Source organism: Lolium perenne, chromosome 3 (genome assembly GCF_019359855.2).
Source record: "Lolium perenne isolate Kyuss_39 chromosome 3, Kyuss_2.0, whole genome shotgun sequence".
Classification (NCBI taxonomy): domain Eukaryota; kingdom Viridiplantae; phylum Streptophyta; class Magnoliopsida; order Poales; family Poaceae; genus Lolium; species Lolium perenne.
Genome location: NC_067246.2, coordinates 186,831,122 through 186,902,963, shown reverse-complemented (window position 1 = coordinate 186,902,963; position 71,842 = coordinate 186,831,122). Strand labels below are relative to the sequence as shown.

The 71,842-nt window shown below is 44.2% G+C and overlaps 4 protein-coding genes across 4 annotated transcripts; 2 read left to right on the top strand and 2 right to left on the bottom strand.

The window, feature by feature from the left end:
* The first annotated feature begins 44,301 nt into the window (after positions 1–44,301).
* On the top strand, positions 44,302–48,576 carry LOC127342858 (uncharacterized). The gene is made up of 2 exons (XM_051368877.2): positions 44,302–44,525; positions 47,639–48,576. Exons 1-2 carry the CDS (start codon positions 44,408–44,410, stop codon positions 48,385–48,387), a joined length of 867 nt encoding a protein of 288 aa, XP_051224837.1. The 5' UTR covers positions 44,302–44,407; the 3' UTR covers positions 48,388–48,576.
* A 1,350-nt stretch (positions 48,577–49,926) lies between these two features.
* LOC127342855 (uncharacterized) lies at positions 49,927–53,479 on the bottom strand. The gene is made up of 7 exons (XM_051368874.2): positions 53,306–53,479; positions 52,314–52,479; positions 52,155–52,224; positions 51,967–52,072; positions 51,776–51,874; positions 51,538–51,660; positions 49,927–51,464 (listed from the first exon to the last, which is right to left on the bottom strand). Exons 2-7 carry the CDS (start codon positions 52,447–52,449, stop codon positions 50,202–50,204), a joined length of 1,797 nt encoding a protein of 598 aa, XP_051224834.1. The 5' UTR covers positions 52,450–52,479; positions 53,306–53,479; the 3' UTR covers positions 49,927–50,201.
* Positions 53,480–53,554: 75 nt separating this feature from the next.
* LOC127342857 (uncharacterized) lies at positions 53,555–57,685 on the top strand. The gene is made up of 4 exons (XM_051368876.2): positions 53,555–53,754; positions 53,839–53,926; positions 57,113–57,241; positions 57,426–57,685. The coding sequence occupies exons 1-4, from the start codon at positions 53,612–53,614 to the stop codon at positions 57,528–57,530; spliced, it is 465 nt and encodes a 154-aa protein (XP_051224836.1). The 5' UTR covers positions 53,555–53,611; the 3' UTR covers positions 57,531–57,685.
* Positions 57,686–57,733: 48 nt separating this feature from the next.
* LOC127342856 (AAA-ATPase At3g50940) lies at positions 57,734–59,532 on the bottom strand. Its single transcript, XM_051368875.2, has 2 exons — positions 58,397–59,532; positions 57,734–58,303 (listed from the first exon to the last, which is right to left on the bottom strand). Exons 1-2 carry the CDS (start codon positions 59,384–59,386, stop codon positions 57,830–57,832), a joined length of 1,464 nt encoding a protein of 487 aa, XP_051224835.1. The 5' UTR covers positions 59,387–59,532; the 3' UTR covers positions 57,734–57,829.
* Between the last annotated feature and the right edge of the window lie 12,310 nt (positions 59,533–71,842).

The following is a 71,842-nucleotide window of genomic DNA, read 5'->3' as shown; positions in this document are numbered from 1 at the left end:
CGCCCCCCTGGCCGCCCCGCCATGTGGGGGTGGGGCCCCCTTGGCTCCCCTCTGGTCCCTCTTCGGTGCTCTGGAAGCTTCCGTGGAAAATAGGACCCTGGGCGTTGATTTCGTCCAATTCCGAGAATATTTCCTCTGTAGGATTTCTGAAACCAAAAGCAGCAGAAAATAGGAACTGGCACTTCGGCATCTCGTCAATAGGTTAGTTCCGGAAAACGCATAAAATCATCATAAAGTGTGAGCAAAACATGTAGGTATTGTCATAAAACAAGCATGGAACATCAGAAATTATAGATACGTTGGAGACGTATCATAGGCGTGTACGTTCCGGCCAATCTGGTCCTTCAAGCACCGCTGCATCGTACGTTGGTAAGTGGCACCTACATTTTTAAACCAAAAGGCATGGTGACATAGCAGTAAGTGCCAAACAGAGTGTGATGATACCCGGAAGATGCGTCAAGAAAACACAGAAATTCCGCCCCTGCCGTCGAATCAATGACTTGGTCAATGCGCGGCAAAGGGAACGGATCTGCGGACAATGCTTATTCAAGCCGGAGTAAACGATGCACATTCTTAGTATTTCAGAATTCTTTTTGGGTACAAGGACGGGGTTTGCGACCCATTCAGTATGGATAACTTCTACTACAAAACCTGCCTCTAGTAACTTTGCTAGTTCCATCCCTCTGGCGCGGCGCTTCTTATCTCCAAAGCATCGCATAGCTTGCTTCACCGGTTTAGCCCCCGGGTTGATGTTGAGGTAGTGCTCGACGAGTTCCCTTGGTACTCTAGACATGTCAGAAGGTTGCCATGCGAAGATGTCCATGTTAGCGCGGAGGAACTCGACGAGCGTGTCTTCCTATTTGGGGTCCATGATGGCTCTGACCGACACCTGCTTGGAGCTGTCGCCTACTTTCAGGTCGGTCTTCTTGGTGTCTATCGCGGCCTTGAACGAGGTTTTCTGTTCGGAAATCTGCTTCTTGGTGGTATGCATCTCTTTTGGATCCACCGCGGCTCTGTAGCCTTGCAGCCCCGCTCCAGATATCACAGATTCTGCGAAGGCGGCTTCGCCTAACTCGCACTCGTGAGCTTTCTTGTAGTCTCCGGATATGGTAATCATACCATTGGGACCCGAAATCTTGAGCTTGTTGTAGATGTAGCACGCTCTTGCGTGAAACTTGTGGTAGGTGGGCCTGCCGAAGATGACGTGGTAGGAGCTCTTGAAGGGCACAACCTCAAACGTGATCATCTCTTCATGGAAATTATTTACATCGCCGAAGGCCATGGGAAGTCTGATGCTGCCAAGGGAGTTCGACTTTTTACCCGGAACCACTCCATGAAATTCAGTGGTGATGTGTTTGAGTTGTTCCTTGGTAAGATTCATCCTCTCCAGAGTCTCTAGGTACATGATGTTCAAGCTGGCCCCACCATCCATAAGGCACTTGGAGAAATCATACCCGTCGATGCGGGGACTTACAACCAAGGCATAGCACTCCTTCAGAATGATGGTAGGGTGATCCTACCTATCAAATGTACACGGAGTTTGCGACCACCTGAAATACTGCGGCACAGCCGGAACTATGGCGTTCAGGATCCAGAGAGCTGATTTGCTGGCGCGGACTGTTGGGGTTCCGAGGAAGGTGTGATATGCACCCGCACTCTTTTTGACGAAGGGGTTGGACTTGTTAGCTACAGAACTTTCCTTGGGATCCGACGAAGCGTCGTCCTCGTCCATTGCCTCAGAACTGTCTTCCTCCTTGTCCTTGTTTTTGCCCTTGCCTCCTTTGCTGCGTGAGCGGTGCTTGCGGGCTCACTTGTATCCTGCTTCCGGGTCAGTTTTGAGATCATTGACCCACTTGCAGTTGCAATTGGTGTGAGAGGACTTGCCGGTAGCCGGGTCTATATGGGCTAAGCAAGGCATGTCTCTGTATTCTTCAAAAGTTTGGGGAGTGCGGGTTCTGGCAACGGTGATCTCGTCCCCACGTTGCTGGCCCCTGCCGGCTCCGCCGCCGCGGCCTCTTCCGCCTCCTTGACCTCCGCGTTGGAAAGCCATGGCGATTAGGTCGGATCCGCCGCTTCTTTGGTCATCAGGGGGATTTTTCCGCTTGTTACCGCTGCTGCTGCCGTTATCACGATTCTTCTTTTGCTGATGCAAGGGTATGGCTGTGGCTGCGAGATCTCCGCCTGCGTCGTCATCGGCGGCAGTGTGGTTGCTGGCGATGTTGATCATGTCATCCAACGTCAGCTTGTTCTCATTGACCAAGCAAGTAAGCTTGTGCCGCAACAAGCCTCCCCTCTGCAATCCACCTATGAAGGCGTGCATAGATGTGTTGTTATCAACGTTCTCGCACTTGTTCCTGGTTTGCAACCATCGGGTGAGGAAGCTCCTTGATGTTTCACCCTTCTTCTGGATACATGCTTGTAGGTCGCTTGTCATTGCAGGCCTTTTGTAGGTGCCCCTGAAGTGCTTCTCGAAAGCGTTCTTCAGGTCGAACCAGCAAAAGATGGAGTTTTCCTTGAGGTTGCTGAGCTAGATCCGGGCTGGACCCACAAGGTACAGCTGGAGCATGCGGCAGGCTATGTTAGGGGTTCCACCGGCGAAGGTTACTACATTGTAGTAATCCTCGATCCAGGTATCCGGCCATTCGCTGCCATCATAATGCTTCAGGTTTCCGGGTAGCTTGAGGTTCATCCTTGGCTTTGGTTCCTCTCGGATCATCCTGCCGAAGCACTTTGGGCATATGTAGTCAGATCTCTATTCTTTGAGACATTCCCGCGCGTCACACGAGCCATTACGAGGGGATTTTGTTCGTGAGCGAGATCTCTGGCCTCCGCCTCCGCCTCCGCTGCCAGCACTAGGTGGTGGGGAAGGAGATCTGCGAGGGGGCCGATGCGATCTCTTGCTCCCGCCTTCAGATTCTCCTCGTCCTTCGCGCTGCTGACTCCGGCTTCGATGGCTGCCTTCACCATGGTGACGGTCGCCTTCGTCATTCCGGCTTCTGCGAGGCTCCGGCTCGCGCCCCTCGTTCCGACTCCGATGAGGTTCCGGCGTGCGCTCCGTGTTCCTATTCCTCTGAGGGACTACGTTGTCGCGGATGTTGATTCCACCAGGCCCATGGGGCCTAGTGTTTCCGACTGGACTACGGCGGCTGACGTGGGCATTACCCTTCGGGTAACCGACATTGCCCTATCCTGTACAACCTAACTGGAGGCCCATGAAGGTACTCGATGGCAAGACGGGCCACTTGGATGGCGCAGCAGAAGATTCCTTGGTGGTCAAGACAAGGAAGGAGTCGAACAAGGAAAGTTTAGAGCTAGGACTACTGTAAACCTAGTCGTACTCGGTTAGACCTCTTGAGACCTGGCCTCCTATATAAAGGCCAGGAGAGGGGCTGCCGAGGGACACGATCAATCATAGCAATCTTAGCCACCAAAAGTCTAGAGCTAGGTCGCCGCAGCACTTAGCCTCTCGACGAGATCTCAGCCGAACCCTTCGGCACCCCATTGTAACCCAATATTCTCATAATCAAGATCAGACAGGCAGGACGTAAGGGTTTTGCCTCATCGAGGGCCCCAAACCTGGGTAAATCGCTCTCCCCGCTTGTCTGTGAACCGATATCTCGTGTCAGCCTACAGGATTCCATCAACCCTAAGCCCCAATCGGAGGGCATTGCCGAGGAGTACCCTCGACAATTGGCGCCGTCTGTGGGAACCCTGTCGGCACAAGATCGGTCATCGGCAGATCCAGTCATGTCATCGGCAGCTTCATCGACACCGTCATCGCCAAGCCTGGGAAGCCCGATTCGCTTCGGCTCCTATGAATTCACCCCGCACAGCGACTCGTCTCGCTCGACCTTTTCTGATCTACAAGGAAACATGGAGATGACCTTCGGCAGCGTCCACTACAACGTCAACTCGGAAGGGGTCCTTCGACAGCTGGAACCACTCCCCTCCAGATCGTCAGGTCCAAGCACGTCGTCATCAGTCGACCTTTCGGCTGGTCTGACAGGCTCAACGAACTCGCCCGCGTCATCGACTCCTCGTCCAACGTCTTCCATGTCGGTTGGATCCGACAATCCTGCCTCTTCGGAGATGACCTCATACTACTGCTTAAACTGCGATACTAGGCACGGGCTAGGATCAAGCGACACACCGTTCATCTGCAATGCCCAGTACTCATCGGGAGAGGACAGTGTCGACAACATCGTCCAAGGTGCCACCCGGAGAGCGGCACACCACCAAGTTTATGTTGCCAATAACACGGGAAACACAAGGAACAGTGGGACGGAGATCACACCCCCCGCTCCAGCAGACGAGCAAGTTTTGGGAACAGCACCAGTAATAACAACAGCGATTACACCATCGCAGAGGAGGAGTGGGCAGCAGCCAAGGCAGCCGTGCTTAACAACACACCGCTCCCTGCAGGAACCTCGGTTGGAACCCTCAACGCTTATCGCTCCATATTGGAGAAAAACCGGGAGCGACTATCGAAAGAACAAGCCACCCTCGAGAGACGCCTATCCGCGGCAGACCAATCTAGTGAACGACGGAGAGGCTCGCGAGGAAGCGCCTCTCGAAGCACTCAAGGGGCAGGCAAGCACCGATCAAGATTATCCAGGCTCCTGGAAGATGACGCCAGAGAAATAACGTCGAATCTGACCAAGTCCTTTATGACCATGGACACCGCGGGCATGCCACGGCCAAAAACCGTCGCGGGAGCGACTGCCAAGCTCGCAGCATATCTCAATCAGCGCCCTGAAGGTTCTATGTCCCAAGCCCATCGAGGTGCCCTAGAAAGTCTCGCAATATTGGGAGACAATCTGGTCCCGTGGAAGGAAAAGACCACGTTGCAGGCCAGCGGCTCAAAGCATCACGCGAGAGATGCTCGAGATGAAATCACCCAGAGCAGAATCGACAAAGCAAGGCGACGACGCGCAGCTAGGGAGGAATATGACAGTGATTCTTCGGACGAGAGCCAGGAGAACGACGGCGAGCTAAGGGGGGCGATTGTTTAAGCTACAATACGATGGTCAGCAGGAGCCGAGGTCCTGGATAGACGACTACTTGCAGACTGTGATTCTGCACAAAGGAAACTAGATAGCAGCAATGCAATGCTTGCAGCTTTACCTGAAGGATTCAGCACGAGCTTGGTTAAGAGGCCTGCCGAAGGGTTCCATCAAATCATGGGATGACCTAGTAGACGCTTTCGTTGCCAATTTCCAAGCAACATACAAGAGGCCCGTCGGGATTGAGGAGTTACGACATTGCCAGCAAAAGCAGAAGGAATCGATGCGCGCATACATCGGGAGATTCACCAAGCTCCTAAACGCTGCCGAAGATGTTTCTGTCGACAGAGCAATCGATGCCTTCAGCGATGGCATCCGACGTGAAAGCTACATAGAGGAACTCAGATGCAAAAAGCCAAAAACCATAACCAAGTTAATGGAAATTGCCAACAGTTGGGCTGATGGTGAGGACAACGTACGAAAGCCGCGACAGCGCAGTGATGACGAAGACGACGACCAGCCGAAGCATGACTCGGGTGGACGAAGGGATCGCCACAAGAAAAGGAAAAAACCGCAGTTACGACGATAGTAACCTGGTAGCTGCAGGATACTCTGATCGGCAGGACGATCGGTATGACGACAGATGAGACGATCGGCAGGATGGCAATCGGAACAACTCTGGAAACCGTAGAAACTATAAACCACCACCACAAAGGACTCCCGAGCTACCCTTCACCGAGCAGATCAACGCTCCCTGCTACTTGCACTCGTACGTTGATTCTAAAGACAACAAAACGAAGTCAAGCCACCTGCTCAGAGATTGTAGGCAGTTCATTGACATGCAGAAACTCATCCAGCAGCAGCAACAGCCACCACTGCCACCACCACCACCTCCACCGCAGCATCAGGTCCAGCAGGCTCAACCTCACCAACCCAACGAGGCGTTTCCACCACCACGTGGGCAGATGAGCATGATCAATAGGACAGGTGTTTCAAGAAGAGAAATGAAGAAGCTCACCCGAGAAATCAATCTGGCAGAAAGTATCATGGCGAACATCCCAGAGTATGTCGAGTGGTCGTCTCAGAACATTACGTTCAGCCGAGCAGATCACCCAATAACCATACCAAAACTAGGTCACGCTGCTTTAGTAGTCGAGGCACAGATCGGGGGGTTCAAGATGAGCAAAGTCTTCATGGATGGTGGAAGCGGACTAAACCTGATATTCGTCGACACAATCAAGAGTATGGGGATCACCATGAGAATGCTAGAAGAAACAGACACCTGTTTTCATGGGATTCTCCCCAATTCACCGGCGTACTCTCTTGGTAAAGTTTACCTGAACGTCGTCTTTGGCAAACCCGACAACTTCAGGAAGGAAAAGATCGAGTTCGAAGTCGTGAACTGGGAATCGCAGTATCACGCTATACTCGGAAGACCAGCTTATGCCAAGTTCATGGTTGTACCGCACAACGCATACCTCAAGCTGAAAATGCCTGGGAGCAACGGGACAAACATCACAGTCTATGGAAGTTTCTCACGCTCGGACAATTGTGATCGCGACTTTCAGAGGATTGCTGCAAAGTTTGGGCTGAAACAGGAAATTACCGATCTCCCTTCCAAGTCATCGTCACGCGATAATAAGGAAGAATAACACGTCAGGGGAACGAAGAAGAAGCCAGCCGACCTCGCTCCAGAAGCTTCGGCAGCAAAAACTTCGGCAGTTGATGGCACAACAGTCATAGGAGACAGCAAGACACTAGCAATCGCTGTCGAGACCCCTGGTGAAATCAACGACGCTTCGATAACCGCTAACGCGGTGGACAAGCCGGAAGATAAGAAGAACACTTTCCTTGCTTAAGTGGTTCCATAGTGTTTAATTTTCCTTTTCTTTTCAACAGGGCCCTCCTTTTTTCGCCCCTTAGTCTCGTGTTTCTTTTATTAATAAGAACTTAAGTTTTGATTCCTTGAAAAGCATTGCAGTAATTCGGAGCACTCAAACCGCATCATCGTAAACCTTGATTACGCCCCTTGGCGAACGACGGTGCAACGTAGTACGCGGCAAAAGATCGTGCTCTGAAAAAGCCTCTACGAGTGCTAAAGGATGCAAAATAAACAAGGGCGCTAACCTTTCCCTCCGCTATAGATGCCTCTACGAGCGCCGTAAATAGCGAGAGTTTGGAAATACATATAACACAACCCACGTTCGATATTTCACTTATGGAAATATCATAGAACAACGGGCTCATCGGCAGAGTTAATACTCCCGATATATTCGGGAGCTGCTCTCCGAACTTACATCGGTTGAAAGCAAAGTTGCACATACAATGGGTTTAGCAAGACCTGCAACACGAGCTGATTACTCAAACAATTTGCTGACCAACGAATACACATACGTTTAAACGGGCAATTAAGATTTTCTCCTTCAAAATTTGCGAACGGATTGACACGGTAAAAGTACATATACATGTATCTACCGAACAAAAAGTTTCAACTACGCAATCCAAACGCCTGGATGAAGTAGCAAAATTACCTATTTACAGTAAGAACTTAACCCTGAATTACTCTTGCGGAGTTTCTCTTTCTTCAGGTACATTCGAATCCTTCTCAAGCTTGTCGACAATTATATTGGCGGGCAACAATACCTTCGGGTACAACGTCTCCAAATCACCAACCGCGTTGGCGATAGGTGATACGCGTACAGCACGCGACCGTTGGGAACCCCAAGAGGAAGGTGTGATGCGTACAGCGGCAAGTTTTCCCTCAGTACGAAACCAAGGTTTATCGAAGCAGTAGGAGCCAAGAAGCACGTTGAAGGTTGATGGCGACGAAGTGTAGTGCGGCGCAACACCAGGGATTCCAGCGCCAACGTGGAACCTGCACAACACAACCAAAGTACTTTGCCCCAACGTAACAGTGAGGTTGTCAATCTCACCGGCTTGCTGTAACAAAGGATTAGATGTATAGTGTGGATGATGATTGTTTGCAGAAAACAGTAGAACAAGTATTGCGATGATTGTATTCGATTAAAAGAATGGACCGGGGTCCACAGTTCACTAGAGGCGTCTCTCCCATAAGAATAAGCATGTTGGGTGAACAAATTACAGTTGGGCAATTGACAAATAAAGAGGGCATGACCATGCACATACATGTTATGATGAGTATAGTGAGATTTAATTGGGCATTACGACAAAGTACATAGACCGCTATCCAGCATGCATCTATGCCTAAAAAGTCCACCTTCAGGTTATCATCCGAACCCCTTCCGGTATTAAGTTGTAAACAACAGACAATTGCATTAAGTATGGTGCGTAATGCCTACATCCTTAGACATAACATCGATGTTTTATCCCTAGTGGCAACAGCACATCCACAACCTTAGAACTTTCTGTCACTGTCCCAGATTGAATGGAGGCATGAACCCACTATCGAGCATAAATACACCCTCTTGGAGTTACTAGCAAAATCTTGGCCAGAGCCTCTACTAATAACGGAGAGCATGCAAGATCATAAACAACACATAGATAATAGATTGATAATCAACATAACATAGCATTCTCTATCCATCGATCCCAACAAACACAACATGTAGCATTACAGATAGATGATCTTGATCATGTTAGGCAGCTCACAAGACCCGACAATGAAGCACAATTAGGAGAAGATGACCATCTAGCTACTGCTATGGACCCATAGTCCAGGGGTGAACTACTCACTCATCACTCCGGAGGCGACCATGGCGGTGAAGAGTCCTCCGGGAGATGATTCCCCTCTCCGGTAGGGTGCCGGAGGTGATCTCCTGAATTCCCCGAGATGGGATTGGCGGTGGCGGCGTCTCTGGAAGGTTTTCCGTATCGTGGCTCTCGGTACTGGGGGTTTCGCGACGAAGACCTTAAGTACGCGGAAGGGCGGAGTCGGAGGGCTGACGGGGGCCCCACACGCTAGGGCCGCGCGGGCCCCCCTGGGCCGCGCCGCCCTAGTGTGGCGGCGCCCCGTGGCCCCACTTCGTCTCTCCCTCGGACTTCTGGAAGCTTCGTGTGAAAATAGGCCCCTGGGCGTTGATTTCGTCCAATTCCGAGAATATTTCCTTACTAGGATTTCTGAAACCAAAAACAATGAGAAACAGCAACTGGCTCTTCGGCATCTCGTTAATAGGTTAGTGCCGGAAAATGCATAAATATGACATAAAGTATGCATAAAACATGTAGGTATCATCAATAAAGTGGCATGGAACATAAGAAATTATCGATACGTCGGAGACGTATCAGCATCCCCAAGCTTAGTTCCTGCTCGTCCCGAGTAGGTAAACGATAACAAAGATAATTTCTGGAGTGACATGCCATCATAATCTTGATCAATACTATTGTAAGCACATGTAATGAATGCAACAATCAAAGCAATGGTAATGACATGAGTAAACAAATGAATCATATAGCAAAGACTTTTCATGAATAGTACTTTCAAGACAAGCATCAATAAGTCTTGCATAAGAGTTAACTCATAAAGCAATAAATTCAAAGTAAAGGCATTGAAGCAACACAAAGGAAGATTAAGTTTCAGCGGTTGCTTTCAACTTGTAACATGTATATCTCATGGATAGTTGTCAATGTAAAGTAATATAACAAGTGCAATATGCAAGTATGTAGGAATCAATGCACAGTTCACACAAGTGTTTGCTTCTTGAGATGGAGAGAAATAGGTGAACTGACTCAACATAAAAGTAAAAGAAAGGCCCTTCGCAGAGGGAAGCATTGATTGCTATATTTGTGCTAGAGCTTTGGTTTTGAAAACAAGAAACAATTTTGTCAACGGTAGTAATAAAGCATATGTATCATGTAAATTATATCCTACAAGTTGCAAGCCTCATGCATAGTATACTAATAGTGCCCGCACCTTGTCCTAGTTAGCTCGGATTACCTAGATTATCATCGCAATACATATGTTTTAACCAAGTGTCACAAAGGGGTACCTCTATGCCGCCTGTACAAAGGTCTAAGGAGAAAGCTCGCATTGGATTTCTCGCTTTTGATTATTCTCAACTTAGACATCCATACCGGGACAACATAGACAACAGATAATGGACTCCTCTTTAATGCATAAGCATTTAGCAACAATTAATTTTCTCATATGAGATCGAGGATATTTGCCCAAAACTGAAACTTCCACCATGAATCATGGCTTTAGTTAGCGGCCCAATGTTCTTCTCTAACAGTATGCATGCTCTAACCATTCAACTAGTGGTAAATCGCCCTTACTTCAGACAAGACGGACATGCATAGCAACTCACATGATATTCAACAAAGAGTAGTTGATGGCGTCCCCAGGAACATGGTTATCGCACAACAAGCAACTTAATAAGAGATAAAGTGCATAAGTACATATTCAATACCACAATAGTTTTTAGGCTATTTGTCCCATGAGCTATATATTGCAAAGTTAGAGGATAGAACTTTTAAAGGTAGCACTCAAGCAATTTACTTTGGAATGGCGGAGAAATACCATGTAGTAGGTAGGTATGGTGGACACAAATGACATAGTGGTTGGCTCAAGGAATTTGGATGCATGAGAAGTATTCCCTCTCGATACAAGGTTTAGGCTAGCAAGGTTATTTGAAACAAAGACAAGTATGAAGCGGTACAGCAAAACTCACATAAAAGACATATTGTAAACATTATAAGACTCTACACCGTCTTCCTTGTTGTTCGACCCTTACTAGAAATTATCTAGACCTTAGAGAGACCAATTATGCAAACCAAATTTTAGCAAGCTCTATGTATTTATTCATTAATAGGTGCAAAGTATATGATGCAAGAGCTTAAACATGAGCACAAAAATTGCCAAGTATCAAATTATCCAAGACATTCTACCAATTACTACATGTAGCATTTCCCGTTTCCAACCATATAATAATTTAACGAAGAAGATTCAACCTTCGCCATGAACATTATGAGTAAAGCCTAAGGACATATTTGTCCATATGCAACAGCGGAGCGTGTCTCTCTCCCACACAATGAATGCTAGGATCCATTTTATTCAAACAAAACAAAAACAAAAACAAACCGACGCTCCAAGCAAAGTACATAAGATGTGATGGAATAAAAATATAGTTTCACTAGAGGAACCTGATAATGTTGTCGATGAAGAAGGGGATGCCTTGGGCATCCCCAAGCTTGGACGCTTGAGCCTTCTTGAAATATGCAGGGGTGAACCACCGGGGCATCCCCAAGCTTAGAGCTTTCACTCTCCTTGATCATATTGTATCATCCTCCTCTCTTGATCCTTGAAAACTTCCTCCACACCAAACTTAAAACAACTCATTAGAGGGTTAGTGCATAATCAAAATTCACATGTTCAGAAGTGACTTAATCATTCTTAACACTTCTGGACATTGCACAAAGCTACTGAAAGTTAATGGAATCGAAAAATCCATCAAGCATAGCAAAACAGGAAATGCGAAATAAAAGGCAGAATCTGTCAAAACAGAACAGTTCGTAAAGATGAATTTCTAAGAGGCACCAGACTTGCTCAAATGAAAATGCTCAAATTGAATGAAAGTTGCGTACATATCTGAGAATCACTCACGTAAATTGGCATAATTTTCTGAGTTACCTACAGAGAATTAGGCCTAGATTCGTGACAGCAAAGAAATCTGTTTCTGCGTAGTAATCCAAATCTAGTATGAACCTTACTATCAACGACTTTACTTGGCACAACAATTCAAAAAAATAAGATAAGGAGATGTTTCTACAGTAGTAACAACTTCCAAGACTCAAATATAAAATAAAGGTGCAGTAGTAAAATCATGGGTTGTCTCCCATAAGCGCTTTTCTTTAACGCCTTTCAGCTCGGCGCAGAAAGTGTGTATCAAGTATTATCAAGAGACGAAGCATCAACATCATAATTTGTTCTAATGATAGAATCAAAAGGTAACTTCATTCTCTTTCTAGGGAAGTGTTCTATACCTTTCTTGAGAGGAAATTGATATTTAATATTACCTTCCTTCATATCAATGATAGCACCAACAGTTCGAAGAAAAGGTCTTCCCAATATAATGGGACAAGATGCATTGTATTCAATATCCAACACAACAAAATCAACGGGGACAAGGTTATTGTTAACGGTAATGCAAAAATTATCAACTCTCCCCAAAGGTTTCTTTGTAGAATTATCAGCAAGATTAACATCCAAATAACAATTTTTCAATGGTGGCAAGTCAAGCATATTATAGATTTTCTTAGGCATAACGGAAATACTTGCACCAAGATCACATAAAGCATTACAATCAAATTCATTGACCTTAATCTTATAATGGGCTCCCAACCATCCTCTAGCTTCCTAGTAATAGAAGCTTCGCGTTCTAGTTTCTCTTCTCTAGCTTTTATGAGAGCATTTGTAATATGTTTCGTGAAAGCCAAATTTATAGCACTAGCATTAGGACTCTTAGCAAGTTTTTGTAAGAACTTTATAACTTCAGAGATGTGGCAATCATCAAAATCTAAACCATTATGATCTAAAGCAATGGGATCATTATCCCCAATGTTGGAAAAAAATTCAGCAGTTTTATCACAGGTAGTTTCAGCAGTTTTAGCAGTTTCAGGCAGTTTTTCACGCTTTGCATTAGAAGTGGAAACATTGCCAACACCAATTCTTTTACCATTAATAGTAGGAGGTGCAGCAACATGTCAAGCATTAGCATTACTAGTGGTGGTAATAGTCCAAACTTTAGCTATATTATCTTCTTTAGTATTTTCTTCTCTTTCCCACCTAGCACGCAATTCGGCCATCAATCTTATATTCTCATTAATTCTAACTTGGATGGCATTTGCTGTAGTAACAATTTTATTATTATGATTTTCATTAGGCATAACTTTCGATTTCAAAAGATCAACATCAGCAGCAAGACTATCGACTTTAGAAGCAAGTATATCAATTTTTCCAAGCTTTTCTTCAACAGATTTGTTAAAAGCAGTTTGTGTACTAATACATTCTTTAAGCATAGCTTCAAGTCCAGGGGTGTGTTCCTATTATTGTTGTAAGAATTCCCATAAGAATTACCATAACTGTTACCATTATTATAAGGATATGGCCTATAGTTGTTACTAGAATTATTCCGATAAGCATTGTTGTTGAAATTATTATTTTTAATGAAGTTTACATCAACATGTTCTTCTTGAGCAACCAATGAAGCTAACGGAACATTATTAGGATCAACATTAGTCCTACCATTCACAAGCATAGACATAATAGCATCAATCTTATCACTCAAGGAAGAGGTTTCTTCGACAAAATTTACCTTCTTACCTTGTGGAGCTCTTTCCGTGTAACATTCAGAGTAATTAATCATCATATTATCAAGAAGCTTTGTTGCGTCGCCTAGAGTGATGGACATAAAGGTACCTCCAGCAGCTGGATCCAATAGGTTCCGCGAAGAAAAATTCAGTCCTGCATAAAAGGTTTGGATGATCATCCAAGTAGTCAGTCCATGGGTTGGGCAATTTTTAACCAAAGATTTCATTCTTTCCCAAGCTTGTGCAACATGCTCATTATCCAATTGTTTAAAATTCATTATGCTACTTCTCAAAGATATAATTTTAGCAGGAGGATAATATCTACCAATAAAAGCATCCTTGCATTTAGTCCATGAATCAATACTATTCTTAGGCAGAGATAGCAACCAATCTTTAGCTCTTCCTCTTAATGAGAAAGGAAACAATTTTAATTTTATAATGTCACCATCTACATCCTTATACTTTTGCATTTCACATAGTTCAACAAAATTATTGAGATGGGCAGCAGCATCATCAGAACTAACACAAGAAATTTGCTCTCTCATAACAAGATTCAGTAAAGCAGGTTTAATTTCAAAGAATTCTGATGTAGTAGCAGGTGGAGCAATAGGTGTGCATAAGATATCATTATTATTTGTGGTTGTGAAGTCACACAACTTAGTATTTTCAGGAGTACCCATTTTAGCAATAGTAAATAAAGCAAACTAGATAGAGTAAATGCAAGTAACTAATTTTTTTGTGTTTTTGATATAGCAAACAAGATAGCAAATAAAGTAAAACTAGCAACTAATTTTTTTGTGTTTTGTTTTAGTGCAGCAAACAAAGTAGTAAACAAAGTAAGACAAAAACAAAGTAAAGAGATTGGATGTGGAGACTCCCCTTGCAGCGTGTCTTGATCTCCCCGGCAACGGCGCCAGAAAATAGTCTTGATACGCGTACAGCACGCGACCGTTGGGAATCCCAAGAGGAAGGTGTGATGCGTACAGCGGCAATTTTTCCCTCAGTAAGAAACCAAGGTTTATCGAACCAGTAGGAGCCAAGAAGCACGTTGAAGGTTGATGGCGGCGAAGTGTAGTGCGGCGCAACACCAGGGATTCTGGCGCCAATGTGGAACCTGCACAACACAACCAAAGTACTTTGCCCCAACGTAACAGTGAGGTTGTCAATCTCACCGGCTTGTTGTAACAAAGGATTAGATGTATAGTGTGGATGATGATTGTTTGCAGAAAACAGTAGAACAAGTATTGCAGTTGATTGTATTCGATTAAAAGAATGGACCGGGGTCCACAGTTCACTAGAGGCGTCTCTCCCATAAGAATAAGCATGTTGGGTGAACAAATTACAGTTGGGCAATTGACAAATAAAGAGGGCATGACCATGCACATACATGTTATGATGAGTATAGTGAGATTTAATTGGGCATTACGACAAAGTACATAGACCGCTATCCAGCATGCATCTATGCCTAAAAAGTCCACCTTCAGGTTATCATCCGAACCCCTTCCAGTATTAAGTTGCAAACAACAGACAATTGCATTAAGTATGGTGCGTATTGTAATCAACAACTACATCCTTAGACATAGCATCGATGTTTTATCCCTAGTGGCAACAGCACATCCACAACCTTAGAACTTTCTGTCACTGTCCCAGATTTAATGGAGGCATGAAACCACTATCGAGCATAAATACTCCCTCTTGGAGTTACTAGCAAAAACTTGGCCAGAGCCTCTACTAATAACGGAGAGCATGCAAGATCATAAACAACACATAGATAATAGATTGATAATCAACATAACATAGCATTCTCTATCCATCGGATCCCAACAAACACAACATGTAGCATTACAGATAGATGATCTTGATCATGTTAGGCAGCTCATAAGACCCGACAATGAAGCACAATTAGGAGAAGACGACCATCTAGCTACTGCTATGGACCCATAGTCCAGGGGTGAACTACTCACTCATCACTCCGGAGGCGACCATGGCAGTGAAGAGTCCTCCGGAAGATGATTCCCCTCTCCGGCAGGGTGCCGGAGGCGATCTCCTTAATCCCCCGAGATGGGATTGGCGGCGGCGGCGTCTCTGGAAGGTTTTCCGTATCGTGGCTCTCGGTACTGGGGGTTTCGCGACGAAGACCTTAAGTAGGCGAAAGGGCGGAGTCGGAGGGCTGACGGGGGCCCCACACGCTAGGGCCACGCGGGCCCCCCTGGGCCGCGCCGCCCTAGTGTGGCGGCGCCCCATGGCCCCACTTCGTCTCTCCCTCGGACTTCTGGAAGCTTCGTGTGAAAATAGGCCCCTGGGCGTTGATTTCGTCCAATTCCGAGAATATTTCCTTACTAGGATTTTTGAAACCAAAAACAGCAGAAAACAACAACTGGCTCTTCGGCATCTTGTTAATAGGTTAGTGCCAGAAAATGCATAAATATGACATAAAGTATGCATAAAACATGTAGGTATCATCAATAAAGTGGCATGGAACATAAGAAATTATCGATACGTCGGAGACGTGTCAATAGCCAGCAGATTTGCAGAAGGATAACGTGCAAGGACGAGAGCAAGTGTAAATCTGCCCCCTGCAAAAACCTGAGCTCGCACCAAGTCTCGAATTTTCTTGGTATTCCCAAATTCAGACATCAGAGTCAACGACCGCATTCAAAGGGAACATCGTCCTCCAAATTACCCTTAGAGCTTTGTAGCACTTGTCGAAAAAATGGTGGACCTGCTGGACCCGATCCTGGAATTGTGCGACAGCCGAAGCTTTCGAGTGCTCCCTCCAGAAAATCTCCTCGGCTGATGACAGCTAGGTCAATGCATTCACGCGCTCGTGAATCCGCTTGTTCTCTTCAGCACGGTTGATACGTCTCCGACGTATCGATAATTTCTCATGTTCCATGCCACTTTATTGATGATACCTACATGTTTTATGCATACTTTATGTCATATTTATGCGTTTTCCGGAACTAACCTATTGACGAGATGCCGAAGGGCCGATTCTTGTTTCTGCTGTTTTTGGTTTCAGAAATCCTAGTAAGGAAATATTCTCGGAATTGGACGAAATCAACGCCCAGCATCTTAGAATCCCCGGAAGCATCCAGAACACCCGAGAGCCGCCAAAGGGGGGCCACAGGGGCCCCAGATGATAGGCCGGCGCGGCCCAGGCCCTGGTCGCGCCGCCTTATGGTGTCGTCGCCTCGTTGACCTTCTGACGCCGCCTCTTCGCCTATTTAAGCCCCCTCGACCTAAAACCTCGGGACGGAAAAGCCACGGTACGAGAAACCTTCCAGAGCCGCCGCCATCGCGAAGCCAAGATCTGGGGGACAGGAGTCTCTGTTCTGGCACGCCGCCGGGACGGGGAAGTGCCCCCGGAAGGCTTCTCCATCGACACCACCGCCATCTTCATTAACGCTGATGTCTCCCATGAGGAGGGAGTAGTTCTCCATCGAGGCTAAGGGCTGTACCGGTAGCTATGTGGTTCATCTCTCTCCCTATGTACTTCAATACAATAATCTCATGAGCTGCCTTACATGATTGAGATTCATATGATGATGCTTGTAATCTAGATGTCATTATGCTAGTCAAGTGGATTTTACTTATGTGATCTCCGGAGACTCCTTGTCCCACGTGTGTAAAGGTGACAGTGTGTGCACCGTGTGGGTCTCTTAGGCTATATTTCACAGAATACTTATTCACTGTTATGAATGGCATAGTGAAGTGCTTATTTATATCTCTTTATGATTGCAATGTGTTTTGTATCACAATATATCTGTGTGCTACTCTAGTGATGTTATTAAAGTAGTTTATTCCTCCTGCACGGTGTAATGGTGACAGTGTGTGCATCGTGTAGTACTTGGCGTAGGCTATGATTGTGATCTCTTGTAGATTATGAAGTTAACTATTGCTATGATGGTATTGATGTGATCTATGCCTCCTTTCGTAGCGTGAAGGTGACAGTGTGCATGCTATGTTAGTACTTGGTTTGGTTATGTTGATCTGTCGTGCACTCTAAGGTTATTTAAATATGAACATCGAATATTGTGGAGCTTGTTAACTCCGGCATTGAGGGTTCGTGTAATCCTACACAGTTAGTGGTGTTCATCATCCAACAAGAGAGTGTAGAGTCTAGCATTTATTTATTTATTCTGTTATGTGATCAAAGTTGAGAGTGTCCACTAGTGAAAGTATGATCCCTAGGCCTTGTTCCTAAATACTGCTATCATTTGCTTGTTTCTTGTTTCTTGCGTTTCTACTTCCTGCAATATTACCACCATCAACTACATGCCAGCAAGCACTTTTCTGGTGCCGTTACTACTGCTCATATACATTCATACCACCTGTATTTCACTATCTCTTCGCCGAACTAGTGCACCTATTAGGTGTGTTGGGGACACAAGAGACTTTTTGCTTTGTGGTTGCAGGGTTGCATGAGAGGGATATCTTTGACCTCTTCCTCCCTGAGTTCGATAAACCTTGGGTGTTCCACTTAAGGGAAACTTGCTGCTGTTCTACAAACCTCTGCTCTTGGAGGCCCAACACTGTCTACAAGAATAGAAGCACCCGTAGACATCAAGCAATTTTCTGGCGCCGTTGCCGGGGAGGAAAGGTAAAAGGTACTCACACTCCGGATCTCGGCTACTAAGCTATTTTCGCCGTTGTAAGTACTCGAAGCTATTTCCTTTAGATCCTGCAATTGCATCTTTTTGTTTCTTGTTTACACTAGTAAGGCATAATGGAAAACAACAAAAATATGAGAGATCTTTATGAACTTTATCTTGAATTAGGACATGATGTGTTTGAAGAGAGAATTAAAAAACCCATGGAACTTTATATGCATGCTAATGGGAATGTTATTAATATGAATGCTTTGAACACTATTGTTGCTAATGCTATGGAAAATTCTAAGCTTGGGGAGGTCGGTTTTGATGAAAATGATCTCTTTAGCCCTCCGGGTATTGAGGAGAAAGTTTATGTTGATTATGATATGCCTCCTATTTATGATGATTATAATGATAGTAGTCTTTTGGTACCGTCTATTATGGAGGATAAATTTGATTATGATTACAATATGCCTCCTATATTTGATGATGAGAATAATAATGATAGCTACTTTGTTGAATTCGCTCCCGCTATTTCAAATAAAATTGATTATGCTTATGTGGAGAGTAATAATTTTATGCATGAGACTCATGATAAGAATGCTTTATGTGATAGTTATATTGTTGAGTTTGTTCATGTTGCTACTGAAAGTTATTATGAGAGAGGAAAATATGGTTGTAAAAAATTTCATGTTACTGAAACACCTCTCTATGTGCTGAAATTTTTGAAGCTACACTTGTTTTATCTTCCTATGCTTGTTACTTTGCTCTTCATGAACTTGTTTATTTACAAGATTCCTTTTCATAGGAAGCTGATGTCTACGCCCCCTCCTTTTCCTGTAGACAGTGTTGGGCCTCCAAGAGCAGAGGTTTGTAGAACAGCAGCAAGTTTTCCCTTAAGTGGATCACCCAAGGTTTATCGAACTCAGGGAGGAAGAGGTCAAAGATATCCCTCTCATGCAAACCTGCAACCACAAAGCAAGAAGTCTCTTGTGTCCCCAACACACCTAATAGGTGCACTAGTTCGGCGAAGAGATAGTGAAATACAGGTGGTATGAATAAGTATGAGCAGTAGCAACGGCACCAGAAAAGTGCTTTGCCCAGGACAGCAAACAAGCAGTAGTAACGCAGCAGTAGTAACGCAGTAAAACAGTAAACAAGCAGCGATAGCAGTATTTAGGAACAAGGCCTAGGGATCATACTTTCACTAGTGGACACTCTCAACATTGATCACATAACAGAATAGATAAATGCATACTCTACACTCTTTTGTTGGATGATGAACACCACTAATTGCGTAGGATTACACGAACCCTCAATGCCGGAGTTAACAAGCTCCACAATATTCGATGTTCATATTTAAATAACCTTAGAGTGCATGGCAGATCAACACAACTAAACCAAGTACTAACATAGCATGCACACTGTCACCTTCACGCTACGAAAGGAGGCATAGATCACATCAATACCATCATAGCAATAGTTAACTTCATAATCTACAAGAGATCACAATCATAGCCTACGCCAAGTACTAACACGGATGCACACACTGTCACCATTACACCGTGCAGGAGGAATAAACTACTTTAATAACATCACTAGAGTAGCACATAGATGAATTGTGATACAAAACACATTGCAATCATAAAGAGATATAAATAAGCACTTCACTATGCCATTCATAACAGTGAATAAGTATTCTGTGAAATATAGCCTAAGAGACCCACACGGTGCACACACTGTCACCTTTACACACGTGGGACAAGGAGTCTCCGGAGATCACATAAGTAAAATTCACTTGACTAGCATAACGACATCTAGATTACAAGCATCATCATATGAATCTCAATCATGTAAGGCAGCTCATGAGATTATTGTATTGAAGTACATAGGAGAGAGATGAACCACATAGCTACCGGTACAGCCCCGAGCCTCGATGGAGAACTACTCCCTCCTCATGGGAGACAGCAGCGGTGATGAAGATGGCGGTGGTGTCGATGGAGGAGCCTTCCGGGGGCACTTCCCCGTCCCGGCGGCGTGCCGGAACAGAGACTCCTGTCCCCCAGATCTTGGCTTCGCGATGGCGGCGGCTCTGGAAGGTTTCTCGTACCGTGCTTTTTTCGTATCGAGGTTTTAGGTCCAGGGGCTTTATATAGGTGAAGAGGCGGCGTCAGGAGGTCAACAGGGCGACGACACTATAGGGGGGCGTGGGCCCCCCCTTGGCCGCGCCGGCCTAGGGTTTGGTGGGCCTGTGCCCCCTCTCTGGCGGTTCTCGTGTGTTCTGGATGTTTCCGGGCAAAATAGGAACCTGGGCGTTGATTTCGTCCAATTCCGAGAATATTTCGTTACTAGGATTTCTGAAACCAAAAACAGCAGAAAACGAGCGGCACTTCGGCATCTTGTTAATAGGTTAGTTCCAGAAAATGCACGAATATGACATAAAGTGTGCATAAAACATGTAGATATCATCAATAATGTGGCATGGAACATAAGAAATTATCGATACGTCGGAGACATATCAGAAGCATGTTAGGCTTAAAGTTGTTTTGAATTTGCCTCTTGATGCTCTCTTTTGCTTCAAATACTATTTCTTGCGAGTGCATCATTAAAACTGCTGAGCCCATCTTAATGGCTATAAAGAAAGAACTTCTTGGGAGATAACCCATGTGTTTATTTTACTACAGTTTTTTGTTTTATATTTGTGTCTTGGAAGTTGTTACTACTGTAGCAACCTCTCCTTATTTTTATTTTATTGCATTGTTGTGCCAAGTAAAGTCTTTGATAGTAAGGTTCATACTAGATTTGGATTGCTGCGCAGAAACAGATTTCTTGCTGTCACGAATTTGGGCAGAATTCTCTGTAGGTAACTCAGAAAAATCTGCCAATTTTTGTGAGTGATCCTCAGATATGTACGCAACTTTCATTCAATTTGAGCATTTTCATTTGAGCAAGTCTGGTGCCTCTTTAAAATTTGTCTTTACGGACTGTTCTGTTTTGACAGATTCTGCCTTTTATTTTGCATTGCCTCTTTTGCTGTGTTGGATGGATTTCTTTGTTCCATTACCTTCCAGTAGCTTTGGGCAATGTCCAGAAGTGTTAAGAATGATTGTGTCACCTCTGAACATGTGAATTTTTGATTATGCACTAACCCTCTAATGAGTTTGTTTCGAGTTTGGTGTGGAGGAAGTTTTCAAGGGTTAAGAGAGGAGGATGATACAATATGATCAAGAAGAGTGAAAGCTCTAAGCTTGGGGATGCCCCGGTGGTTCATCCCTGCATATTTCAAGAAGACTCAAGCATCTAAGCTTGGGGATGCCCAAGGCATCCCCTTCTTCATCGACAAATTATCAGGTTCCTTCTCTTGAAACTATATTTTTATTCGGTCACATCTTATGTACTTTACTTGGAGCGTCTGTTTGTTTTTGTTTTTGTTATTGTTTTTGTTTGAATAAATGCTTGTGTGGGAGAGAGACACGCTCCGCTGGTTCATATGAACACATGTGTTCTTAGATTTTAATGTTCATGGCGAAGGTTGAAACTGCTTCGTTAATTGTTATATGGTTGGAAACGGGAAACGCTACATGTAGTAATTGGTATGATGTCTTGAATAATGTGATACTTGGCAATTGTTGTGCTCATGTTTAAGCTCTTGCATCATATACTTTGCACCTATTAGTGAAGAATACATAGAGCTTGCTAAAATTTGGTTTGCATGATTGGTCTCTCTAGAGTCTAGATATTTTCTGGTAAGGTGTTTGAACAACAAGGAAGACAATGTATAGTCTTATAATGCTTGCAATATGTTCTTATGTAAGTTTTGCTGTACTAGTTCATACTTGTGTTTGCTTTAAACAACCTTGCTAGCCTAAGCCTTGTATTGAGAGGGATTACTTCTCATGCATCCAAAATCCTTGAGCCAAAAACTATGCCATTTGTGTCCACCATACCTACCCACTACATGGTATTTCTCCGCCATTCCAAAGTAAATTGCTTGAGTGCTACCTTTAAAATTTCTATTCTTCATCTCTACAATATATAGCTCATGGGACAAATAGCCTAAAAACTATTGTGGTATTGAATATGTACTTATGCACTTTATCTCTTATTAAGTTGCTTGTTGTGCGATAACCATGTTCCTGGGGACGCCATCAACTACACTTTGTTGAATATCATGTGAGTTGCTATGCATGTTCGTCTTGTCTGAAGTAAGGGCGATTTACCACTCATTTAATGGTTAGAGCATGCATATTGTTAGAGAAGAACATTGGGCCGCTAACTAAAGCCATGAATCATGGTGGAAGTTTCAGTTTTGGACATATATCCTCAATCTCATATGAGAACATTAATTGTTGCTACATGCTTATGCATTAAAGAGGAGTCCATTATCTGTTGTCTATGTTGTCCCGGTATGGATGTCTAAGTTTAGAATAATCAAAAGCGAGAAATCCAATGCGAACTTTCTCCTTAGACCTTTGTACAGGCAGCATAGAGGTACCCCTTTGTGACACTTGGTTAAAACATGTGCATTGCGATGATAATCCCGGTAATCCAAGCTAATTAGGACAAGGTGCGGGCACTATTAGTATACTATGCATGAGGCTTGCAACTTGTAAGATATAATTTACATAACACATATGCTTTATTACTACCGTTGACAAAATTGTTTCTTCTTTTCAAAATCAAAGCTCTAGCACAAATATAGCAATCAATGCTTCCCTCTGCGAAGGGCCTTTCTTTTACTTTTATGTTGAGTCAGTTCACCTATCTCTCTCCACCTCAAGAAGCAAACACTTGTGTGAACTGTGCATTGATTCCTACATACTTGCATATTGCACTTGTTATATTACTTTGCATTGACAACTATCCATGAGATATACATGTTTCAAGTTGAAAGCAACCGCTGAAACTTAATCTTCCATTGTGTTGCTTCAATGCATTTACTATGAATTTATTGCTTTATGAGTTAACTCTTATGCAAGACGTATTGATGCTTGTCTTGAAAGTACTATTCATGAAAAGTCTTTGCTATATGATTCATTTGTTTACTCATGTCATTACCATTGTTTTGATCGCTACATTCATTACATATGCTTACAATAGTATGATCAAGGTTACGATGGCATGTCACTCCAGAAATTATCTTTGTTATCGTTTACCTGCTCGGGACGAGCAGAAACTAAGCTTGGGGATGCTGATACGTCTCCGACGTATCGATAATTTCTTATGTTCCATGCCACTTTATTGATGATACCTACATGTTTTATGCATACTTTATGTCATATTTATGCGTTTTCCGGAACTAACCTATTGACGAGATGCCGAAGGGCCAGTTGCTGTTTTCTGATGTTTTTGGTTTCAGAAATCCTAGTAAGGAAATATTCTTAGAATCGGACGAAATCAACGCCCAGCATCTTAGAATCACATGAAGCTTCCAGAACACCCGAGAGAGGCCAGAGGGGGGCCACTGGGCCACCAGACGCCAGGGTGGCGCGGCCCAGGCCTTGGCCGCGCCCCCCTATTGTGTCGCCGCCTCGTCGACCCTCCGACTCCGCCTCTTCGCCTATTTAATGGTCCCTGACCTAAATCTTCGATACGAAAAAGCCACGATACGAGAAACCTTCCAGAGCCGCCGCCATCGCGAAGCCAAGATCTGGGGGACAGGAGTCTCTGTTCCGGCACGCCGCCGGGACGGGGAAGTGCCCCGGAAGGCTTCTCCATCGACACCACCGCCATCTTCATCAACGCTGCTGTCTCCCATGGAGAGGGAGTAGTTCTCCATCGAGGCTAAGGGCTGTACCGGTAGCTATGTGGTTCATCTCTCTCCCTATGTACTTCAATACAATAATCTCATGAGCTGCCTTACATGATTGAGATTCATATGATGATGCTTGTAATCTAGATGTCATTATGCTAGTCAAGTGGATTTTACTTATGTGATCTCTGGAGACTCCTTGTCCCACGTGTGTAAAGGTGACAGTGTGTGCACCGTGTGGGTCTCTTAGGCTATATTTCACAGAATACTTATTCACTGTTATGAATGGCATAGTGAAGTGCTTATTTATATCTCTTTATGATTGCAATGTGTTTTGTATCACAATATATCTGTGTGCTACTCTAGTGATGTTATTAAAGTAGTTTATTCCTCCTGCACGGTGTAATGGTGACAGTGTGTGCATCGTGTAGTACTTGGCGTAGGCTATGATTGTGATCTCTTGTAGATTATGAAGTTAACTATTGCTATGATGGTATTGATGTGATCTATGCCTCCTTTCGTAGCGTGAAGGTGACAGTGTGCATGCTATGTTAGTACTTGGTTTGGTTATGTTGATCTGTCGTGCACTCTAAGGTTATTTAAATATGAACATCGAATATTGTGGAGCTTGTTAACTCCGGTATTGAGGGTTCGTGTAATCCTACACAGTTAGTGGTGTTCATCATCCAACAAGAGAGTGTAGAGTCTAGCATTTATTTATTTATTCTGTTATGTGATCAAAGTTGAGAGTGTCCACTAGTGAAAGTATGATCCCTAGGCCTTGTTCCTAAATACTGCTATCGCTGCTTGTTTACTATTTTACTGCGTTTGTACTGCCTGCAATATTACCACCATCAACTACACGCCAGCAAGCACTTTTCTGGTGCCGTTACTACTGCTCATATACATTCATACCACATGTATTTCACTATCTCTTCGCCGAACTAGTGCACCTATTAGGTGTGTTGGGGACACAAGAGACTTCTTGCTTTGTGATTGCAGGGTTGCATGAGAGGGATATCTTTGACCTCTTCCTCCCTGAGTTCGATAAACCTTGGGTGATCCACTTAAGGGAAACTTGTTGCTGTTCTACAAACCTCTGCTCTTGGAGGCCCAACACTGTCTACAAGAATAGAAGCACCCGTAGACATCAACGGTTCAGCGCTATGACTAGCAAAAGAATCAACGGAAGATCAGGCAATACGCTTTTTTGACAAAGAGTAATGAGCACAAGGATCAGGGCACTTTGATGTTCCATGCTTGTTTTATGACAATACCTACATGTTTTGTTCACACTTTATATCGTTTTGATGCATTTTCCGGAACTAACCTATTAACGAGATGCCGAAGTGCCAGTTCCTGTTTTCTGCTGCTTTTGGTTTCAGAAATCTTACACAGGAAATATTCTCGGAATTGGACGAAATCAAGGCCCACGATCTTATATTTCCACGAAGCTTCCAGAACACCGAAGAGGGACCAGAGGGGAGGCCCAGGGCCTCCACACATGGTGGCGGCGCGGCCAGAGGGGGTCCCACACACCAGGGGGGCGCGCCCCCCTGGTGTGTGGGACCCCCAGACCCCTTCCGACTCCGTTTCTTCACCTATATAAGTTGTCATGACCTAAAACTTCGAAGGGAATAAGCCACGGTACGAGAAACCTTCCAGAGCCGCCGCCATCGCGAAGCCAAGATTCGGGGGACAGAAGTCTCTGTTCCGGCACGCCGCCGGGACGGGGAATTGCCCCCGGAAGGCATCTCCATCAACACCACCGCCATCTTCATCGCCGCTGCTGTCTTCTATGATGAGGAGGGAGTAGTTCTCCCCCAAGGCTAAGGGCTGTACCGGTAGCTATGTGGTTCATCTCTCTCCCATGTACTTCAATACAATGATCTCATGAGCTGCCTTACATGATTGAGATTCATATGATGAGCTTTGTATCACTATAAATCTATGTGCTACTCTAGTGATGTTATTAAAGTAGTCTATTCCTCCTCCATGATGTAATGTTGACAGTGTGTGCATCATGTAGTACTTGGCATAGGTTATGATTGTAATCTCTTGTAGATTATGGAGTTAACTATTACTATGATAGTATTGATGTGATCTATTCCCCCTTTCATAGCTTGTCGGTGACGGTGTGCATGCTATGTTAGTACTCGGTATAATTGCGTTGGTCTATCATGCACTCTAAGGTTACTTAAATATGAACATCGAATGTTGTGGAGCTTGTTAACTCCGGCATTGAGGGAGCTCTTGTAGCCCTACACAATGAATGGTGTTTGTCATCCAACAAGAGAGTGTAGAGAAAGTAGCATTTATCTATTCAGTTATGTGATCAATGTTGAGAGTGTCCACTAGTGAAAGTATGATCCCTAGGCCTTGTTTCCGAACATCGAATCTCTATTTATTTACTGTTCTACTGCATGTTTACTCGCTGCCATATTTATTTCAGATTGTTATTACCGCTCGCATACATCCATATTGCTTGTAATTCACTATCTCTTCGCTGAACTAGTGCACCTATACATCTGACAAGTGTATTAGGTGTGTTGGGGACACAAGAGACTTCTTGTATCGTGATTGCAGGGTTGCTTGAGAGGGATATCTTTGACCTCTTCCTCCCTGAGTTCGATAAACCTTGGGTGATTCACTTAAGGGAAACTTGCTGCTGTTCTACAAACCTCTGCTCTTGGAGGCCCAACACTGTCTACAGGAATAGAAGCGTGCGTAGACATCACACTTACAGTTCAAACTTTCAGTGGCCTTATGCAGTTCAGTAAGAGCATAGCGCTCTACGTCGGCTGCAATCTCGCCCTTCTTCTTGATAATGGCAGCCAAGGCATAGGTATTGCGCAGATCCTTTTCCATCTGCACGATCCGATCCTTCATACGCTGGATTCGATCACCTTCAGAAAGAGCACCCGAAGAATCATCGACAAACGCGGGCACTGGGAAAACCTGCAAAGAACAGCGTCAAAGGCATGACGGATCGCTTCGCATCAACATCAGAAGTTACTCCCATCGGGAGAGTGCAAGTGAAAATGTCATAACAAGGGTGTACTAGCAACATTGCTAGCACGGAGTTTATTACAAACACAAGTTTTGCGACAGAACATCGTTTCACATCAAATCAAAGAGAAGTTTTGTTACAAAAATCAAGGGGCTTGAGTTTGGGTCGATAAACTTGGGCCAACCGATGTTTTCTTCGATGAAACCGGTTCAAGGAGCTGGCGTGCACACTTAAGAGCTGACGTTTTGAAGATGCTTAAATCAATGAACTGCCCATCTTGATCTTTTGGCAGCTCCCTAGACATCTCCTCAATATCGGCCTTGAAGCCATGACCCATCATAAGTTGGAAGGCTAGGAGGGCACCATAGGTATGCGAAGTACATTTGAATACCTCGATAACCTCCTTGGTGTCGACTGCGAAGGTGTCGATCAGCTGCCCCAGAGTCTTGTCTTGACTAATCTTGGGAAAGATCATCGAGTGCATCCGCGAAATGGCACCTTTTCCCTTATCAAGGAGCTCCAGTGTAAGCTAGTGTGTGGCAAGAGTCATCGACACACTGTTTGCCGGAGAGTTGTTCGGGATTTTATCCAAGGCATCGACAGGGATGTCAGCGGCCTCTGCAAGGAATGAAATGGGAAAGGTTACTATCAAAAGATCGAATCTGCAGAGTGATAGTCGACAGGGAAGCATAAAAGGAATTACCAAGCAAAGCCAAGGAAGACTGGCAAAGAAGTTCATCTTTTTCAGTCGCCCGAGCCTCGGCGACCAGCCTAGACGCTTCCTCTTCCTTCAGCTTCTCCTTCAGCTTGTCAAGTTCCTCCTTCAGGGAGTCGACTTCTTGGCGAGCTGTGGCAGCTATTTTGACTGCGCTGTCCAACTTCGAGGAAGAAGATTTAACTTCCTTCTGCAGTCGAACCTTGTCCGCTTCCAGGGATGTAAATTGGGAGGCGAAGGCCTCCAAAGAAGATATAACACCCCGCAGATCCTTAAGGAAAGGGGAAAAACAGATGTTTGACGAAGAATCATTAATCAAGGCACATTCAGGGAAATTCGCGTTGCAATCGAAAAAGACTTACGGGTTTTCCTGAAGGAGGGGTCGTGGCGGCAGCAGGAATATCCTTCCCCCTAGAAAGGGAGGAAGCAGTCGATACCTGGGCCACGGGGGCTGCCGTAGGAGCCGAAGCTTCGGAAGCCGCGACATCCGGCGGAATGGCGCCAGACTTGGCCTTCTTAGACGGAGGCTCAATAAAACCTTCGTCACTATGAAAGGGGATGGTTGGCACAAGTTAAAAAAGAAAAAGCGAATGATGGAAGCAGAGTACAAATCCTAGGAAAAAGGCGCTTACATGTCGAAGAGATCATCTTCATCGGCAAAGCCACCGGTTGATCTCTTCGCGGGTGAAGCTCTGGCCTCCTCCACAGCTGCATTAACAAAGGCATCATGATCAGCGTCGTCATCACGCACTGATCCCGCTGTGTCGCAAGTATCATTGGCTGAGGGAGGAAGATCGGTGTAGACAGCCTCATAATCTATCGGGTCATCGTGTTCGTTCTTTGGGCTCGTGTACTCGGCAGTATGAAAATCAACAGGGGCTGAGGAACCTCTTCCCTCAGAAGTGTCGTTTGGTAAATCATGCAAGTTATCAGAAGTTACGGGGATCTGTTAAAGAAAAGAACAAATAAGAACAATAGCAGTTGTGTCGGCAAAGTGGAACAGGGTAATAAGAGTATGAGAAGGAAAATTTACCTCTAACGGCGGATGATCGGCATCAAGAGGAGGATAAGAAGATAACAACGGGATCGAATCTTCCTGACTAAAGAGGGTGAGGCGACGAACTTCATCAAGCAGCTCCTTTTCCGATAGTTCAGCGATGTTTATCCTGGTTTCATCCTTTGGACCCGAATACAACCACATCGGATGAACCCTGGTCATGACTGGCTGGATTCGACGTTTCAAGAACACTGCGGCCACCTCTGTGCCGATCATGGTTTGGCCATCGGCCTCTTTGATCCGAAGGAATTTGGCAAATAACTTGTCGGCTGCTGTCCTTTCATCGGGAGAAAGGATGTTCTTCCAAGAATGTTTAGGCTTGGCTTCGAGGACGTCGACAAAGCAAGGAAGCTGAGACTCGGGTGTTGAGGAATCCTTAACATAAAACCATTTCAGTCTCCATCCTTGCACGGATTCTCTCATTGGGAAACTGAAGTAGTTGACCTCTGAACGGACAACGAACCCCACTCCCCCAATGATGAAAGATCCATTGCTACTGCTGTATCTCTTTACGAAGAAAATTTTCTTCCACAACCCAAAGTGGGGTTCGACGCCCAAGAACGCCTCGCAAAGGGTGATGAACACAGCAATGTGGAGGATTGAGTTAGGGGTGAGTTGCCACAGTTGGATTTCGTAAGTCCGCAGAAGATGATGAAGGAACTCATGAGCAGGAAGTGAGAGACCCCGATACAAGAACGACAGGAACATCACGGTAAAACCAGCAGGAGGATTGGGCCGAGAGATCGCACCTGGGAGAATCACATTCCCCTCATCGGAGGAGATTAGCCCAAGGCTTCGGGCCCTCTTCTCATCACGCTTTGTGATGGAGGATGCAAGCCAGTCTCCGGGTTTGGCTGCGGCTACCGAGCTTGGCGGCGCTGGCGGCGCCGGAGCTGGGGGAGGAGCATCTGGAGCGCTCCTCTTCGGAAGATTCGAGGAGGCCTTGGCAGCGGCGCCACTGCTCGTAGAGCTGACGGCGGCAGCGAGGTTCTTCTTCTTTACCATTGCGAGATCTGGAGGAGATCTAAAAAACGATGGTGGCGGCGCAGCGGTTGTGAAAGAGAGAGGTAGAAGAAGAACGGGAAGATGCTACGGTGAATAAGAAGGGAATGCTAAGGATTTTGTCCTCTGAGATTTTAAGTAAGGGAGAACTTGAGGATTGCGAGGACACGTGTTGTTTAAGAGGACCCTTTTTTCCGTTGTTGATCGCGGAAATCGAGGAGGCGCCTTGGTAACCGTGCGAAAAGGGAGGATATTACTTAAAAACAGAACAAGGCAGAGGTAGGATGGGCCCAATGGGTCGTGTCCTGTCAGTAAAAATTAGGGTGTCAATAACGTCATCAGTGACGTCATAAAAATCGCTCGAAGCATTCGAAGGAATATAAAAGATATCGGATGGTGGACTTGAGTCCACGTACGGATGCGAGCATCCGCACCTAGACTCGGGGGCTACTACCATCGGGAGCGCTGGACGCACACCCGATAACTTGAGGACTCGAAGATATTCGTGTGAAGAAACAACTGAAGAAAAGGATGGAATGTTCAGGTCAAGTCTTCACCCGGTTGCAAGCGCCCGTGTCCAGACTCGGGGGCTACTCCTATCGGGAGCGCTGGATGCGCACCCGATAAAAATTTTTTGCACTCCAGGATCATGCCCGGGGACTTGATTCTGTGTAGGGTGACGTTGTTTTGCCATCGGCAGTTAACCAGCAAAAATTGGGCACGTTACTCATTATCCCTTACGCGCGGAAAACTTATCGAAGAATACAAGCCTTAGTGCAAATATATCGGATGACCCATGAAGACTTGCAAAGAAACTTCGGCAGAACAAAACGTTCGAGTGGTACAACTTGAGTCTATGCACGGATTACAAGCATCCGTACCTAGACTCGGGGGCTACTCCCATCGAGAGCACTGGACGCGCACCCGATAAAAGAAGATGATGCTGATACAAGATGGACAAGAACAATCAAGGAGAAGAACATTAGGTGGAGGCATGCTCTAGTCTCTACCCGAACTATCTTCGACTAGACACTCGGGGGCTACTGACGTGGGCATTACCCTTCGGGTAACCGACATTGCCCTATCCTGTACAACCTAACTGGAAGCCCATGAAGGTACTCGATGGCAAGACGGGCCACTTGGATGGCGCAGCAGAAGATTCCTTGGCGGTCAAGACAAGGAAGGAGCTGAACAAGGAAAGTTTAGAGCTAGGACTACTGTAAACCTAGTCGTACTCGGTTAGACCTCTTGAGACCTGGCCTCCTATATAAAGGCCAGGAGAGGGGCTGCCGAGGGACACGATCAATCATAGCAATCTTAGCCACCAAAAGTCTAGAGCTAGGTCGCCGCAGCACTTAGCCTCTCGACGAGATCTCAGCTGAACCCTTCGGCACCCCATTGTAACCCAATATTCTCATAATCAAGATCAGACAGGCAGGACGTAAGGGTTTTACCTCATCGAGGGCCCCGAACCTGGGTAAATCGCTCTCCCCGCTTGTCTGTGAACCGATGTCTCGTGTTAGCCTACAATATTCCATCAACCCTAAGCCCAATCGGAGGGCATTGCCGAGGAGTACCCTCGACAACGGCGAGGAGGTGGAGGATGCGGGTACCCGTTGGGCGGAGGTGACGGGTTCCGGTACTTGTCCCTGCCAGTGTACATCGCATCCTTTCCCTTCTTCGAGTCAGACTGGGGCGTCTTTGACGGTACGGGGATCGGATTTGGGTGTTCTCTGGTTCTTCTTCTACGCTCCGAGGATCCGGTGCGCGACTCGTCGTCATGGTGCTTGCTTCCGGAGGCGTCCTTCTGCGCAGTGGACATGCATAACTCTGGGTTAGATTCCAACTTGCGTGAAGTGTCTGCCTTGCTCTGCTGCTGCATTGCTGAAGCGACGAGTGTGCGGAGGTGGTTGATGTCGATTTCCTCATTCTTCTTGGCCAAAATCTCCGCGGCCTTCTGCATGTTTTTCTTTGGAGTTGTGAGCGGCTGCTGATCAGAGGGAGTCGCAAAGGTGATCTTCTGGGGGCGATGGCATCCCGGCGGATCTTGTCTGCTTCCTTGTGAGCATCTTTCATCATGGACTGCCAATGTTCTCGGAGCTTTTTGGCCTTCTGCAAGGAGTCAACAGCTTCGCGCTCTATTTGGAGGAAACCATCTATTACTTCTTGAGCCTCTTGCCTTTCTTCCAGCATCGCCGTCGAGGTGGTGGAAATTCTCTTGGCGGTAGCCAACATCTCCTTTCTTGTAGCTTCTAGAGCTACCGGATCTGCGGCTTCCTCCGAAGTTATAGGTTTGTTGAGGACTTGTGTGTGAATTAAGGCTCCTATGCCTGCTTGCTCCATGAGTTCTTCCGGGGTTAGGTAATCCTTGTTCCCGGATTCGGAAGGCCCTGCCTCCATGGGGTTGGAGGGAGTTGCTTCTTCGTCGGTTCCTTCTAGCCCAATAATGGTTGCAAAGACCTCCTTGGGCGGAGCGGATTCCACCTCAGCTTGTTCTTCATCCTCCAACTCCTTCATGGCGCGGTTGTACTCTTCCGTGTCCATAGTGGAGGCGTCGTCGGAGATTGGGCTTAGGTTGCCTAGGATCGACTCTTATTTGTCTCTGGCATCCTCTTGCTGATCCGGTGCATTGCTATCTTCGACATCCTCTTGCTGTTCCGGGGCATCGCCGGCTCCGGCAGCCTCATCCTGCATGAGTCTGGCTTCTTCCTCAGGAAGAGCGGTTACAACGGTATGTGCGAGGAAGTGCACGAAGTGACACCTTTGCTTCTCTAACACCTGGGAGACCCAGGCGGATCTGCATTGGTCTTCCACCATTGTTTCCTGCTCAGGGGCGGATTGGGTGGATTTTGAACTTTCCAGATCTAAGGCGGAATCTTCCTTAGGAAGTTCCTGCATCTCAGATCGGATCTTCGCGACTGCGTCCTGCTCAGCGGCGGTCGCGTCAGCGTTACTTACCAGTGTGTTTCCGTCGGAATCGACGGTCTCGCCGATGAAGATGTGTATCCCGCCAATCGGGATGGTGGAGAGCCTGGCGGGGTTTGTCTTAGCCGGAATCCAGCACTCGTCCTCAGGGATGATCGGAAGGTTTCCGGCGTACATGACGCGCCCCACGATGATGGTGTCGCCGATGCCTCTGAAGGTAGAACCCTCCTGGTTCCGGCCTCCAGACGTCGCAGGCCCCACTGTGGGCGCCAACTGTCGTTGCCTATTCGACGGTACCTCGGAGGGGTGATGACCCACAAGTATAGGGGGTGTATCGTAGTATCTTCGATAAGTAAGAATGTCGATCCCAACGAGGAGCAGAAGGTGTTGACAAGCAGTTTCGATGAAGGATTCACTGTAAATGCTCACAGACAAGTATTCAGGGGGTTTTGATGTAACAGTTGAACAAAGTACAAGTAAGTAAAGTGCGAGAGTAACAATTGCAGCGAGTGGCCCAATCCTTTTTAGCACAAAGGACAAGCCGGTTTGTTTACTTATAATGACCAAACGTTCTCGAGGACACACGGGATTTTAGTCTAGTGCTTTCGCTACATACGGCTAAATAATCTTCATTGTTATGATAAGTGTTGTGTGGGTGAACCTATGCTAATGTACCGCCCTTCCTAGGACTAATACATACTTGTGATTATACCCCTTGCAAGCATCCGCAACTACAAGAAAGTAATTAAGAATAAATCTAACCACAGCCTTAAACTCTGAGATCCTGCGATCCCTCCTGCATCGATATACCAACGGGGGTTTAGGTTTCTGTCACTCCGGCAACCCCGCAATTAGCAAACGAATACAAGATGCATTCCCCTAGGCCCATAAATGGTGAAGTGTCATGTAGTCGACGTTCACATGACACCACTGGAAGAATAACACCACAACTTAAATATCATACCATTGAATATTACTCAACCATAGTTCACTACTAACAATTAGACTTCACCCATGTCCTCAAGAACTAAACGAACTACTCACGAGACATCATATGGAACATGATCAGAGGTGATATGATGACGAATAACAATCTGAACATAAACTTGGTTCAATGGTTTCACTCAATAGCATCAACAACAAGTAGAGATCGATACCGGGAGAGTTTCCCCTATCAAACAATCAAGATCAAACCCAAATTGCTACGGCGGTGACGGTGTCCAGCGGTGGAGACGGCGGTGATGATGGTGGAGATGATGATGATGGTGATGGAGATGATGTCCAGCTCGATGACGGTGACGATGGCGTCGATTTCCCCCTCCGGGAGGGAATTTCCCCGGCGGATTCACTGCCGCCGGAGAGCTCTTTCTCTCTGGTGTTCTCCGCCCCGCGAGGCGGCTGTAACTCTTCGCGAGGTACCCTCTGTGGCTTAGGTTTTCGGACGAAGGATTTCGTGAAGAAAAGGAGGCGAAAGGGGTTGTGGGCCCCCAAACCACATGGCGGCGCGGCCGGGGCATGGGCCGCGCCGCCTAGGGTGTGGGCCCACCCACAGGTCCTCCTGGCTCCTCCTTGGCTTTCTTCGTCATCTTGAAAAATAGGATTTTTGGTATAATTTCCTTCCACGGTTGATCTTCAGAAATATTGCGTTACGACGGTGCTTTTTCCCATGAGAATCCCAGCTCCGGTGCTTGATCCTCCAATAATGATGAAACATGCAAAATAGATGAAATAACATAAGTATTGTGTCCCAATATGAAATATATCAATGAATAACAGCAAATTATGATATAAAATAGTGATGCAAATTGGACGTATCAACTCCCCCCAAGCTTAGACTTCGCTTGTCCCCAAGCGAAACTGAGCTCGATAGACAGGACCACATGTTTATGGAGTGAAGAGTCGATAAATAAAATACGGACAAGAAGCATCATCTTCATTCACACAAGACATTATAGTAAACACCCTCTTATAACTCAACTTGAAACAAGTATAAGGTAATCACAAGTAAAGGTGCATAAGAAATCATAATTGGTGATGGCAAACTTCGTTCTTGGTCGGAGAACAGTTAACGGATTATACTTATCTCATTGAGCAGCGCTCTCATGTTAAAGTTTATAAGGCACAACTTGCATACTCAATCATAATGGTCTTTTCATAATCATTGATAACTTGCAAAGCTATATTCATTCAGATAAAACTTGTACTAAACAAGGAAGAATAAAAGACATGATGAAGCAAATCACAATATAATGGTTTGATCACAACTACTCAAATGCTTGCTTGAGATGGAGGGAAATAGGTTTACTGACTCAACATAAAGTAAAAGACAGGCCCTTCGCAGAGGGAAGCAGGGATTAAATCATGTGCTAGAGCTTTTTCAGTTTTGCAATCATATAAAGAGAACAAAAGTAACATTTTGAGAGGTGTTTGTTGTTGTCAACGACTGGTAGCGGGTACTCTAACCCCCTTGCCAGACAACCTCCAAAGAGCGGCTCCCATATTATTTTCATTTTACTTGGCACTCCTTCCAACCTTTTCTTTCACAAACCATGGCTAACCGAATCCTCGGGTGCCTGCCAACAATCTCATACCATGAAGGAGTGCCCTTTTTATTTTTAGTTTATTATGATGATGACACTCCCCCCAACCTTTGCTTACACAAGCCATGGCTAACCGAATCCTCCGGGTGCCGTCCATCAATCACATACCATGGAGGAGTGTCTATTTAGTTTGATTAATTTGGGACTGGGAATCCCATTGCCAGATCTTTTTGCAAAATTATTGGATAAGCGGATGAAGCCACTAGTCCATTGGTGGAAGTTGCCCAACAAGATTGAAAGATAAAACACCACATACTTCCTCATGAGCTATGAAACATTGACACAAATAAGAGATACTAAGTTTTGAATTGTTTAAAGGTAGCACATGAAGTATTTACTTGGAGTGGCAGAAAATACCGTGTAGTAGGTAGGTATGGTGGACACAAATGGCATAGGTTTGGGCTAAGGTTTGGATGCACGAGAAGTATTCCCTCTCAGTACAGGTCTTTGGCTAGCAAGGTTAATTAGCAAGCATAAGAGTCGAGGGAAACAAACAAATATACATATGGTAGAAACAATCATGCATCTTCCTTGTAAGCACAAACAATCTTAACTTCAGAATAATAAGCTATGAGCTAACAAGAAGGACAATGAAACATCTACATGTATTTCTCTTTTCTACTTAAACCTCAAAGTGTTGTTGCTATTGACCAATGCTAAGTTTGCCAAAACCAAATAGATTTATTCAATGCTCCCAAAGTGATACCAATACTAACAACAAGGTAAATCATATAGTAGAGATTGCAAACTAAAATAAGATGTGCAATACGTAAATGATAAGACTTCTCATTAATATTCCATAGCGATAACTCACACCAAGGGATACATAGATAACCAACTAAAGGAGAGATACTTCCAACGGCAACCCATCTTATATGATAACTTCCCTACTCATGATATGACTCTACTTGACAATAAAAGTAAAAGGTAGTGATAATGTAATACCGCGGCACTCCCCCAAGCTTGGAACAAACCAAGGGGATGCCAATACCGATGATGTATTACTCCTTTGGCGATGGTGGTGATGAATTCCTCCCGCGCTTCTTAATAAGCTCCTTCAGCTTCAGTTTCTCAGCTTGACAATTCTGCACTAAGATTCGAAGAGATTCATTGTTATCTGAAGTTGGCGATGACGCCCTTGTGATGCGAATCGAGTGGTATTCAATCATTCTTCGGAGACGGCAATTCTCCTCCTGGAGTATCTCCACTTCTCTTCTTAGAGCCCGATATTGATCACAAAACTCATCGGTAATCCGTAGAACTTCTTCCATCATGGGGAAGGAGTCGAGGCTAAGAGCGGGTGGTAAAGGTCCCTGCAGGTTATGAGAAAAAGAACGTCGAGTGTCAACAGATCCCACCAAGATTTGCTTGCTCCCTCCGGCTTGCTGCTCTTGTCTTGATGGCACCTCCTTCACTTCTTCCTCCGAAAGCCCCTTGCCCTTGTTGTTGGAGGCCATGGTGCTTCTAGACCGAAAACAGATCCTGGCAGAAACAGCTCGAAACAAAACACGTCGAAAACACGATATACGGACCTCCAGAGGTCCGGGGGATTATATAGCAAAAAATTTCACGACACAAGGAAAGTGCCAGGTCGAACCAGAGTCGGAAAGGGGCGACGGGGCGGCCAAACCATAGGTCGGCGCGGGCCCAGGCTTGGCCGCGCCGGCCTATGGTGGCGCCCCCTCGTGCGTCCTTTCCACTCCGTTTCGAACTCGTAATTTCTCATATTTTCCAAAAACAGCAAAAATATAGTTCGGAAAGTAAATTGCGTACTTTTCATTACCAGTACTGTTACCTATTCAAAGTCGAGTTAAGTGATTTGTCAATTTGCCCTTTGATGTAAGCTTCTGGTGTTTCCACTTGAATAATATCAATATCAACATTATAGGAATCACCTGAGATATAATGCTTGAGTCTTTGTCCATTCACCACTTGCGTAGCATTGCCTTGGAGAGAGCTAATTTTGATTGCTCCTGAGCGATACACCTCCTCGACAACGTATGGTCCTTCCCATTTCGAGAGTAATTTCCCTGCAAAGAATCTGAGACGAGACCGATACAATAGGACTTTATCCCCAATATTAAATTCTCTTTTGATAATCCTCCTATCATGCCATTTTTTAACTTTCTCTTTAAAGAGTTTAGCATTTTCATAAGCTTCACTTCTCCATTCATCTAGAGAACTTAATTGCAACAACCTCTTATCACCGGCAAGTTTAGGATCTTTATTTAACTCTCTAACAGCCCAATAAGCTTTGTGCTCTAGTTCTAAAGGTAAATGACAAGCTTTCCCATAAACCATTTTATACGGTGACATTCCCATGGGATTTTTATAAGCAGTTCTATAAGCCCAAAGTGCATCCTTCAATTTACTAGCCCAATTCTTTCTAGTTTTATTAACAGTCTTTCCCAAAATAGATTTAATCTCTCTATTTGATAATTCTACTTGACCACTAGTTTGAGGATGATAAGCGGAAGCAATCCTATGATTAATACCATACTTAGCAAGAGTTTTTCTAAAACCTCCATGAATAAAATGAGAACCTCCATCAGTCATAATATATCTAGGTACTCCAAATCTAGGAAAAATAATATCTAAAAGCATTCTTAAAGAGGTCTCACCATCAGCACTTTTTGTAGGTATAGCTTCCACCCATTTAGTAACATAATCAACAAAGAACAAGTATGTGAGTGTTACCTTCCGAAGACGGAAAAGGTCCCATGAAGTCAAATCCCCAACAATCAAACGGTTCAATAACAAGAGTATAATTCATTGGCATTTCATTACGTCTGGAGATATTACCAACCCTTTGACATTCATCACAAGATAAAATAAACTTTCTCGCATCCTTGAAGAGAGTTGGCTAATAAAAACCTGATTGTAGAACCTTTTGCGCGGTTCTTTCTCCGGCGTGATGTCCTCCATAAGCACTACCATGACATTTACTCAATATCTCTTGTTGTTCATATTCGGGAACACATCTTCGCATAATACCATCCACTCCTTCTTTGTATAAGTGTGGGTCATCCCAGAAATAATGCCTCAAGTCATAAAAGAATTTCCTCCTTTGCTTTGAAATTTGAAAAGGTTGGAGGCAAGTACTTGGAAACAATAAAGTTAGCATAATCAGCATACCAAGGACTGTCTCGCGAGCTCACCTTTATTACAGCCAATTGTTCATTTGGAAAACTATCATTAACAGAACAGGATCATAAGCAATATTTTCCAATCTAGACAAATTATCAAGAACAGGATTATCAAGACCTTTCCTATCTACAATATGTAAATCAAATTCTTGCAAAAGAAGTACCCATCTAATAAGCCTCGGCTTAGCATCTTTCTTTGTCATAAGGTATCTAATTGCAGCATGATCAGTATGAATAGTAACTTTTGAATCAACAATATAAGATCTAAATTTATCACAAGCAAAGACTACAGCTAATAATTCTTTTTCAGTTGTAGCATAATTTCTTTGAGCAGCATCAAGAGTTTTACTAGCATAATGAATAACATTCAGTTTTTTATCTACTCATTTGTCCAAGAACAAGCACCTACTGACAAAATCACTAGCATCACACATAATTTCAAAGGGTAAGTTCCAATCAGGAGGTTCAACTATAGGAGCAGTTGTTAAGGCTTTCTTAAGAGTTTCAAAAGCTTCCTTACAATCATCATCAAAAACAAATGGTACATCTTTTTGAAGAAGATTAGTAAGAGGCTTTGAAATCTTGGAGAAATCTTTAATAAATCTCCTATAAAACCCAGCATGACCAAGAACACTACGAATACCTTTAACATCCCTTGGATAGGGCATCTTCTCAATTGCTTCAACTTTAGCTCTATCAACTTCAATACCTCTCTCGGAAATTTTATGTCCCAATACAATTCCTTCATTAACCATAAAGTGACATTTCTCCCAATTAAGAACAAGGTTAGTTTCTTCACATCTCTACAAAACTTTATCAAGGTTTCGCAAGCAACTATCAAAAGAATTCCCATAGACGGAAAAATCATCCATGAATACCTCTACAATACTTTCACAAAAACCATGAAAAATAGCAGACATGCATCTTTGAAAAGTAGCAGGAGCATTACATAAACCAAAAGGCATGCGTCTATAAGCATAAGTTCCATAGGGACAAGTAAAAGTGGTTTTCTCTTGATCTTTAGCTTTAACAGCAATTTGTGAAAACCCAGAATAACCATCAAGAAAGCAAAAATGAGTATTTTTAGACAATCTTTCTAGCATTTGATCAATAAATGGTAAAGGGTAATGATCTTTCTTAGTAACTTTATTAACTTTTCGAAAATCAATGCACATTCTATACCCTACAACTACTCTTTGAGGAATGAGCTCATCATTATCATTAGGCACAACAGTCATACCTCCTTTCTTGGGAACGCAATGCACAGGACTAACCCATCTGCTATCAGCAATAGGATATATAATACCAGCTTCAAGAAGTCGTAATACCTCATTCCTTACCACTTCCTTCATCTTCAGAATTAGACGACGCTGATGTTCAACAACAGGCTTTGCATCATCTTCCATATTAATAGCATGTTGGCATATAGAAGGAGAAATCCCTTTCAAATCATCAAGAGTATAGCCAATAGCTCCTCGGTGTTTCTTCAATATTTCCAATAACCTTTCTTCTTCAATCTCTGAAAGCTTAGAACTAATAATAACAGGATATATTTTCTTATCATCAATATGAGCATATTTAAGATTATCAGGCAAAGGCTTTAATTCAAAAACAGGATCTTCCTTTGGTGGCGGTGTTGTACCCAAATCTTCCACCGGTAAATCATGCTTGAGAATGGGTTGGCGAAGAAAAATTTCCTCAAGCTCATCTCTTTCTTTCCTAAAAATTTCACTCTCGCTATCCTCCAAATGTTGCTGCAAAGGATTGTTAGGAACAAGAACAATAGATGCACACTGCTCCATTTTAAAATCATTACTAGGCAAATCAGCTTTATAAGGAGTTTTGGTAAATTTAGAGAAGTTAAACTCATAAGATTCACCAGCAAATTTAGTCAAAATTTTCTCTTTCTTGCAATCTATAATAGCTCCACAAGTATTTAGAAAAGGTCTACCAAAAATAATAGGACAATAATCACTAGCGAGCGAGAACCAAGTACCAAAAAGTCAGCAGGATATTTAATCTTACCGCATAAAACTTCCACATCTCGAACAATACCAATTGGAGAAATAGTTTCTCTATTAGCCAGCTGAATAACCACATCAATATCTTCAAGTTCACAAGAATCAATTTCGTGCATAATCTCCGTGTAAAGCTCATAAGGAATAGCACTAACACTTGCACCAATATCACATAATCCATAATAGCAATGATCACCAATTCTAACAGATAGCATAGGAACACTAGCTTGTTTGGGTTTATTAGGATGTGAAACAATATTAGAAGCATCTTCACAGAAAATAATATGACCATCCTCTACATTTTCAGTCACAAGATCTTTAACTATTGCAACAAGAAAGTTCAACTTTTATTTGTTCTTCGGGTTCTACGGAGTTTCTTTTCACTTTTATGAACTGCACTATTTATAACAGAGTACTCCTTCATTTTAGCAGGGAAAGGAGTTTTTTCAATATAAACTTCAGGAATAACATGATCAGCGGTTTCAACTACAACGCATTTATTAATAGATGAATTAATTTTATCTTTATACGGTTCATGATACTTATCAAAATTCTTCTTTGGCAATTCATAATGAGAGGCAAAAGCTTTATAAAGATTTGCAGCAACTTGAGAATCAAGACCATATGTAGCACTCATATTACGAAATTTATCAGTATCCATAAAAGCTTCAATGCATTTATAATCATAAATTATACCTGATTCTCTATCCTTGTCGTTCTCCCATCCTTCGATTTTCTTGGATCCGATCAAGAAGGTCCCTTTTAAACTCTTCTTTGTTGCGTGTAAATGATCCAGAACAAGAAGTATCCAAAGCAAGGTCTTGTCTTGAAAAGAAAGTCTCGCATAGAAATTATCAATAATAACATTACCCGGAAGCTCATGAATGGGGCATTTGAGCATTAAAGACTTCAATCTCCCCCAAGCTTGGGCAATACTCTCTCCATCATGAGGCCAAAAATTATATATGCGATTCCGATCCTTATGAATTTCACTTGGAGGATAGAACTTAGAATAAAACCGGGGCACAATATCATTCCATTCAAGAGAATCCCCATTATCCAGTAATTTATACCAATGCGCCGCCTTACCAGACAGCGATAAAGAGAATAGTTTCTTCCTCACTTCATCCATAGCAATACCTGCACATTTGAATAACCCGCATAATTCATGCAAAAACAGTAAATGATCACCGGGATGGACAGTCCCATCCCCTTCATAGCGGTTATCCATAACACGTTCAATAATTTTCATAGGTATTTTATATGGTATTACTTCCTCACCTGGCGCCTCATCTACTACCGTTGCAGTAGTAGTAGATTTCCCAAATAAAAATTGAAGAGAAGATCTCTCCATAATGACTTATAGCAAGAAAGTAAATAAAATCAGCACAACAAGTAAAGGTTTTCCTTACCAATTCCACTTACCAATAGCGCTTCACTCCCCGGCAACGGCGCCGAGAAAAATAGTCTTGATGACCCACAAGTATAGGGGGTGTATCGTAGTATCTTCGATAAGTAAGAATGTCGATCCCAACGAGGAGCAGAAGGTGTTGACAAGCGGTTTCGATGAAGGATTCACCGTAAATGCTCACGAGACAAGTATTCGTGGGGTTTTGATGTAACAATGAACAAAGTACAAGTAAGTAAAGTGCGAGAGTAACAATTGCAGCGAGTGGCCCAATCCTTTTTAGCACAAAGGACAAGCCGGTTTGTTTACTTATAATGACCAAACGTTCTCGAGGACACACGGGATTTTAGTCTAGTGCTTTCGCTACATACGGCTAAATAATCTTCATTGTTATGATAAGTGTTGTGTGGGTGAACCTATGCTAATGTACCGCCCTTCCTAGGACTAATACATACTTGTGATTATACCCCTTGCAAGCATCCGCAACTACAAGAAAGTAATTAAGAATAAATCTAACCACAGCCTTAAACTCTGAGATCCTGCGATCCCTGCTGCATCGATATACCAACGGGGGTTTAGGTTTCTGTCACTACGGCAACCCCGCAATTAGCAAACGAATACAAGATGCATTCCCCTAGGCCCATAAATGGTGAAGTGTCATGTAGTCGACGTTCACATGACACCACTAGAAGAATAACACCACAACTTAAATATCATACCATTGAATATTACTCAACCATAGTTCACTACTAACAATTAGACTTCACCCATGTCCTCAAGAACTAAACGAACTACTCACGAGACATCATATGGAACATGATCAGAGGTGATATGATGATGAATAACAATCTGAACATAAACTTGGTTCAATGGTTTCACTCAATAGCATCAACAACAAGTAGAGATCGATACCGGGAGAGTTTCCCCTATCAAACAATCAAGATCAAACCCAAATTGCTACGGCGGTGACGGTGTCCAGCGGTGGAGACGGCGGTGATGATGGTGGAGATGATGATGATGGTGATGGAGATGATGTCCAGCTCGATGACGGTGACGATGGCGTCGATTTCCCCCTCCGGGAGGGAATTTCCCCGGCGGATTCCTGCCCGCCGGAGAGCTCTTTTCTCTCTGGTGTTCTCCGCCCCGCAGAGGCGGCTGTAACTCTTCGCGAGGTACCCTCTGTGGCTTAGGTTTTCGGGACGAAGGATTTCGCGAAGAAAAGGAGGCGAAAGGGGTCGTGGGCCCCCCAAACCACATGGCGGCGCGGCCAGGGCATGGGCCGCGCCGCCCTATGGTGTGGGCCCACCCTGGGTCCTCCTGGCTCCTCCTTCTGGCTTTCTTCGTCATCTTGAAAAATAGGATTTTTGGTATAATTTCCTTCCACAGTTGATCTTCCGAAATATTGCGTTCTGACGGTGCTTTTTCCCAGAATCCCGCTCCGTGCTTGATCCTCCAATAATGATGAAACATGCAAAATAGATGAAATAACATAAGTATTGTGTCCCAATATGAAATATATCAATGAATAACAGCAAATTATGATATAAAATACTAATGCAAATTGGACGTATCAAGGGGGGATTCTCACGAGGGGGAGAAGAAGTAGGGGCCATAGGGCGGAGAGTCCTCGAGCAGGTGTTCCGAAGCTGGGTAAATCGCGTACCACCGTCCCGAGGACTCTTCGCCCTATGCCCCCTACTTCTTCTCCCCCTCGTGAGGATCCCCCTCCGAGGTACCGTCGAATAGGCAACGACAATTATCAATGTCCGTTTTCATCTAAACTACTTGTGAGCAGACACACCTCTAATAGCATGTGTTCTTCTGACAGGCTGAGAAGATCATGCTTGGGTCACCCGCTAAGGTTCCCGGCGAGGGACCGGCGAAGAAGCGTCGTGGAAGGCCGGCTCAGGTCGGCCACTTCCACGAGGACGCATGGCTAGACCACTTCCTCCGCATCATCTTCAAGCCCACCTTCGACCGGCTCATGATCCCTAAAGCTTTCATCAAGTAGTTTAGAGAAATTCCTTTCAACATCATCGTCACCACCATTCACCGACCAGGGGTGGACGGCCTTCGCCATCTCCCATCAGCTCAAGGTAGGCCAGTTCCTCACCTTCAAGAAGGTGTCCTCCTTCGAGTACAGTGTGGTCATCTTCGACCACACCTGCACCGAGGTGGTGAGCAGGTGTCTGTACCATGGCGATGACACCAGGTGTGTCGTCTCCGAGCATCATGTCTGAAGCTAACCTGGTACCCTGTCGTGTCTAGTTGTTGTTCGTGTCAAGTGTGTTGAACTATGATCATGTCTGTCTTGTCCGGAACTATGACATGAAAAATGGTGTATTATGAACTTATGTCGTCTATGATCACTGCTAAGTTCTCTATCGTCTATAATTATGTTCTTGCTTATGCTGTTGATCGCTGGTAACCTCACCACTGAATCGACCTACCAAACGGGCAGAGCCCAAATCTCCACGGGAAAAAAAGAACGCTGTGCAGACCACCAAACAACGTGGCTTTTCTAATCCATGATCCGTCTTAAACGCGCTGGAGGCCTCTTGGCACTGTACAAGTAGTGTAGGAAATAGATTTTTTTTTTTTGAGACAGTGTAAATAGATGCAGCCGACCAAACGCCCTTGTAACTTTTTTTGGGAGCCGTGAACCGATTACTTATGGCTTATGGGCTAATTGTGAGCGTTTACGGGCCGTTTTAGGGATGTTTGGTCATTAGAACTAGAAGGGTACCGTGGAATTAATTGGCATCAAGAGAATTCTCAAAAGAAATCGAGAAAACAAAAACGGAGAAGAAACAAAGGAGAGGCGAGGGGTGAAGCGGCGAGAGAAAGTAGTGGCCTGGGCGTGGGCGTGCGGGCACGAACGGAGGAGGCGATGGAGGGTCCGCCGAAAGCGAGCACGCGGCGGCGGCGGCTGGTGGAGAGGGGATCCGATCGCCTCGCCTTCATCACCGGCCAGGCGAGCGTCCTCCCCCCCTCCGACCCCTACCCAGGTAACCACCGGGGAGCAAAATTCTTTTCTTTTGTGCGGATTCGGAAGCCTGTTGCGTTCACGCCAGATTGGATTAGACTGCAGCTACGTTGGATAACTCTAGTCCTGTTTCAAGGGATTCAAACTGCTCATGTGCTCTAGGTCTCTTCGATTGGTTGGCAGATTTAGATTTTAGAATGCTGGTGCCACATAAATTACACGTTTCATCCCACGGAATCTTAGGTTTCAGATCACCGGTCATGAGATTTTGTTAGTATTTAGAGTATTGCAGCGGAGGATTCATTGGATGCATAACCTGATTCTCTCAAGATATTCTTTTGCGTACACTTTCCGTATCAGTATGCAAAATGTGTTGCTGTATGGATAAACCTTCTCCCAAATTTATGGAAGTAATGATAGGTGTTCTGGTGAACTGGTTTGGAAAATTTCGTCAGCTCGTGTCGCGAGATGTTCCTTGTCATCAGCGCATTAATCTGCAACTCTTTATTTCCTGAACTCACATCATTTTGTATTAGAAGAAATACCAACAAGGCACGAGAGGAGTGTAGGACAGCCAATGGCCAAAACCGACAAAGAAAGAAAAACGAACCTAAATAAAACGAGGTTATTTTTTTCGAGAAAACGCAAAGGACTTTTTTTTGTTTCATTTCATTGACAAGGAAAAGAGCTTCGCTTACATGTCTCCTAGGAGACTTTGGTACAGCAACAGAGTAAGGAAAACTAATGTACATCCCAGGTCGCTGGGAGCACATCTCTAAGGCCTAAGGCACCGGCTTGAGCCCACGGGGCTGCCTCCTCTGTGATTTTGATCATCAGGCTGCCAACTGAGGGCTACGCTCGGTCGAAGACAAAGTTGTTCCTATGCTTCCAGATCATCCAGCAGCGATCTTGGGAGGCCAGCCAGTGAAAGAATTTCACCTTCGGCGGTGCCCATGCCTTCCATATGTGCTTCCAGGTAGGGCTAGAGGTCAAACCATGGAATGTGGCCACGTATGCTGATCGTGCAGACTGCAGAGTATCTGCTTCTTGGCGTCCACCTCCACTGGAGGCAGTCGGCCTCGTCTGTGAGTGTCGTTCCCTGAATCATCTGCCGAAGCTGCAGGTACTGGCCTATCTCCTGTATCCCAAGAGTCGAATGTATGTGCTGTGCCCACTGGTGGCCATTCAGTCCAACATCCACGGTCCGTGAGTGTCGCCGTCGCTTGGGGATGCATAGGTAAAGCTGTGGTGCTACATCACGAATGGATTGGCCGTTGATCCAGCGATCGTCCCAGAATTTTGCGGTGCGACCATCACCCACGAGATAAAGCTAATGAAAAAGCAAAACTGTACGCTAGAACAGCGCCTAAGTAGCTTGTGCCGCTGCAGCCACTGGCGCAGCAGACTCTGAGGACCTAGTGCCCAGGGGAAGTTCCTCAGCTCTTTAGCGCTGGCAATTCTCCTCTGTTCAACCTCGTTGAGGATTCGATCCACCAGGTCCCTGACCATTGGCCTTCCGTTATCGAAAACACACGCATTCCTCATGTGCCACAAAAGCCGAAGGGTGAGCATGATGAGGGAGTGTGCACTTCTGAGTTTGTCCCTATTCCTGCTTGTTGCCTCAGCTAACCAAGATGCATAAATCTTGATCAGGCATTCAGGCGCTGGCCAGATTGACTTGGTGCCATGTACATGGGCCTGAAGCACACTGAACCAGTCCTTCTGGGAGAAAGCACATCCCGTCAGCACACTGAACCAGTCCTTCTGGGAGAAAGCACATGGGCCAGATTGACTTGGCGCCATGCTTGTTGCCTCAGCTAACCAAGAGGCATAAATCTTGATCAGGCATTTAGGTGCTGGCCAGATTGACTTGGCGCCATGTACATGGGCCTGAAGTACACTGAACCAGTCCTTCTTGGAGAAAGCACATCCCGTGAGCAGTTGGGAGATGAACTCATCGTTCTGCTCACAGGGAGTGCATGCCGCTTGGTGGGGCAACCCATGGCTTTTAAAAGCCAACCGGTCTGCCATCTAGCACTGGTTTGCCACCACTAACCAGGAGAAAAATATCTTCTTCAACGGCGCCAAACACTCCCAACATTGCTGCCACAGCGGGTGCTTGACCGGGTTCCTACTATTAGTACATAGAGTAAGTGAAGACAAAAGAAATCAAAACATACTCCAAACTTAAGACCCAGATGGTGGTATGGAAGAAGCGTACAAGGTGTGTAGAAAAAACATTGCAGAAACTTCTAAACGCTCAAACAGATAAGTCATCGAGTGGTAGCTTTTACCAGTTTTTTTTAGTTTACATTAGCTTATTTGAGATGTAGCCAATAATGGCTTCTGCACACATAGATGTGCTCGTGGAGTATGTTGTCTCAGTGACAAATAATGGTGCAGAAAAAATGTGGTGTTTGAAAGTGCAAATGCTACTTTCAGGGATGCCCTCAAAGAAAGTAATGCTACTTCCAGGGATGCCCTCAAAGAACGTGAGATAGGCAGATTTTTCAGTGTGCTCACCATTCGCTGTCCATCGCCATATCACTTGGTTGTCTGTCCTGAGCGCAAGCTCGACAGACAAAATGATTTCTGAGATGTTTAAGAACTCTATGCTTCCCTGAGCATTAATGTGCACTGATAGGTCATTCTAGCATTGTTTGTGGTTCTCCTCAGAGAAGTTGTCATTAGAGGCATGGTGGTTAGTTTGTAAAACTGTGGGTATTTAACTTCATCAGATCTCTGTGCTGAGACTTAGTCACATAATCAGTTATCACACATACTTCTCTTGGAATTGATAGTTTATGATGAGGTAACTCCTTGGGTTTTCCCATTTCATATAAATATCACCTATCAAGTACAATGCCATCTTGTATCCACTTGGCTGTCTTCTCTTTCACAATTCTTTTTGTCTGTCTTTTAGCTTCACTACGAGTGCACGTTTATTGTTTATAGACTATTATAAGTCATAAGCTCATTGGGCATAAGATATCCTTTCATGTCTTATCTTAGTTGATGAGAGTTGAATAATTTGAATGCTATATGCTTGTTTTTTTCCGATATACTCAAATGTTAACATATGAGACGGCTTCTTTAAACATCATGTCTTCATCATAGTAGTTTGCCCTTTTGCAGATTCACCACCTAGTTCTACTCCTTCACCTCAGCTGTCTGATAGGAACTTCCAGAAGTCAGAACGTAGAGATGTGCTCCCTGAAATTCAGCCAACCGGTGAGTCCCTTCAACAAAAACCCAAGCATAAAGCCCATAGCAGCGAAGGCGACATACTCCAGCATTTCAAGATCAACAGCGCTGTTCCTGAGATTCAGCCAGTAAATGAACCACTGTTGCGAACCCGTGATGATGGAGCCCTCAGAAAGAAGACTAATGATCATGGAGCCGCGAGCGCGCAGCCTAGGAGGGAGATGGAAACAAGACCCAGATCTGTGCCTCCACACCAGTCGAACCAACCAGACAACTCATCTTGGTCTCTGGAAACTCTGAAGGAACTCGTGGATTTCTCGCCGCAGGAGCTTACCCAGGCCATCTCTGCTACAGAGTTCAACCGCCTCCTGGCATCCATTCTCATCGCCTTTATAGTGGTTCTCTCAAACTGGGGACTGGACGTTGGTGGCATCATCACCAGAGTACTAGTCGGGACACGGCCACTCCTGTTTCTTATAATAACCAACATAACCCTCGTCATTTCCTTCATGATGGAGAACAAGGACGCGAGGGGCAGACAGGCCAGCGGCGGCCTCGGCTCTGCTGACAGCTTGATGCTGATGCTGGAGGTTGGGACGCTGCTACAGAAAGCTTCTGGGGCTCTGCTTATCGATGTCAGCGTCTGCGCTGTTATCATGATCTGCTTCCTTGGATTCTGAGAGAGAGATTTGATCGTCGCTTTTCTGTTTTCTTGCTTTCGGAGAAGAGGATTTAGATAGCTCGTGGAATCTCTTGTAAAAGTTGTTTCCTCTTTTGTCCATAGTACTCTGATGTCTACTTATTCGATCTTGTAACATCCTCTTTGGATGATCTCAAAAAAAAATCCTCTTTGGCTGAATTTTGATTTACCTAGGTACTGTTTTGTGAGTATATCTGCTTATTAGTTATTATACAGTTTGTCTCTGCCCAAGAGAAAACCGATGGGATCATTCCTACTTGGTGCCTCTGTGCCTTTTTTTTGTTTTGTACACGCCTCTGCACCTGGTATCACGGTATTAGACTATTTAGTTGTTGTACAGTTAGTTCTGTTACTGTATATGTGATCGATTACTGAAGTTGTATATGATTTGTTGATTAATGACCTGATTTATCCACCTGCTCACGTATATAGTTTGTTATAGGTTCACTGAACCCAGCTCAAACCCAGCGAGAACCGTAGCACCCAAACGAAAAGACAAACACAAGGAGAACTACAGTACATCAAGATCGAACGGGCATTTTCAATGACCTTTTCCTGGTGCCATCGATCGTTGGGTTGCCTGACGGAAAACTGGAGTGAACTTTGTCAGGCTCCAAAGTCATCAGCAGCATGTTCATGTCCAGGCGATCCGCAGCAACTCCCCATGCCGATGGTCCAACAACATCAGAACGTCGTACATCAAGATCGAATGACATTCCTTACACCAGCAGTTTCCAGCTGATGGTCGACGAAACCTTGCTTGACAACAGTTCGACACCTGGCCATTTTAATCCCTGAAAGCACATTTGATTACAAACAACCCAGATAACCCACATTACAGCAGAAGAACTGAATTCTTGTACTCGCTAATCCACCGCCTATCTACCGATTCAAAATCAGCCCCCATGTCTTTGTTAAAAAAGAAGCCATCTGCCACATATAACAAGAGACACACTCAAAAAACAGATGGGTAATAGACTCATGTTCATTGCAAAATAAACAAGTCATATACCTGCCATCGTTTACTCAAATTATCCGCTTATCATTTGAAAGCAACCACACAAAAATTTGAATTCTGGGGGTATGTGGACATTCCAAACAGCTGGAGTGTGAGCTGAAACTATACCACCATCATTAACAAACCCATAAAAGGATTTCACAGTAAACACCCAAATGATGGAAGAGCCAAATTGGAGAATCATCACAATTAGTAAAAGAGACATTTTGAACCAAGGCAACCAGCTAAGTCATCTAGAGGATAAAGCAGGGCTAAGCAATCTCCGGAAAGGAAACATCAGATTTGTACCATCTTAAGCATCAGCAAGCGTGCATCACCACTCAGTAACAATCACATACAAAGCCCAAAACAGAATAGTGAGTGAGCAGTTGCCTAGCCAATATCCTCCCAAAAAAAGGACCCTCTTATCATTGCCCACTTGCCCATGTACCCAACTTTAGCAACAACTGTTGCCCACATTATTTGGAAATACTTTTGTACTCCTACTTACACACATGGGTGTGGGTGAAACAACGGAAGCAATACTACACAAGTGAGAAGATACCATTAACAAGACACTTGCAGTTCTCAGGTGTTACACACTGAAAACAATGTTACACTTCGCTTCCGGTTAGAATAAATGCTACCACAACAGGAATATTAAAACCACCATATTGTAGGGCAATATAAACATCAAAGCATGAGCTGGTAAGAACAGCAAAATTACTAGCGAGACATCTTCATCTTCAAAGGCTCTACACAATAGCATCCAAATAAATCATGTTTATTGGATGAAATTAAAGTCGAAGTTTTCCAGCCAACCGTCTCTTCATCAACGATAACCTTGATCTTGAAGGTTTCTTTTCACATTCATCTGCACTGTCTTCGCTATCTGAAACAACATTCTCCTTCGGTGTTGCTTTTTCTTTGATGGAACAACTGCTTTGGCGGGCATTTTTCTGTGAATGAAGAAGGCCTGGTTCAATGATTTGGCATTCGTCTGTGCTATCATCACTGTCTAAAACAACATCATTCTGTTTGAAGGGACAATAGCTTTGGCTTACACTTTTCTGTGAATCAACAAAGCCTTGGCCCCTGGTTTGGCTTTGGCTTATGGGGACTGGAGCTGACAATGGCAGTTCACTGGGCTTCCTATTATCATGGGAACGATCAGGTTGCGTATATCCCTTGTCACTGCTCATGTCCATCTCAGGCGGCTCAGATTTCAGTGACAGCCTCTTACTTAGTAAGCTTGGCTTCTTTCGGCCTTGATTGCATTCTTTATTTGGTACTGAGTCGGTACTTGGAAGTACATGTTCAGTACGAGAATTTTGTTGAATCAGATTAGTACATCCAACAGAATTTTGCCTTGAAACATCCGAGGATCTTCTCTGCAGATTACTGAAACCTGACAGCGAAGGAAGATGATCTGGAGCCATATTGTCCTTCTGACCATTGCTCTTGCTTCCAAGCTTTGCCAGTTTCAGTGGCATCTTCTGACCAAGTGACCTAACATTTGCTCCATTGCCTTCTGATGGTTTACACACACTATCTGATGATCCACCAACGCTCTTTGCCACACTTTCCACTAAAAAATCATCCGAAGATCGTGTGACATAATCTTTAGTACCGGATGCTGATACTGAACGATCGTAAGAGAACTTATCTTCCACACTGCCACTACTCCTTTGGTTAGGAGCCTCTGATGTAACAGGCAGTCTCTGCTCATGTAACTGCAGGTTCGTTCTATTTGCTTGGTATCCTTTCTTTGAAGTCACTCCACTATCTGCACTGACAGACATACTTCTGGAAGTAGGATTTTGTTTGACAGAAACATCGGCCAAGCATGTAGACGGAACAGTGGATATTGCTGTCGATCGTGAGTGGTCTGCCACTTCATCCTGCTTACGAGTGGTAGCATTCTCTTCAGATCCTTCTGATTTTAGCGATAACTTTTTACCCAGTAACCGCATCTTCTTTCGACTCCCTTCACAATCTTTATTAGATGCTTCCACCAAAGATTGCAGGTTCTGTGTTTCCTCCATTTGTGTGTTCTGTGCCTATCAGAATACACATTAAGCTCATGACAAGACCGCAGTAAAATAGGAACTGAAATTTTAGATGCTTGTTTACCGGAATTGAAGCATCCAAAGAGCTCCAGCCACTTGTGCCAACTACTGCAGGATTAGCATACTTCTCAGTCCATGATTGGGCATTTATGTCAAAAACTTGTCTGTTGTATTTGTACTCTCGACTCTGTCATAGAAAACAATATCATGGTTGAATTATGAAGAAAGAAAGATAGTTATTTCATGATAAGCTATTGCCACAGAAATGCACTTGTGTTTCCTTCCAAAAGGAAGTTGCTTACTATTTCAGCCATCAGCCCATCATCAGGATTTGGCTCATTTAGTAGCAAACCAATGCTTCTCAAAACAGTAGAAATGTTAATTGATGGTTGCCAGGCACCCTGCACATCAGTATTCATTATCCATTAAAAAAATTTGTTGGCATTTGGGACAATCTTCACGTGCAGGTTAATTTTCAATCATTATAAGTTACCTTCGGGGGTAAATTTAGAATATCAAGGCAAATGCGTCCTCCGTTGTCGATGTTGGGGTGATAGATGGGAGTAATGAAGGTCACATTGGGGGGTTGAAAAGGATATCTGCATCTCAGCGAAAGCGTGGGTATCAGAAATTTGTAGATCATAAAAGGGAAGAGGCTTAGTCTCCATCATCAAAACAAACCTTTCAGGAATCTGGATCTTCAGAATGAAAACTCCTTTTGAATATACGGTTCCCTCAGGCCCCTCAATCCCTTCCATTTCATGAGCAGGTAAGACGCATCATCAAATTAAGGAGAAAACAGATGGAATGGAAGGTTAGCTACAGTTTGGGGACTCGTACTGGTCTCGATGGTTGATAAAGATGACATGGCATTTTCGTCTTCAGGCAGATTGAGAGAGACCCCAGGGGGTGGATCACTCAGCAGAAGCTTAATCTCTTTCTGCATTCTGAGGCTGAGCCTTGCAGCTTGAGCCATCTAGTTAGTTATTCAGGAGAAAACTCTAGCCTGCAGAAAAGGCACATTACCTTTAGATATCACCATACATTTGGAACATTTAGCCCAAACATGTCAAGACAAAAACAACAGCACGGATCATTTTGCACCATATTCGTGAGTCATAATATATAATGCAATCTCACATATCCTATCATTTAGGTATAAATTTGAAAAGCATCAGCGGCAGTGGCTTATCAATTTTGTTCTGCAAAAAAAGTTATGAACCTGGTATCGAGCACTTACTGTGTCAGGTAAGATCAAGCCATCGTAGATAAGAAATAAACAGTTAGTTTCGCAGGATTTCTGTAGAGGATGCAGAAGAGCTGCATTCCATTCATTACGAGGAGAAATTACAGACACCAGTCCAAGGTGTACACCCCTTAGAGCAGCCACAATGGGGCGCTCATGCATAGGCGCTAGGGATTAAATCCCATCCATTTTAGCTAATTCCCGGTGGTATTTTTGGCATCGGCGCAAAAAATTAGCGACCGGCGCTTGAAATTTCAGTGCAAAATAAGGATGCTAAGCTGCCTCCGCTTCCTTCCTGTAATAACTTCCGAGATAAGAGCCTCTCTAAGCGCTGCGCGCTGTGGATGCTCTTAAACGCCCGAGTAAACAACACCTACACAGCCACACATGCCAATACATAGAACCACCAACAGTCAATACGATCGGCAGGTGGACATGATCATACTATTCGGTGCTGGTGCAGGTCGCCAGCTCGTAGGCCCTCTCAGTCCTTGATGTTGGGTGCGGAATTAGGTCGAGCAGTTGTCGAGCGGCGGCGACACAGTAGAGAATGGAGGCACAGACTTAGGGCAGGCACAAGTCTTACCTGCTGCGTAAACAGCGATGAGCTCCGGCGGCTGGTAGGGCGCACGCGGTGGCGACGCCTCCTCGTCCTCCTCTTGATTACTTCGCCTCCCTCCTCCTCCTCGCTTGTGCCTGGCAATCGCGAGCTCCCGCTCCCGCGCTCTGGTTTCGAAGAGAGATTTGGAGGTGGGGGCGGGAAGGAAGGCGCGTCGCAGCGAAAACTAAACGGACGTGGAAAAACTTAAGTGGGCAGCGGGCCGTAACTGGGCCTCCATCGTACATCACGATTCTCAAAAAAAAAACACAGGATTCCTCAATCCACCGGCCGATGGAGACGACGGCTGCAGCCTACGGCTGCTCGGCGGCCGCGCCGCTGCCGTTTCCGGCCAGCTCCTTCGCCCGTCGCTCGCCCCCGTCCCGCGTTTCCGTCGCCTACCCCAACCCCAAGCCCAGGGCAGCGCCGGCTCCGGGGTACGCTCCGTGTACTAGCTTCTTCTCGTGTCGTATTCAGCTCGGCGGTGCCGGGGCTAATAAGCTTGCGTGCTCTCCCTGCAGCCTCAGGGTTTCTTATCGTCCTAGGAGACTGCATGTCTCTGCGTCCTCGGATGAGGTTGATCCGGATGCCTCGGCAGCGTCACCGGCGGTGAGCTCCCTCTCCCCTTCCTCCCTGCTTTCTATCCTTTCATGTTGAAAGCGATGGATTCTTCTGTGCTCGTGGTGGTTACTGATAAATGGAATTACTTAACCATGCTAGTTCTACTTCTAGTACCATTAAACGATTCTGAAATTGTGGGTTTGATTACGTGGCCAGGGAAATCATCAAGTAGTTAGCTGCTTAAAATACATATTCAGTTAACTAACTAGATGGCTCCCCGCTCGTTGCTGCGGGATATTAGCATGCCAAATACTTGATTGATGAGTACTCTTAGAGGACAATGAAATGATTTGATAAAAAAGAAAGGACAAACTAAGATATTTGCGAGCTCTTGCAAAGCGAAATGGCAAAATAAGAAGAAATTTTGTCAATGACAATTTTTTTAAGGTTGCATACTTAAGTTACTTTCATACTCAATTGCTAATTCTAGTTTGTTTTATCTTTAGCAAATTCGAAAAAAGAACAGATCTAAACAGGAAGCTTGTTAAACCGATGAAATGATTATGTTAGATCATTCATGTGATGTAGCATTTTTCGAACAAAAGAAGATATGATATGTTGTTAATATTAAAAATATGTTTACCTCCAGTGTCCATGCTAGCTACAGGGACCAAAACCCCCGTAGTCTTATTATTTCTGTGCCCACTTGTTGAAATCTGAAACAATGGAAGAGTGATTTGTTCATGTGTGCTTGACATTGATGAAAGAAACCCAACCTTTGCCTATCTGCCATCATGTACCACCATGTGTGAACTGAAACTAGGTTGCTGTTATGGAACATCTTAGATGCATGGTTCATGGACCATATCAACCCCGAGGAGCATAACTGTTTGGCAATGCAAGAACACACAATTACTTTATTACTCTTGCAATAGTCCAATTTGGTTCTTATACAAACACATGTACAAAAAAAGAGGAAGGAAACATGTAAATAAACTGCAAGGGATAACCGAATTTTACACATACATATCATTTATTGTGCATCATTTTTCGTATACATAGAGGTATTGCTACATTCTTTGGATATTATCTGCAACAAATCTGGTCACCATACATTAGCAGGAACAAAACTCTGGATATAATACACCTTGTAGCGTTTTCAGTAGATTTAAACTGGGAAAAAATATTGTGAAATTGCACTCTTTGCTAATGGTATATATCCATTGGACTTGGGAAAACAATGTCAGGTGACTATATTGTGGCACTAAAGTGAGGTTATTGGCCTAATTTGATATTCATCAACAACTTGAGGGATACAACGGAGAGGTTAAGCAATACCGAAACTACAGACCAAAGCTCGTCTTAACAAATTAGTTGCATGCATCTGAATGATCTGTATCAGTATGGATGGTTCAATATAAATCTGCAATGGTCACTGATTTAAGATCAAGCAGAATATCCATCAATAATATAAGTTACCTTCGGACTTCATAAACTAATAGGAATAAGGAATCAGGGAATTACAGAAAATCATGAATTAGAGATCATACTCACTAATTCTATTATATGGAATAGGGAGTATTTACCTTGCTGACTGCGGCATAGAGGTGCAATGCTACTATATGGCAGATCTGAGGCTTTTCAACGCTAAACAAACTTTATGAAGATTGCATCTACTGTACCTATGATGAAGACCACACCATAAATGATTAATATGGTGCTAGATAGATAGTAGTTGTAGTTGGGAATCTACCAGATCAATATGAATCATACACTTATTGTACTCCTATTTGGAAATTGCAAATTACAAACGACAACCCGAACTGAATTTATTATCATGGACTGCAGTAAATTTTCAAAATTCGTATTAAGTAGATAATCGAGCACAAGGATTTTTACCTGATTTATTTCCCCTGTAGTCTGGTTGGTTTTTCATCGAACACTTTCTCTACATAGATAAAAACCTGAACAAAGAAACATGAGGAGGATCACAGCTTTAGATTGGAAAATTGTTGCAGCTCCAGCTGTTGTGGCAGTTGCCGCACAAATAAAAAGAATGATTAAAAAACATAAATTCATTATGATGCAAGAACATCGATGTGTAGGTTGCTGTATTCGGTGCAGCTGAAAGAGAGAAGCGTCGTGGCTGGACAGGTATCGTGGTGTGGTGCAGCACTGATCACGGCTCATCAGCAATTCATATATAGAGAGGGGTAGAAGAATTCAAATAGAGCAGGAGATTAACAGGCGGCATGTGATGGAATGGGCCACTGAGTAGAGGAATGGACGTGGCGATTAATTGTTCAGTTTCCAATAGTACTTAGTATGTGGTACGACAGCACGGGAGTACTCCGTACTCATCCATGAATTAATATGTAGCTTGATTGGAGAAGATGAAGGGTAAATAGCTACTCGGGGGAAAAAATTAACGTGGATGGCTAACTGACGTGGACCAATTAGATGCTTGCTGATGTGTATAGCTTGCATGTAGAGAGAAATAGGGTAGTGGGGGGCTCTTATTTAGATATAAAAGATTACTAGGACTTTGGACTTGAAATACAAATCGCCGATAATTGCTTAATAACATAGATACATATAGCACCATCCATGTGCGCACATGGACATGGTATCAACTCACAAGTGGCAGCAGTTGTACGATACCTTGCAAAGCCACTACTTTGAATGATGGACCATGTACAGTTTGGTGTGTTTGTTTAGTCAACTACCTTTTGATATCAACTTTGAGGTCGTGAGATTATCAGAATAAGGTGTGGTTTGCCATCAGTCCTCTGTATGCACTGGTTCAATGCCTTTCTGTAAGAAAGATCGCTAGTTGAATACGTCTGTGCAATCCTTTTCCAGTCTTGTATCTAAGGTATTTTAAAGGATGGATTATGCCAGTCCCCACAGAACACTGACAGCTATGTGGCCTTCAAAAAATAACACAAAACATAGCTTTCAAATTTGGTAGGCTGAAAACCTGGTGATGTAAACATTCGTCTTTGTATCATATGTACGAAAACACACTTCTTGCCACACTAGTGCGAATAACTGGACAGAAATAACCCATGTGTCTCTATGGTGGATTGGTGGTTATGTCATTTTGAAATGCTGATAATTTTGATCAAATATTATTTTAGTAATTCACATATCATTGAAATTCAAGCACCGTGCTCTGATTCATCGGTACGCCAGAAAATTAAAACAACGTACATTTTTTATGTGATATTGCAGGAAGCAACTTTTGATATAAAGCTTCCTAGAAGAAGCTTGCTTGTTCAGTTTACATGTAATAAATGTGATGCAAGGACAAAACGTTTGATAAACAGGGTGGCCTATGAAAGAGGCACAGTTTTTCTTCAGGTAAATTGTTTAGTGCATTTATTTATTTGTGTCGTTCAGCCAGCAGCTTTCCTTATACAAGTACAAAACCTTATCTGCCTACTACATTCTCTTTTTTTGAATATGAGACAAGACCATGTCGATATGCTCATTTACTTTCTGAGATATAATGTACATTATTCTCTAATATGCATACCACACACAGTGCGCAGGGTGCCAGGTGTATCACAAGTTTGTTGACAATCTTGGTCTAATTGTTGAGTATGACCTAGGAGAAGAAAATGAGGTGAACACTTGTACTGAAGACTGAATTGTAATGTGTTATTAGAAGCAATGTCATGCAAGTTTGCTCTACAAACATTAGGTTTTAGTTTTCAGAGCATTGATTATTTGAACATTGTCGACTGCTTATATTGAACAGTATTGTGTGCATTGAAAAAGCAACAGATAACCAGTTCATAACCAGGCTTATATGCGCCCAGATAGTATCACAGCTCACAACAGCAGACTACCTTATTATTCCAAAAATGATCTCTTATTAAAGCAAAACGATACATTTTTGCTGGACGTTCCTGGCACTAATCGTATGATATTCACACTGTATACATATCACTCTTTGCTATCATCTTGATGAATTTGATTGTCTGGGGCATCACTTTTCATCGTCGTCTCTTTCTTTTGTTCTTGCTCGTTCAGTGCCTGGTCCACATTTTCTGCTTTGCCATCCTTGGCGCCATCCTTCTTTCTCTTGAGGAACTGGATAAGGCCTTCAAGTGCAATGTCTGTCTCTTCATTCCTCATAAGCACCTCCGCTACCTCGGCTGGAGTCACCATGACCTCCTTAATCAACTCTTCTATCTCTGGGTATGTGGCATGGTGATCTATAGAGTGGTAGTTGGAGGCCAGGATTCTAAACGACTCCGGGCAGCAGTAGCCCATGTGGATGTGCATGTCCATCCTGCCAGGGCGCAGAAGTGCAGGATCGAGCCTCTCCTTGTAGTTAGTTGTGAAGATAATTATTCTCTCCTCCCCGCTTGTTGACCAGAGCCCGTCGACGAAGTTGAGTAGCCCAGATAGCGTCACCTGTTGGAAATAACACACTGTCAGAATGGAAAGAAAGCTAGCGAAGCAAGAAATGCAATGGAATTATCATTTCTGGTGTTTATCTAATCTAACCTTGTCCTCTGAAGGGTTGGATTTGGTGCCCTCTTGACCTTCGTCCCGTTGCTGCAGCTCAACAGTACAGTCGATGTCCTCGATGACAAGAATTGAGCGATTGGTCATTCCGATGAGCAACCTCCGTAGCGTTGAGTTCCAGTTGACCTCAGTCAGCTCAAGATCATATACATCAAACTTGAGGTAATTGGCCATTGCCGCAATCATGCTGGACTTGCCAGTCCCAGGCGGGCCATAGAGCAGGTAGCCTCGTTTCCATGCCTTGCCGATCTTCTTGTAGTATTCCTTTCGCTTGACAAACCTCTCGAGATCATCCATGACGGACTGCTTGAGCTTGTGATCCATGGCAAGCGTGGTGAAGGTTGAGGGGTGGTGGAGATCGATGGCAAACCAGGACTCACCTTCGTTCATGTAGATCTTGAGCGTCCTGTTCTGGTCCTTGATTTTCTTGGCCATGGCGAGGATGTGAGGAAGGTAGGAGGTGAGGGCCTTGTCCTTGTGCTTCCTGTGGAAGCTCATCTCGAAGGAGCGGACCTCGAGCTTGAAGTTGCCGTTGCCGCCGCGGCCGTTGCCGTTGCTGCTGCTGGCGCCTGAGTTGTCCCGGCAGACGAGGCGCCACTTGAACTCGGTGCCCTCGTGGACGTCGGCCATCTCCTCGCCCTCCTCCATGCTGAACATCATGCTCTTGGTCTCGTCGACGCGGCTGACCCGGAGGCGCTGCATGTCGGTGTTGATCCGCGTGGCGAGGTATGCGCGCGCGGCGTCGTAGAGCTGGTTGTTGGTCCAGCCCTCCGTCTCCTCGATGATGATGGTGTGCTGGGAGGACATGTGCGAGCGAAGGTAGCCCATGCCGGAGAAGAGCAGGTCGCGCACCTCGTAGGGGACCAGCTCGTTGACGACGCCCCGCACCAGCATGGCCGACGCTGCGAGGGACGCCGCCGTGGTGACAGCCTTCTTGTACGACTCCATGGCCTTGTCGTAGGACGCCATGGCCGGCGGCGGCGGCGGCGGCGGCGAGCTCTCACTCCTCTGCTTTCTCTGTCACACTTTGCTTCGCGAGCAAGTGTTTAGAAAGTTCAACGTTGCAAGATCGTGCGTGCGTGCTGGTCGGTGTTGAATGGGGGCGTTTAGCTGGCGCACGGTTTTATAGGCACAGCTGGAAGTGGTTGGGTGAGTGGTGAGTCAGTCAAGCTAAAAAATAGTAGTACTGGTCAGATCGGTGCGTTGTCCAGGGAGGAGGCCTTGGCCAAAGTAGAAAAATGGCATCACGCTGCTTAGTGAGTTAGTGGGGAGTTTTTCTAAAGGCAGGGGCATGCATGTTCCTCTGGTGACCGTGCAAAACAAACGCCACAAATGGCTGGGGTTGGGTATTGAAAGCTCAAAGCAGAACCGACTAACTGGAAGCCTTGCTGGACGCCCACTTTCACAAGATGTTTAATTATGTGGTCTCTTTTTTTGCTTATTGGCTGGCTATTTCTTTTTCTGCTGGTGAGCATTCTTGTCCATGTTCAAATGGTCATGATGAATTGATGATGAAGAAACCATGTTGGGTGACCGTTTGGTAGGCTGAGCCAGAATCCTGCACCACTGGCGCAACGAGACGGGCGCCCCTACGCGTCGTGAACATGCCACATGTCACTTTTAGGCCCATCGTTTGGCAGCATGTGCTGCACCGACCCGAACACAAGTGCACATTGTTGCCTGGATACGGCGCTCCATCTTTATTCAGCCACATCACGTGTGTTTGGTTGCTATTTTGGACACCCTGGCAACAGCTTCTCCTCACCACATTTAAATATACATTTAAATATTGTGACTTTACCATCACATAACGGCACACAAACACGATCATAAGCGCGCACACCACAAAGTTATACACAACGAACAGAGTACTTAGTTCCTAATCTAGCGTCAGAGTGGTAAGACACGCGCCTAAACCTGGGGGCAGACTACCCAGGTCCAAAAGCATTGTTCAACAACCTCTACAGGCCAATATGACAGTGAGATATGCACAAAAGCAAGTGTTTAACAGCCTCCTAGAGACTAGCACAACTACATGATCAAACATAAACAGAGATAATGATGGAGCAGCAGCACCTTAACAACGAGGATCAGCATAAGGGCCCTCGCGGTGCCTCTTGCAACCGAAAATGCTGGAGCAGGATGTCTCCTTCTTGAAGACGTCGACCTTGAAGCCGTCAGCCTGAGGGGTGAAGACGATCGTGTCGTCGACGCGGAGCAAAAGCCTGTCGGAGAACTCGCTCCATCCCTTGATGAATCCGACGCGCTGGCCTTTCCACTGTAGCTGCACCTTCCACTCGCAACGCCGGCCCATGTACAAGCAGACTTTCAGTGGGGGGCATTGTTCTTGTGCTTGTACTTGGTGATCAGGAGCTGCTCCATGTACGAGGGCACGGAGGTCGTGGCTCTCCACCTGCACGAAGAACACCGGCAGAAGCTGCCTAGCAGCATGCCCCAAGTCAGCATGACGACCGGTGTCAACCCTGGTGCTATGATCTGGTGGTGAGCATCCATGAACGCTACGTTGGGATCACGCAGCTGCACACAGACGACCATGTTCCTTGCATCCAGTATGGGCCCTTCCGAGGACAGTTCCAGGAAGGGCCAGTACTGCAGATGCAATGAAAATGCAAAGAGTTAGCAATGCACAAATCACTATGAAGTCCATCATGGTGCTTAAGCTTGGCATTGCCAAGCACAAGCACTGTCATGGACAATGACAATGGCAATGCCAAGCTCAAACACAGGCATTATCATGGACTTGACATTGTGCCAATGCCAAGCACAAGCACAGTCAAGCCAATCATGGTGCTTGAGCTTGGCATTGCCAACTGTCATGAACTTGACATTGTCAAGTCCATGATGGTGCTTGAGCTTGGCATGGCAAGCAGAACCACTGTCAAGAACACGCATGCACATTGCCATGAACCCTATCTACATTCCTATCTACATTCACATCTACAATGTCATCATGTCGATCTAAACAAGCGGAGAAGGAGTCGGTTGAAGGTACTTACGATTGGGTGGAGCGACAGCGGCCCACTCTGAGGAGGAAGAGGACGCACATAGGCGCCGGTAGGTCCTTGAGGAGGTCGCACTCCAAATTTGGGTGGAGGAGGAGGCACAGCCGGAGCGTAGATCCTCCGAGACGGCGCTGGAGCCGCGGTCGAGAAGCGGGGCACCGAAGGTGCTGTCGACTGCCGATGAGCACGAGGTCGGCTGAACCCCGACGGCGGCGCGACGGGAGGCGCCCCATTGGGTGCAGGCGGATGCGGCATGATACGTCTCAAACGTATCTATAATTTCTTATGTTCCATGCTAGTTTTATGACAATACTCACATGTTTTATATACATTTTATATCGTTTTGATGCATTTTCCGGCACTAACCTATTAACAAGATGCCGAAGCGCCAGTTCCTGTTTTCTGCTGTTTTTGGTTTCAGAAATCCTACACAGGAAATATTCTCGGAATCGGATGAAACAAAAGCCCACGGTCTTATTTTCCACGGAGCCTTCCAGAAGTCCAAAGAGGAGACAAAGAGGGGCGTCGAGGCGGCCACACCCTAGGGGGGCGCGGCCCCACCCCTGGCCGTGCCGCCCTCTTGGGTGGGCCCCTCGAGCGTTCCCCTACTCTGCCCCTTCGCCTATATATTCTCTCCGTCGCGAAAACCCTATTACCGAGAGCCACGATACGAGAAAAGTTCCAGAGACGCCGCCAATCCCATCACGGGGGATTCAGGAGATCGCCTCCGGCACCCTGCCGGAGAGGGGAATCATCACCGGAGGACTCTGCATCATCATGCCCGCCTCCGGACTGATGCGTGAGTAGTTCATCCTTGGACTATGGGTCCATAGCAGTAGCTAGATGGTTGTGTTCTCCTCTTGTTCTATCATGTTTAGATCTTGTGAGCTGCCTATCATGATCAGGATCGTCTATTTGTAATGCTACATGTTGTGTTTGTTGGGATCCGATGAATATGGAATACTATGTCAAGTTGATTATTGATCTATCATATATGTGTTGTTTATGATCTTGCATGCTCTCCCTTGCTAGTAGAGGCTCTGGCCAAGTTGATACTTGTAACTCCAAGAGGGAGTATTTATGCTCGATAGTGGGTTCATACCTCCATTGAATGCAGGACGTGTGATGAAAGTTCTAAGGTTATGGATGTGTTGTTGCCACTAGGGATAAAACAACAATGCTTTGTCTAAGGATATTTGTATTGTTTACATTACGCACAGTACTTAATGCAATTGTCTGTTGTTTGCAACTTAATACTGGAAGGGGTGCGGATGCTAACCCGAAGGTGGACTTTTTAGGCATAGATGCATGCTGGTAGCGGTCTATGTTCTTTGTCGTAATGCCCTAAGTAAATCTCATATTAGTCATCATGATATGTATGTGCATTGCTATGCCCTCTTTATTTGCCAATCGCCCAACTGTAATTTGTTCACCCAACATGCTATTTATCTTATTGGAGAGACACCACTAGTGAACTGTGGACCCTGATAACGCGTGAAGCACACGTCCGTTGGGAACCCCAAGAGGAAGGTGTGATGCGTACAGCAGCAAGTTTTCCCTCAGCAAAAACCAAGGTTATCGAACCAGTAAGAGATGAAGGCCACGTGAAGGTTGTTGGTGGAGGAGTGTAGTGCGGCGCAACACCACGGATTCCGGCGCCAACGTGGAATCTGCACAACACAATCAAAATACTTTGCCCCAACTTAACAGTGAGGTTGTCAATCTCACCGGCTTGCTGTAAACAAAGGATTAAACGTATGGTGTGGAGAATGATGTTTGTTTGCAATGAGCAGCAGAGAACAATGATTGCAGTAGATTGTATTCAGATGTAAAAGAATGGACCGGGGTCCACAGTTCACCAGTGGTGTCACTCCAATAAGAAATAGCATGTTGGGTGAACAAATTACAGTTGGGCAATTGACAAATAGAGAGGGCATAACAATGCACATACATATCATGATGACTAATATGAGATTTACTTAGGGCATTACGACAAATTACATAGACCGCTATCCAGCATGCATCTATGCCTAAAAAGTCCACCTTCGGGTAAGCATCCACACCCCTTCCAGTATTAAGTTGCAAACAACAGACAATTGCATTAAGTATGGTGCGTAATGTAATCAACGCAAATATCCTTAGACAAAGCATTGATGTTTTATCCCTAGTGGCAACAGCACATCTACAACCTTAGAACTTTCTCACATGTCCTGCATTCAATGGAGGCATGAACCCACTATCGAGCATAAATACTCTCTCTTGGAGTCACAAGTATCAACTTGGCCAGAGCCTCTACTAGCAACGGAGAGCATGCAAGATCATAAACAACACATATATGATAGATTGATAATCAACTTGACATAGTATTCCATATTCATCGGATCCCAACAAACACAACATGTAGCATTACAAATAGAAGATCTTGATCATGATAGGCAGCTCACAAGATCTAACATGATAGCACAATGAGGAGAAGACAACCATCTAGCTACTGCTATGGACCCATAGTCCAAGGATGAACTACTCACACATCAGTCCGTAGGCGATCATGGTGATGTAGAGTCCTCCGGGTGATGATTCCCCTCTCCGACAGGCAGAAGGCGATCTCCTGAATCCCCCGAGATGGGATTGGCGGCGGCGTCTCTGGAACTTTTTCCGTATCGTGGCTCTCGGTAATAGGGTTTTCGCGACGGAGAGTATAAGTAGGCGGAAGGGCAGAGTCGGAGGAGGCACGGGGGCCCCACACCATAGGCCGGCGCGGGCCCCATGCTGGCCGCGCCGCCTTGTGGTGTCGGCGCACCGTGGCCCCACTTCGTATCCTCTTCGGTCTTCTGGAAGCTCCGTGGAAAAATAAGACCCTGGGCTTTCGTTTCGTCCAATTCCGAGAATATTTCCTGTGTAGGATTTCTGAAACCAAAAACAACACAAAACAGGAACTGGGGCTTCGGCATCTCGTTAATAGGTTAGTGCCGAAAAATGCGTATAGATATAAAGTGTGTATAAAACATGTGAGTATTGTCATAAAACTAGCATGGAACATAAGAAATTATAGATACGTTTGACATGTATCAAGCATCCCCAAGCTTAGTTCCTACCCGCCCTCGAGTAGGTAAACGATAACAAGGATAATTTCTGAAGTGACATGCTATCATAATCTTGATCAATACTATTGTAAAGCATATGAGATGAATGAAGTGATTCGAAGCAATGGTAAAGACAATGATTAAACAACCGAATCATATAGCAAAGACTTTTCATGAATAGTACTTTCAAGACAAGCATCAATAAGACTTGCATAGGAGTTAACTTATAAAGCAATAGATTCTTAGTAGAAAGTTTTGAAGCAACACAAAGGAAGATATAAGTTTCAGCAGTTGCTTTCAACTTCAACATGTATATCTCATGGATAATTGTCAACACAAAGTAATATGATGAATGCAAATAAGCAAGTATGTAGGAATCAATGCACACAGTTGACACAAGTGTTTGCTTCTAAGATAGAAAGAGGTAGATAAACTGACTCAACATAAAGTAAAAGAATGGCCCTTCGCAGAGGGAAGCATGGATTACTATTTTTGTGCTAGAGCTTTTATTTTAAAAATATAAAAACAATTTTTTCAATGGTAGTAATAATTCATATGTGTTATGCATAAGATATCCTATAAGTTGCAAGCCTCATGCATAGAATAGCAATAGTGCTCGCACCTTATCCTAATTAGCTTGGATTTACATGGGTTATCATTGCATTACATATGTTTCAACCAAGTGTCAGAAAGGGGTACCTCTATGCCACCTGTACAAAGGTCCAAGGAGATAGATCGCATTTGATTTCTCGTTTTTGATAGATCTCAACTAAGGACATTCATACCAGGACAACATAGAAAACAGATAATGGACTCCTGTTTAATGCATAAGCATTCAACAACAGATAATATTCTCATAAGAGATTGAGGATTAATGTCCAAACTGAAACTTCCACCATGATTCATGGCTTTAGTTAGCGGCCCAATGTTCTTCTCTAACAATATGCATACTCAAACCATTTGATCATGATAAATCACCCTTACTTCAGACAAGACAAACATGCATAGAAACTCACATGATATTCAACAAAGGTGTAATAGTTGATGGCGTCCCCAGAAACATGGTTACCGCTCAACAAGCAACTTATAAGAAATAAGATACATAAGCTACATATTCTTTACCACAATAGTTTTTAAAGCTATTTTCCCATGAGCTATATATTAGAAAGACAAAGAATGAAATTTTAAAGGTAGCACTCAAGCAATTTACTTTGGAATGGCAGAAAAATACCACGTAGTAGGTAGGTATGGTGGACACAAATGGCATAGGTTTTGGCTCAAGGATTTGGATGCACGAGAAGAATTCCCTCTCAGTACAAGGCTTTGGATAGCAAGGTTGTTTGAAGCAAACACAAAGATGAACCGGTACAACAAAACTTACATAAGAACATATTGCAAGCATTATAAAACTCTACACTGTCTTCCTTGTTGTTCAAACACTTCACCAGAAAATATCTAGACTTTAGAGAGACCAATCATGCAAACCAAATTTCAACAAGCTCTATGGTAGTTCTTCATTAATGGGTGCAAAGTACATGATGCAAGAGCTTAAACATGATCTATTTGAGCAAAACAATTGCCAAGTATCAAATTATTCAAGACCATATACCAATTACCACATGAAGCATTTTCTGTTTCCAACCAAATAACAATGAACGAAGCAGTTTTCAACCTTCGCCATGAACATTAAAAGTAAAGCTAAGAACACCAGTGTTCATATGAACGAGCGGAGCGTGTCTCTCTCCCACACAAAGAATGCTAGGATCCAATTTTATTCAAACAAAAACAAAAACAAAAACATACAGACGCTCCAAGTAAAGCACATAAGATGTGACGGAATAAAAATATAGTTTCACTAGAGGTGACCTGATAAGTTGTCGATGAAGAAGGGGATGCCTTGGGCATCCCCAAGCTTAGATGCTTGAGTCTTCTTGAAATATGCAGGGATGAACCACGGGGGCATCCCCAAGCTTAGACTTTTCACTCTTCTTGATCATATTGTATCATCCTCCTCTCTTGACCCTTGAAAACTTCCTCCACACCAAACTCAAAACGAACTCATTAGAGGGTTAGTGCATAATAAAAAATTCACATATTCAGAGGTGACACAATCATTCTTAACACTTCTGGACATTGCTCAAAGCTACTGAAAGTTAATGGAACAAAGAAATCCATTCAACATAGTAAAAGAGGCAATGTGAAATAAAAGGCAGAATCTGTCAAAACAGAACAGTCCGTAAAGACGAATTTTTTAGAGGCACTTAACATGCTCATATGAAAAATCTCAAATTGAATGAAAGTTGCGTACATATCTGAGGATCACTCATGAAAATTTGCAGATTTTTGTGAGTTACCTACAGAGAGACCTACTCAAATTCGTGACAGCAAGAAATCTGTTTCTGCGCAGAAATCCAAATCTAGTATCAACCTTACTATCAAAGACTTTACTTGGCACAACAATGCAATAAAATAAAGATAAGGAGAGGTTGCTACAGTAGTAATAACTTCCAACACTCAAATATAAAACAAAAGTGCAGAAGTAAAATAATGTGTTGTCTCCCATAAGCGCTTTTCTTTAACGCCTTTCAGCTAGGCGCAGAAAGTGTGAATCAAGTATTATCAAGAGATGAAGCATTAACATCATAATTTGTTCTAATAATAGAATCAAAAGGTAACTTCATTCTCTTTCTAGGGAAGTGTTCCATACCTTTCTTGCGAGAAAATTGATACTTAATATTCCCTTCCTTCATATCAATGATAGCACCAACAGTTCGAAGAAAAGGTCTTCCCAAAATAATGGGACAAGATGCATTGCTTTCAATATCCAAGACAACAAAATCAACGGGGACAAGGTTATTGTTAACCGTAATGTGAACATTATCAATCCTCCCCAAAGGTTTCTTTATAGAATTATCAGCAAGATTAACATCCAAATAACTGTTTTTCAATGGTGGCAAGTCAAGCATATTATAGAGTTTCTTAGGCATAACAGAAATACTTGCACCAAGATTACATAAAGCATTACAATCAAAATCATTGACCTTCATCTTAATGATGGGCTCCCAACCATCTTCCAACTTCCTAGGAATGGAAGTTTAAAGTTTTAATTTCTCTTCTCTAGGTTTAATGAGAGCATTTGTAATATGTTTTGTAAAGGCCAAATTTATAGCACTAGCATTAGGATTTCTAGCAAGTTTTTGCAAGAACTTAATAACTTCAGAGATATGACAATCATCAAAATCTAAACCATTATGATCTAAAGCAATGGGATCATTGTACCCAATATTTTGAAAAAAATTAGCAGTTTTATCACAAACAGTTTTAGCAGTTTTAGCAGTTTCAGGCAGTTTTGCACGCTTTGCATTAGGAGTAGAAACATTGCCAACACCAATTATTTTACCATTAATAGTAGGGGGTTTAGCAACATGTGAAGCATCAACATTACTAGTGGTGGTAATAGTCCAAACTTTAGCTACATTATTCTCTTTAGCAAAATTTTCCTCTTTTTCCCACCTAGCATGCAATTAAGCCATCAATCTAATATTTTCATTAATTCGAACTTGAATAGCGTTTGCTGTAGCAAATGACTTAATATCTTTAGTTTCATTAGGCATAACTTTCAATTTTAAAAGATCAACATCAGCAGCAAGACTATCAACCTTAGAAGCAAGAACATCAATTTTACCAAGCTTTTCTTCAACAGATTTATTAAAAGCAGTTTGTGTACTAATAAATTATTTAAGCATGGCTTCAAGACCAGAGGGTACACTCCTATTATTGTTGTAAGAATTACCATAAGAATTACCATAACCATTACCATTATTAGAAGGATATGGCCTATAGTTGTTACCAAAATTATTCCTATAAGCATTGTTGTTGAAATTGGTATTTTTAATGAAGTTCACATCAACATGCTCTTCTTGAGCAACCAATGAAGCTAAAGGAACATTATTAGGATCAACATTAGATCTACCATTAACAAGCATAGACATAATAACATCAATCTTATCACTCAAGGAGGAGGTTTCTGTTGGAGATATGCCCAAGAGGCAATAATAAAATGGTTATTATAATATATCTTTGTGTGTATGATAATGTTTACATACCATGCTATAATTGTATTAACCAAAACATTGATACATGTGTGTTATGTGAACAACAAGGAGTCCCTAGTAAGCCTCTTGTATAACTAGTTTGTTGATTAATAGATGATCATGGTTTCGTGATCATGAACATTGGATGTTATTAATAACAAGGTTATGTCATTAATGAATGATGTAATGGACACACCCAATTAAGCGTAGCATAAGATCACGTCATTAAGTTCATTTGCTATAAGCTTTCGATACATAGTTACCTAGGCCTTTCAACCATGAGATCATATAAATCACTTATACCGGAAGGGTAATTTGATTACATCAAACGTCACTGCGTAAATGGGTGGTTATAAAGGTGGGATTAGGTATTCAGAAAGTATGAGTTGAGGCATATGGATCAACAGTGGGATTTGTCCACCCCGATGACGGATAGATATACTCTGGGCCCTCTCGGTGGAATGTCGTCTAATTAGCTTGCAAGCATATGAATGGTTCATAAGAGACCACATACCACGGTACGAGTAAAGAGTACTTGTCAGGAGACGAGGTTTAACAAGGTATAGAGATACCGATGATCAAACCTCGGACAAGTAAAATATCGCGTGACAAAGGGAATCGGTATCGTATGTGAATGGTTCATTCGATCACTAAGTCATCGTTGAATATGTGGGAGCCATTATGGATCTCCAGATCCCGCTATTGGTTATTGATCAGAGAGAGGTCTCAACCATGTCTACATAGTTCGCGAACCGTAGGGTGACACACTTAAGGTTTGATGTCGTTTAAGTAGATATGGAATATGGAATGGAGTTCGAAGTTTTGTTCGGAGTCTCGGATGGGATCCAGGACATCACGAGGAGGTCTGGAATGGTCCGGAGAATAAGATTCATATATAGGAAGTCATATTCGAAGTTTGGAAATGATCCAGTGCATTTATGGCAGGTTCTAGAAAGTTCTAGAAAAGTCCGGAAGAAATCACCATGGAAAGTGGAGTCCCGGAGGGACTCCACCTTGCATGGCCAGCCAAACCCTAAGGGGAGGAGTCCCAGGTGGGCTCCACCATAGGTGGCCGGCCAACACCCCCAAGGAAGGGGTGGGAGCCCCACCTTGAGTGGGATTCCCACCTTGAGTAGGTTTCCCACCTATGGGAGGTTTTGTTGTTGGGGTCTTATTCGAAGACTTGGACTACAACTCTTGGGGATTTCCACCTATATAATGAGGAGGAGAGGGAGGGGGCAGCCCACTCTTGGCCGCACCACCTAGGGCTCCCCATGGCCGGCGCCCTACCCCCTCTCTCTCCCCAAACCCTAGCGCCCCTCCTCCACATACTACTCCCGCAGCGCATAGGCGAAGCCCTGCCGGAGTTCTCCACCACCACCACCACGCCGTCATGCTGCCGGGATTCCGAGGAGGATCTACTACTTCCGCTGCCCGCTGGAACGGGGAGGAGGACGTCGTCTTCATCAACACCGAACGTGTGACCGAGTACGGAGGTGCTGCCCGATTGTGGCACCGTCAAGATCTTCTACGCGCTTTTGAAAGCGGCAAGTGATCATCTTCTGCAACAACGAGATCTAATCTCGTAGGCTTTGGAAATCTTCAAGGGTTAGTCTCGTTCATCCCCTCGTTGCTCCCATCTTCTAGATTGCATCTTGGCTTGGATTGCGTTCTCGCGGTAGGAAATTTTTTGTTTTCTATGCTACGAATCCCATCAGTGGTATCAGAGCCGTGTCTATGCATAGATTGGTTGCATGAGTAGAACACAATTGTTTTGTGGGCATTGATGCTTTGTTGTCTTTAGTTCGTGTACTTTGCATCTTGCGGCATGGTGGGATGAAGCGGCTCGGGCTAACTTTACATGACCGCGTTCATGAGACTTGCTCCACGTTCGACATGCAACTTGTATTGCATAAGTGGCTTTGCGGGTGTCTGTCTCTCCCACCATAGTGAAGATTCAATTTACTCTTTCTATTGACAACACTAGTATCACCGTTGTGGTTCATGTTCGTAGGTAGATTGGATCTTACTCGAAAACCCTAAACCACGTAAAATATGCAAACCAAATTAGAGACGTCTAACTTGTTTTTGCAGGGTTTGGTGATGTGATATGGCCATGATGTGATGATGAATATGTATGAGATGATCATTATTGTATTGTGGCAATCGGCAGGAGCCTTATGGTTGTCTTTAAATTTCATGTTGAGTAGTATTTCAAAGTAGTTGTAATAGTTGCTACATGAGGTGAACAACCATGAAGACGGCGCCATGGACCTTGACGCTACGCCGACGATGATGGAGATCATGCCCGTTGATGATGGAGATCATGTCCGTGCTTTGGAGATGAAGATCAAAGGCGCAAAGACTAAAGGGCCATATCATATCACATATGAATTGCATGTGATGTTAATCCTTTATGCATCTTATTTTGCTTAGAACGCGACGGTAGCATTATAAGATGATCCCTCACATTAATATCAAGATAATAAAGTGTTTTCCCCTCGTATGCACCGTTGATATAGTTCGTCGTTTCGAAGCATCTCGTGATGATCGGATGTGATAGACTCAACGTTCACATACAACGGGTATAAGCCATGTTGCACACGCGGAATACTTGGGTTTGCTTGACGAGCCTAGCATGTACAGACATGGCCTCGGGACAACGGAAACCGAAAGGTTGAACACGAGTCATATGGATGATATGATCAACATGTTGATGTTCACCATTGAAGCTACATCATCTCACGTGATGATCGGTTTTGGTGTAGTGGATGTGGATCGTGTGCCACTTAACAACTATGAGGGATGTTGTATTAAGTGGGAGTTCATTAGTAATTAGATTAAAACATGAACTAATTATCATGAACATAGTTTGAGTAGTATTTTGAATTAATTTTGTAGTATTGGCATCCGTTTTCTACCATGCGCTAGTCTTAATTGAGATAGAAATATTGTTAAGTCTGACAAGAAACTTTACGGACTATTACCGTATTGTTAAAGAATCAAGAAATGATTAAGTCCTATTGCAAATTTTTAGTAAACCTCACATTGTTGATTCAAAGAGCTATGGTTTCAATTAGTACCTAAAATTATCTTGTCTCCATGAAAATTGAAGTTCAAATCTGTTTGAAAAGTAAGGAGCTGAAAATTTAGTTTTCAGAAATAATCAAGGTATGAGATATATGTGATATCTAAGACCTTATTGCAAGATGATAGAATATAATT

What these genes read in the sequence shown, in the direction of transcription:
- LOC127342858 (XM_051368877.2), top strand. Translation starts at nt 44,408, where the DNA reads ATGGAGGGTCCGCCGAAAGCGAGCACGCGGCGGCGGCGGCTGGTGGAG. An exon ending in CCCCTCCGACCCCTACCCAG is followed by an intron (nt 44,526 to 47,638) that starts GTAACCACCGGG and finishes GCCCTTTTGCAG; the next exon opens with ATTCACCACCTAGTTCTACT.
- LOC127342855 (XM_051368874.2), bottom strand. Translation starts at nt 52,449, where the DNA reads ATGGCTCAAGCTGCAAGGCTCAGCCTCAGAATGCAGAAAGAGATTAAG. An exon ending in TTTATCAACCATCGAGACCA is followed by an intron (nt 52,225 to 52,313) that starts GTACGAGTCCCC and finishes ATGAAATGGAAG; the next exon opens with GGATTGAGGGGCCTGAGGGA. An exon ending in TTCTAAATTTACCCCCGAAG is followed by an intron (nt 51,875 to 51,966) that starts GTAACTTATAAT and finishes ACTGATGTGCAG; the next exon opens with GGTGCCTGGCAACCATCAAT.
- LOC127342857 (XM_051368876.2), top strand. Translation starts at nt 53,612, where the DNA reads ATGGAGACGACGGCTGCAGCCTACGGCTGCTCGGCGGCCGCGCCGCTG. An exon ending in CCTCGGCAGCGTCACCGGCG is followed by an intron (nt 53,927 to 57,112) that starts GTGAGCTCCCTC and finishes GTGATATTGCAG; the next exon opens with GAAGCAACTTTTGATATAAA. An exon ending in GAGGCACAGTTTTTCTTCAG is followed by an intron (nt 57,242 to 57,425) that starts GTAAATTGTTTA and finishes TACCACACACAG; the next exon opens with TGCGCAGGGTGCCAGGTGTA.
- LOC127342856 (XM_051368875.2), bottom strand. Translation starts at nt 59,386, where the DNA reads ATGGCGTCCTACGACAAGGCCATGGAGTCGTACAAGAAGGCTGTCACC. An exon ending in CCAACCCTTCAGAGGACAAG is followed by an intron (nt 58,304 to 58,396) that starts GTTAGATTAGAT and finishes TATTTCCAACAG; the next exon opens with GTGACGCTATCTGGGCTACT.